The 72,089-nt window shown below is 39.1% G+C and overlaps 5 protein-coding genes across 6 annotated transcripts; 1 reads left to right on the top strand and 4 right to left on the bottom strand.

Annotated features, from left to right (window-relative positions):
• Window positions 1-26,366: 26,366 nt before the first annotated feature.
• On the top strand, window positions 26,367-27,885 carry LOC141605988 (putative aspartyl protease At4g16563). The gene has a single exon (XM_074424946.1). The coding sequence runs from the start codon at window positions 26,413-26,415 to the stop codon at window positions 27,772-27,774; it is 1,362 nt and encodes a 453-aa protein (XP_074281047.1). The 5' UTR covers window positions 26,367-26,412; the 3' UTR covers window positions 27,775-27,885.
• A 1,497-nt stretch (window positions 27,886-29,382) lies between these two features.
• LOC141608273 (MAPK kinase substrate protein At1g80180) lies at window positions 29,383-29,685 on the bottom strand. The gene has a single exon (XM_074427636.1). It carries the CDS (start codon window positions 29,683-29,685, stop codon window positions 29,383-29,385), a length of 303 nt encoding a protein of 100 aa, XP_074283737.1.
• A 1,302-nt stretch (window positions 29,686-30,987) lies between these two features.
• LOC141605989 (NADH-cytochrome b5 reductase-like protein) lies at window positions 30,988-38,234 on the bottom strand. The gene is made up of 13 exons (XM_074424947.1): window positions 37,922-38,234; window positions 36,989-37,031; window positions 36,492-36,567; window positions 36,001-36,060; window positions 35,801-35,851; window positions 35,235-35,289; window positions 35,077-35,147; window positions 34,941-34,992; window positions 32,379-32,456; window positions 32,195-32,284; window positions 32,005-32,118; window positions 31,572-31,640; window positions 30,988-31,330 (listed from the first exon to the last, which is right to left on the bottom strand). Exons 1-13 carry the CDS (start codon window positions 38,087-38,089, stop codon window positions 31,274-31,276), a joined length of 984 nt encoding a protein of 327 aa, XP_074281048.1. The 5' UTR covers window positions 38,090-38,234; the 3' UTR covers window positions 30,988-31,273.
• A 716-nt stretch (window positions 38,235-38,950) lies between these two features.
• Window positions 38,951-45,795, bottom strand: LOC141605987 (nudix hydrolase 19, chloroplastic). The gene is made up of 6 exons (XM_074424944.1): window positions 45,107-45,795; window positions 41,513-41,653; window positions 41,316-41,420; window positions 40,908-41,007; window positions 40,717-40,809; window positions 38,951-39,502 (listed from the first exon to the last, which is right to left on the bottom strand). Exons 1-6 carry the CDS (start codon window positions 45,707-45,709, stop codon window positions 39,213-39,215), a joined length of 1,332 nt encoding a protein of 443 aa, XP_074281045.1. The 5' UTR covers window positions 45,710-45,795; the 3' UTR covers window positions 38,951-39,212.
• A 12,673-nt stretch (window positions 45,796-58,468) lies between these two features.
• Window positions 58,469-61,430, bottom strand: LOC141605986 (zinc finger CCCH domain-containing protein 39). 2 transcript variants are annotated; one of them, XM_074424943.1, is made up of 2 exons: window positions 60,014-61,430; window positions 58,469-59,056 (listed from the first exon to the last, which is right to left on the bottom strand). In XM_074424943.1, exons 1-2 carry the CDS (start codon window positions 60,849-60,851, stop codon window positions 58,839-58,841), a joined length of 1,056 nt encoding a protein of 351 aa, XP_074281044.1. In that variant the 5' UTR covers window positions 60,852-61,430; the 3' UTR covers window positions 58,469-58,838. The 2 variants fall into 2 exon arrangements, with proteins under 2 accessions (XP_074281044.1, XP_074281043.1); XM_074424942.1 differs by having other exon boundaries at window positions 58,469-59,071; window positions 60,014-61,385.
• Between the last annotated feature and the right edge of the window lie 10,659 nt (window positions 61,431-72,089).

Here is a 72,089-nt window from a genome sequence, read left to right as displayed (position 1 = left end):
TAATACTCATGTTGTAGAATGGTTACTCGATAGCGGTGCTTCTCACCATATGACGGAAAAAAGGGAAGTACTCGATAATATATGGGTAGGCGGTCGATCAACTGTCGGGTTACTAAATGGATCACACATTGTTACTCAAGAACACGGCACTATTAATTTCGGAGCTAATTTTGTTTTAAAAGATGTTTTATACGTTTCGAGTCTCACTTGTGATTTAATATTCGTTCAACAATTGATAGAAGAAAATAATTGTATTGTGACTTTCTTTCCTGACTATTGTGTTATACAGGACCCGTCTACGAGGACTCAGATTGGACGGGGTGAGCATAAAGATGGGGTTTATGTCATGAAGATTGGCCGAGAGGAAGTTGCGTCTAAGGTCACGACTAGCAGCAAAGTCCGTCTCTGGCATAGACGACTTGGCCATCCCTCAAGTAGTGTCTTACCTTCTTTTTCTCATTTAGTCGGTTATGATTTAATTTGGAACACTCGTGATATTTGTGATTCTTGTTGTCGTGCTAAACAAACAAGATCCATTTTTAAGATTAATAATAAAATTAGCAGTGATTTGTTTGGTTTAATTCATTGCGACATCTGGGGACCGTATAAAACGAGTAGTCTATCTGGTGCTCATTATTTCCTCACTATTGTTGACGATCGTAGTAGGGAAGTATGGGTACATATCATGAGAGACAAAGGGAAAGTAGACCAATTAATGAATTTTTTTTTCAATATGACTAAAACACAATTTGGGAAGCAAGTTAAAATTGTGCAAAGTAACAATGGCACCGAGTTTCTTTCGAGATCATTAAAGGAATATTATAATGAGAATGTTATGCTTTTTCAGACTAGCCAAGTCGACACCCCACAACAAAATGGTGGGGTGGAAAGGAAACATCGACACATTCTAGAAAAGGCAAGAGCTCTTCTTTTCCAAGCCAACCTACCCAAATATTTTTGGGGCGAGTGTGTCATGACTGCTGCATTTTTTATTAACCGAACTCCCACTAAATTACTAAATAATCGAACCCCATATGAAGTCTTGTATAGAGAGAAGCCCGTGTTAGATAATGTACGTGTTTTCGGTTGTCTTACTTATGTTCACAATAAAGATAAACCGAAAGATAAGTTCAATGAGCGGGGCAAGCGTTGTATTTTCGTTGGTTATCCACATAGTAAAAAGGGGTGAAAATTGTATGATTTAAAGAAACATGTCGTTTTTGAGTCACGGAACGTGTCTTTCTACGAGCACGTTTTTCCATTTTATGAAAGCAATTCCGCTGTGCAAGACGATAATAATGTGACTCAGGCGCCTGAAAGTAACGACATGGGTATTATTAATACACACTTAGACACCCCCTCAACTATTGATAATTCAACGATAATACATGTTGAAGATGATGATGAAAGTGAGACTCATGGGGAAAGGGGGAGTACGGAGGACGAGACGACTGAACAAGAGCAGCAGCATGACAATATTGAAAATCAAGAGGTTGTCCAAGAGGAACAGAGGCCGAGTGGTAGAGGTGCTCGAGAAAAGTTTGACCCTTATTGGAAAAAAGACTATTTATGCAAATCGACAAGAATTGTTAAACCCATCGAACATTCTCACTCGTCTCAATCGAATTCCTCAAAGACAGGTATGTGTTACCCAATAGCTAATTATGTCACATAAAATTGTTTTTCATCTACACACAGGCATTTCCTAGCAACCATTGATGCTATAAAAGAGCCTCGTACTTATGCGGAAGCAGCAAAGAGCCACGAATGAATGATTGCTATGTCCAAAGAAATCGAAGCACTTGAGTCGAATAGGACTTGGAGAATCGTGACATTACCTCCAGGCAAGCGGCCTATTGGTTGCAAGTGGATTTATAAAGTAAAGTTTAAAGATGATGGAACAATTGAAAGATACAAAGCAAGGCTAGTAGCGCAAGGTTTTACTCAAGTCGAAGGCATTGACTATCACGAAACCTTCGCTCCAAAAGCAAAGATGGCAAGTGTACGGTGTCTATTAGCAGTCGATGTAATTAAAGGATGGACGATAGCACAATTAGATATAAATAATGCTTTTCTTCACGGAGAACTCGATGAAGACGTTTACATGCGATTGCCACCGGGATTTCAAGCAAAAGTCGTGAATCACGTGTGCAAGTTCCAAAAATCGTTGTATGGTTTGAAGCAAGCTTCCCTAAATTGGTTCGCAAAACTAACCAACTACATGAAGAGGTATGGATTTGAGCAATCTTTATCGGACTATTCGTTATTTACTTATCATAAGGACAAAATTTTCCTTGGTGTTTTGGTGTATGTTGATGACATGATTGTCGTCAGCAATAATGATGAAGCTTCCACACGGTTTAAAGCCTTTCTTGGTAAAAGTTTTGGGATTAAAGACTTTGGCCGACTCAAATACTTTCTTGGGAATGAAGTGGCCACAGGGCCGAAGGGTTTGTTTCTGTGTCAACGAAAGTATGCTCTTGAGATCGTCAAAGATGCGAAAATGGAGGGATGTAAACCAGTTTCTAATCCTCTCCAGACGAATCATCGTTTAGCACTTGCAAACGGACCTGCACTTACAGACCCGATGCCGTATAGAAGGCTAGTTGGCCGACTAATTTATTTGACGATTACACGCCCTGACCTCGTCTATGTAGTACATGTATTATCCCAGCATGTTCACGAACCACGAAAGGAGCATATGGAAGCTGCATTACGGGTGGTGCGTTTTATTAAAGACAGTGCAGAGCACGACATTACACTACACTGTCACTCTCAGCCACATTTGCGAGGGTACTCTAATGCCGATTGGGGCAGTGATCCTTGGATGCGGCGGTCAGTGACGGGTTACTTTGTTGCCTTGGGTGATTCGCCAGTATCATGAAAAGCTAAAAGGCAAGCTATTGTTTCTAAGTCATCCGCAGAATCCGAATATCGGGCTATGGTAGCCGCTACAAGTGAGCTCATTTGGCTCAAAGCTTTTCTCGCTTCTTTAAAAATTGAGCATACCGAGCCTATGAAGTTGTATTGTGATAACCAAGCGGCTATGCACATTGCTAACAATCCCGTATTTCATGACTGTACGAAGCACATAGAAATTGATTGCCATTTCATTCATCACCATTTGGTCAATAAGACTATTTCGGCTTCATATGTGAGAAGTAAAGACCAAATTGCAGATATGTTTACTAAGGCATTGGGTGGTGAGTTGTTTGCTCGTCTACGTTTCAAGTTGGGCATCGGCATTCCCGCAACTCCAACTTGAGGGGGAGTATAGGAAAATATGATTATATCATTAGATATTGTATTTAATAGATTATGGTAATGTATATTCTAGTTACCTAAATTGTAGGATTTTGTTATACGAAATCTAGGGTTATGAGTGTATATAACCTATCATTGTATCGACTCATCATTCATTCAATATACTGACAAATATTCTTCTCCAAAATCCCTTTGGTGTCTCGTTCTATAAAAATCTACAAACTATAATCAAAGAAACACTACGACTACATCCTCCAATCGTATTCTAATCGCAAATTCTCATTTAAAATGCGCATATTCGTCTTAACTTTAAGGTCAAGTATCATTTATAAGACAAAAACCGAAAGCATTGACATTAACAAAAAATTCGTCCCATTTATACAAATAGGGTGTTATTTAACCTGTTTGATAACGAGAGGATAATATGTCGGAGAGTGATATAGACATTTGTTACGAACACGATTTAATGAGCTGGTCTCCCTCTTGATGGACATTTTGGTCTGAAATAATAAGACTGGATTTTGAGCATATTTTACAGTCCAATGTGACCACTTTTGGAAAATAAGTTACCATAAGCTACATTTGATCATAAAATAGTTACAAAAGTCAAAACCTAGTCTTATTTATTTCAGACGGAATTAGGAGTCTCAAACATGAATTTGTGCAAAGATTTTTATATTGGACAAATAATTTTCCGTAAAACAAGTTTATAATGATCTTTCCTAAAAAAAAAGGTTTATAAACTTTCTTAAAACAAGGTCTTAGATTCAGATTAGTAGTAGTATGGGTATTAGTATATAAACAAGGTTTCATTGTGTAATTATAAGAAAAATTCTAAGGTCCACCGGATGTACAAGAATATAATACATCATATATTTCATATTTTACAGAAGCCAAATATTAATTGGAAGAGAGTGAACACAAGATAAGATGATTAAGGTAATACTTGATCGTAAACCCGAAGCGAGAGACAATGAGATCGAGCTTTGTACCCTCATTAAAAATATGTCTATGTTATGTGCTAAACCAAACGATGACGACAAGGCATCATCTCCAGTCGTCGAACAAATCGTTTCTGATCGTGACGCAAACTTAAAAGCTTAATTTCTCGAAAGAAGCTCCACCTAGTCCTAGACCTTGATCACACCCTTTTACACGCGGTTGAAACTCGAGACCTCACATCCATCGATCAAGAATACCTCATATCTAATGGTGACGCCTTCTTGAAAGAAGGAAAACTGTTCAAGTTTAATTATTATTGCACAAATTATGCAATCCTTGATTTGGGGTTTTCTATTATTCACAATTATAGGCCAAATACAAGTCTAGACACAATAAATAAAATTCTAGGAAAATGCTAGGCTACACAATGTACACAGTACAAAGATGACGACACTACATAGTACAATGTAATGGGAATTAAGCAACAATGATAATGAAGAATTCACATTCTATTAGCATCTACGAGTATTAATTATAACTACTCGTACTTAATTAAACCAAGACCTAATGTCGGCGCCTTCTTGAAAGAAGTGAGCAGTATGTTTGATTTATCAATCTTTACGTTGGGGAAGAAATATTATGCAAATGAAATAGTCAGAATTCTCGACCCCAAAGGTTTATATATATCGCCCTCAAACGTGTTTGCTGTCGAGGATTATACGAGGCCTATGATAAAAGGGCTTGATGTCGTGAATCAACACGAGCGGGTCACTTTGGTAATTGATGACACAAAGCGGGTTTGGGTTGATCATCTGAAGAATGTGATCCAAATAAAACCGTACGCGTTCTTTGAGTTGAAGAGAATTAATAAATTGGAAAAGTGGTTGCAATTGGGAGGAGACGAAAGTGAGAAATATGGCGAGCTTGCAAGAGTATTAAGCGAGTTGAAGAAGATTTATATTGCTTTCTTTGATATGAAAGTGAGCCAAGTTGATTACGAGAGTCGTGATGTTAGGGACGTAGTCAAAGATGTAAGGAAGAACTCGATGTTGTTGAAGTAATTAGTTTTCATTGGAAACTAAAAATAGACAAAGCATAATAATGATGGTTGTAATTTAATTTAAAAGCATAATAATGATGATTGTAATTAGTCGTGATTTATATTGCTTTCTTTGATGGACGTAGTCAAAGATGTAAGGAAGAACTCGAGGTTGTTGAACTCGAGGTTGTTGAACTGCGGTTACTAGTGGCGGATCAGAAACTATATTTTCCAATGTCCCATTTGTATGTGTTATGCATTGCAATAATTTTTTTCTTTAAGCTAGGTGATTTTGTTTACAAATATGATACTTGTCATTTGGAAAGATTATATAAAATGGAAAATGAAAATAAATTTGAACAAAAGGGAAAAATTTCATGTAGAATTAAGGGATAGAAAGTCGCACGGGAAGGATTTTCTTAATCAAATTGTAAAATATCGTTGTTAAAATCAAATATAAATCAATTTTATCGGTTGTCTTGTCTTAGACCGCTTTAATTTAAGATCTCTCACAACCTCTTTTTTATTTTCACCTTTATATTTTAATTGGATGTGAGAGTTGTCTTAAGTTAATACGGTTTTAAACAAAAAATTGTACTCGTAATAGAGTAACGAACTATATTAAAAAATATACAAAATGAGGTAACAAATATAAAATATAATATAAATATATAATAAAATAAAATAGGTTTTAATATTATCTAAAAAACTATCGATTAACAAATATTACCAGTTTTCACTTGAGACCGTTATGTCCATCTTAAATTTAAAACGAGTTAAATATACATATATGGGAGGAATAAGATAAAAGTATAATGCATTGGGAGAAAAAGAGATTTGTCATATATGTCAATGTAAAAATTGGGAACTCTACTGTTGCATAATATAGTTATAAATTGGGGAGGGACCGAGGGTAGATGAAAAAATAGTAAAAACTAAAGTGGACGAATAAAAAAAGAAAGATAAAATATGAGGAACCTCATTTATGATGGATGCTCTAAATAACTGAAAGATCCAAAACAAGAAAATGTAAATAAATGACAATAGTATAGCCTATATAGGAACTACAAAGTACTTAACAAAATATTGACAAGAGACACTCTCATTATAGCTCTATAAAAGTGCAAGCTGCTACTCTGGTGTAATACATAGATACAATATTTATTTATTCAATTTTATTACTCTTTACTTTAGGATGACTGTCATTAAATTTTTGTGGTGTCCAACAATTAAATTCAGAGTGTCCTTTCAGATAAAAGTAAAATACTATAGCAGAAATCTTTGGGGTTTGGGGGTGTCCTAGGACCCCACTCTCCGTAAGGTGCATCCGGTGTGTTACGTACTTGGAAGTTTGTTAAAAGGTTGTTAATTTCTTCTTTGTAACCAATCAATAAGGAAGAACTCGAGGTTGTACAAGTCATGGAGAATGACTTAGAGCCGTCTCTTCTAGAAGACTGATATGAGTTATTGTTCCTAATTTGAACGAACTTGGAGAATGAAGTTTCCACTTTGTTCGACTCTGGAGGCCTCAGATTGCTTGCTATGCATTTGCCTACGTTACCCGATGGCTCTCACGTGTTGAAGCTTTCCCCGAGACTCGTCCCGCTTGTCATTAGTAAAATCCCCATGGATATCATCGTTAACAGTCATTTGACTGATTTCTACTATGGTGCCATTTATAGCTAGGTGTGACGATCCGCACACTTCGAACCCTTAGATTTATTCATGCTTATGTAATTTCATTTCCCTTGTATATTTTTAGTAAATACTTTCCTCGTTTAGCATAATTAGTATAGCTTTTCTTTCCATAAATAAGTATATCGCTATTCTACACTTTCAATATTTCCTGCTACCAGGATGTAAATATCAAATTTCCCTCTTTAGGGAGTACTAGTGAATGAAAATCGGCTTCCTACCTTGTGCCTTCGTATTGCTTGTTGTTGCTTTGTTGTGAACGACTCTTTGCCTTCACTTTTCTAACAAGCCGTGTTTGTGGAATCGACACTAAGATCCCGACTCATACACCCGAGACCGATTACGAACGCCTAGTGCTTGACAAACACTAATGCTTGATGCTCGCGTTGCAATCTTGTCGAGTGTTGCCGAGACCCGAGTATCGTGCGAGTGAGTGATCTTTCACTAGTACGAAGAGCCTTGTCGCTTGCATCTTGCCTTGAGCCGGGCAAGGGTGCGCGCCACGATCCGGCAAAAGTACCGGACCGTGACATTGGGTATCAGAGCCCGGTTTTCGAACGGGTTTCTGCACGCCGCATTTGTTTATCGAGATCGAGAAAATGGGCGAAACAATTGAGGATCGAGTGGATGCCTTAGAGGAATCAATCGACGTCAAGCTTCCCAAACTCGAGGGCGTCGTTATGCGGACTGCCGCGAGCCTCGAGGAGTTGCAGAAGACGGTTTGTGAACTCGAGACGAAGGTGGACGGGATGAACACCCGCATCCAAGCGATCAGTGATGCGATCCCCGATGATCGGGAGGAAGAGATCAATCATCTCCACCGAAAGGTCGAGTTGTTAGAGAACACTTGCGCCACGCTCGTGAAAGCGGTGGCCAATGACAGGAAATCTGTGGGGAAATATAAGGTGAAGGCACCTCCACCTCGTACCTACAATGGGGCGAGGGATTCGAAAGCGGTCGATAACTTTATCTTCGATATGGAGCAATACTTCCGAGTAAGTGGGCTCGACGAAGACGCGGAAGTTGTCACGAAAAGCATGTATCTATTCAACGATGCCAAGATGTGGTGGAGGGCTAGGTACAAGAAAATCGATGCAGGTACGGTTATGGTGACATCGTGGGCCGACTTCAAGAGGATCTTGAAGGATCACTTCTACCCCAAGAACACGGAGTTTGTTGCTCGGAAGAAGTTGAAGGAAATCAAGCACACCAAATCAATCCGAGAATATGTGAGGGAATCCTCAGCGTGCATGCTCGAGATTACCGAAAAGTCCGAGACGGACATGACATTCGAATTCATTGACGGGTTGAAGAGGTGGGCACAACAGGAGGTCATGAGGCAGAATCCCAAAACTCTGTCTTCAGCCATATCGGTCGCGGAGCGCCTACTCGACTTTCACGGAGAGCGAGAGGCACCAAGAGTTGTGGCACCAACGGGGAATACTGGTGCGTCACAGAGTGGGTACAATGGCAAAGGCCACAAAATAGCGCCATTTCAGTTGGGAACAGTCGGTTCCGCTTGCAAGGAAGTCAAGCCCAATCGGCGAGCACTACGAACTCGCCCTCAAGCTCGTCTTCAAAGAGAGGGAAACTCAACTACTTCCACAACGAAGAAACCATTCGCATGTTTTATGTGCAAGGGTCCTCACAAGATGGCCGATTATCCGAAAAAAGCGGAGTTCAATGCCATGTTCAAGAAGATGCTGAAAGGGGCTCAAGAACGTCTTGATGGGGCATTGGCCGACTATCACCAAGAGTATGACGAAGACTCGAGTGATAGTGAAGACCAACCACGGATGGGCGCACTTCAAAGGATTAGCGTGATGGGGAAGTATGAAGATTCCTGCGCCACGAAATCCAACGGGCTCATGTTTGTGGACTTGATGGTGAATGGGAAGCGAGCACGAGCCTTGATCGACTCGGGCGCCTCCCACAACTTTGTTACGAAAGAGGGAGCTGATCGGTTGGGGCTAGTTCTGCGGGATGCTAACAGCTGCCTGAAGCCGGTCAATGGGAAACTGAGACGCGTCCAAGGAGTGGCTAAGAAGGTCGCGGTACAAGTGGGTGAGTGGGCAGGGGAGCTCGACTTCACCACCGTTCCGCTGGATGACTTCAAGTTAGTACACGGTATGCAGTTCTTTCAGAAAGCATTGGTAGTATTGAAACCGAGTGACGGATCGATGCTACTAATGAGGTCTATCGTAGTGAAGACGGTAGACGGCAACGTAGACAAGGGGCAGCATCGAATATGGCTATGAGGGTGATACCGACGCCGAAACGTGGGATGCAACCTTGGAGAATGCCTAAAGGTTCGGTGGAACCGAGGGCGAACAAGACTCAGGCTAACTACGTTGCTAAGTGGCCTGGGTGACAAAAGGAGAGTCTACCACCTCACCGAGGAGTAGGCAACGAGGGTCGAAATACCCAAAGAAGAAGGCCTCGTGACATTAGGGGGCCGCGTCGATGTGCTGAATCGACGTCCTGGTTTGAGGGTCAGCCGACCCGGGGGAGAAGGCCTCGTACCATCAGGGGGCCGCGCCGAAATGTTGATTCGGCGTCCTGGAAACCTCCCGCGTTCTGTAATGCAGGTACTGAAGTGCCGAGAGACAAGATGAAGGTCTGTTGGAGCCAGTACTTGGAGAAGTCCCGAGAGAGGTCTTTTCAAGCAGCGGCAAAGTGGACTTTCCCGAGAGACAAGAATCACGTGGTGGACTTGGAGAACTTGATGTTCGGCAGCTTCTATGTCAAGGAACTCCAGCCTGTCCTTGAAGGGACGAAGATGCCAGTCATTGTTCAGGACGAAGCGCACATCCAAGCCGAGTTGTACAAGACAAGCCCAACACTGTATGGACAGTTAGAGCTCACCGAGGATGTGTCACTGAAGCACCATTCAAGATTTTTGTGTTGCCGAGGGCGGCAACAGATTAGGTGGGGGAGAGTGTGATGATCCGCACACTTCGAACCCTTAGATTTATTCATGCTTATGTGATTTCATTTCCCTTGTATATTTTTAGTAAATACTTTCCTAGTTTAGCATAGTTAGTATAGCTTTTCTTTCCATAAATAGGTATATCGCTATTCTACACTTTCAATGTTTCCTGCTACCAGGATGTAAATATCAAATTTCCCTCTTTAGGGAGTACTAGTGAATGAAAATCTTCTTCCTACCTTGTGCCTTCGTATTGCTTGTTGTTGCTTTGTTGTGAACGACTCTTTGCCTTCACTTTTCTAACAAGCCGTGTTTGTGGGATCGACATTAGGATCCCGACTCACACACCCGAGACCGATTACGAATGCCTAGTGCTTGACAAACACTAGTGCTTGACGCTCTCGTTGCAATCCTGTCGAGTGTTGCCGAGACCCGAGTATCGTGCTAGTGAGCGATCCTTCACTAGTACGAAGAGTCTTGTCGCTTGCATCTTGCCTTGAGCCGGGCAAGGGTGCGCGCCACGATCCGGCAAAAGTACCGGACCATGACACTAGGCAATTTGCGTTGTTGCAGAATGCTTTGAAATATGACCTGCTCCGGCTATTGTGTGTGATCTTTTCCTCTTGATCATTCGGTTCTTTGCGTAAGGCACTGCGGTTAAAGTCAAGTTATACATGGCTTGTTTATGCGTTACTCCAGGCCATAATCATCAGGGTCTTATAGTGGCAGAGTCCATGCTATCCATCCTAGTTGGCTGATTAATCAAAAGGACGTCCCTGATTTACATAAGGCCTTGCCATCTAACAGGTGTTTATTGCTTGTTTTAGAGTCAGCAAGGGCTGAGTCAATGAGCTGGCCTACATAAAATATGAAGCTTCTATAAGAGAAGAGTTTATATGAATGGTACTCCGTATTGTATTTTTAGATTGAACTAGTTTTAAACCTGTGAAATTCACGGGTCTATTTTAGAACTTCGACATTAAAATGCATTGATCATAATTGAAATCTGTGTTGTTATTTACTCATTTAACTAATAACCCATAAATGGTTCCATTTATTGTGTCAGTCTTATAAATAAGATTCATGTTAAATATACCGTATATACACCCGTAATATTATAGCCGTGACAGAAATAATTGATCAAATAAGAGGTAAATGTGTGTTCGGTTTTAATAGCAACCACTATGATATCGTAAATACTATTAGCATGAATATGACTTCAACGATAAATATCATATCCACTAAAATTTGATGGATGTCAACGCTATACATACAACTCTCTTATGCGTACTTCAATTAAAATTTTAGTATACAAACATGATTTAGCTTGAAGCTCGATGATAAAATACAAAAAAAACCGCAAGTTAATTTAAAAACGCGATATTGATTTCATTTACTAAAAGATGTACATACTACAAGTTAGGTATAATTACATCGACTATGACGGTCATCGAAGGCAAGTATTAGCACAACCACGTCCTAGCGCTGTTTGATTGATCGATTGTAGCACTAAGCGTGATCGATCCTAGGACTAAGAGATAGTACCTTCATTTTCGACTTGCTCTTGGGTGAAGTTAGGGAATATAATGACAATGATGATCATCGGAAAATAATGCTCTGGTGATAAATTTTAGAAATTTTTGGGATATAGTATATATATGTTGTACTGGTTGAAGAAATTTTAATTGAAAAATTCATAAAATATCTTCTAATACCATAAACTAGTTTTAAACCCGTGCAAAATTGCACGGGTATGTATTTGGTCCGGTATTAATGTTTTTGGATGTATTTTTTTTTTTTTTTTGCATTTCTATTATACTTATCTAGTTGGTCTAAATCAGCGATCTACATAATTAATGTTTAAACTTGTTACAAATACGTGTTCACATGCAATGGTTAAGAGGAAATAACAAATGATGTTTTTTTTAAAAAATATATCGTACTATCTAGTTTTTAAAAATTATGCATGTAATTTATTCGCATTATATGTAATTCAATCCCGTAATTAAATGTAATCCTTCTCGTAATTATGTAATTTTATTATTATTTAATTTATTTTTTAAAATTATGTAATTCATTTATTTGTAATTAGTTTCATTTATTCTGATTTGTAATTTATTCCGCTTATATGCCATTAATTTTATTTATTCAGAATGTATAAAATTATTTCATAGTATTATTTCATAGTATTTGTTCTAAGACGGAATTTGTCGCATGTTTGTATAGCCGGAATTCTGAAGAAAAAATACATTGCACACTAACGGGTCCCGCCATAACATGTATTCCAAAAAAAAGGCTGAATTAATGACGTGGCACACCCTGAATTAAGTATTGTTTTCTGAATTAATAACTAGTTTAGTTGCCCGTGAAAATTCACGGGATCGTCAACGATATCTCTCGTATGTTAGTCTTTTGATATAACTTGTACGGAGTATCATCAAATAATGTAGTTGTTGTTGTAAACACAAAGTCAAGGTGAAAATCTCAACTCCGGGATTTACTCCACCGTCCTCCCAGAAGTCTACATTTACTACAGTAAATATGGCAAATGTCTTTGGTGCATTTAATGTATACACACCGTATTACGTTGTATAAATACCGTACTCGATGAATGAGAAAACACACGACTTTCACTCTCAATCATAATCTTTAACACGTTATCAGCACGAGCTTGCTCCGAATTCGCAAGGTATCATTTTCAAAATACTCATAATAATTTAGCTCTTAGAAATTATTTTTTTCAAACAATTATATTACTAAATAATATTTTTAACATGGATCAACAATGTCATGGATCACCACTATTTTAAGTTATATTTCAAATTCTAACATATATTTGATCACCGAACCTACTAATGACTTACCTATAAATATCCCTGTTGCTTGCCCGCAACCGCAACCGCAACCACAACCACAACCGAGTGAACCATCGGTTGTTGCCCCACTTAATCAACACTTATCAAAACCGATCCGAACCAACCTCAATAGTCAAGTAGAGAGAGAAACCAAAAAGTGTCACAAAACCCGGCAATTTTTTTCCCGAGAATATAGCGGGACCGTCTCGCTTGAAGAGACAAAGAGACGAACAAGTGTCCTTAGAGTCAACCGAATCAACCGACTCCATCTGCGACAAACGCCCCAATACTAATATTATTACTGAACCATCTACCCCAGCCGACAGCCTCTTAGGGCCACCTAGGCCCGCAACATCGGCCGAGAAACGTCAGATAACGACCACCATGTCAATCGTCTGAAAGTTTTTAAAATCGTTAGCCATGGTAGTAAAATATTTTATTTTATTTTGATGATATTATGAAGGTTGTTATTTAATTGAGCATTTGGAATGAAGCATTTTTTTTGTTTTTGTCTCTCAAAGAACAACGAGAGACTTGGAAAAATGTAGATGCAATAATGTTTGAAATGAGGAAGAGAAAAAATTGTCAGTAGTAGTATAGTAGCAAAAGTCATAGTTAGGTGTAGCAAAAGTCATAGTTAGGTTGGATAATAAATAGGTTTGTTGGGTATAATAAGTATAATATAAGTATAATAATTTGAAAATAGAAGTTGTAATTGCATGTCTAAGATAGTATTAATATCATATGTAGTATGCATTAAGAGCCTAATATCCTTCCATATGTATTACATCTTGTTTCTAATTTTATTATGAAAGATTTATTTATTATCATATATATATTTGAATATCTCATTGATAATCGTAAACTTTTTCTTTAAGTTTAAATTTTTTTTTTCCTTTAATATTATCACTATTACCACCGACGCTACAGTATTTTTAACCCCTATAAAACCCTTATAAACTCTATAATTTTACTCACTTCTTCTCTTATCCAAAAACTTCTTCCCTTATCCAAAATCACGAGAAAAAAAAGGATAATAATAAGGATACAATGCCCGAAGACGAGCTCATGCGCTCTATTAAGAAAAATCTTCGTGAGTTAGAAACCCGACTTAGTTGGTTAATGATAATAATAATTGTATTAGTTGCCCTTTTCGCTATGTTTTTAGCTCATATTATGAATAATAAGTAAGTTTTATGCATATTTAGCTCTTGTTACATATTGTTATTTATGCTTTTATATTAATTTTATTGTAATCTTTTGATTAAGCTGAATTATCTTCCTTTAAATAATCTTAATCTACGACCAATTTGAATTATAATAAATGAATAACAAGACCACTAACCGCAATAAGGTAATAATGTTGAATTAATTAAGGTAGAAAACTTGAACATAACTATTCTTGTTTTCTAACAGTTTTTATTTTTTACGTTACATAGAAAAATGTCTCACATTGCCAAAAGAGACTTCGATATTCTTGATTTATCTGGGCAGAAATTCCTGCTATGGAAAGACGATGTCATAGCCCATTTGGGAGCCAAGGGCCTCAAACATACTGTTGAGGTAGGTAATTTTGGTACCTACCAAGAAAAGCAACAGGCTCATATATTTATACGACATCATATGGATGAAGGGCTAAAAAATGAGTATTTGCGAATAAGAGACCCTTCTGAATTATGGGCTCGCCTTGAGGAAAGGTTTGGACATCAACAGTATGTCCTACTCCCTAAACTTCGCCATGAATGGGAAAACTTACGTTTCCAAGATTTTACTTCGGTAAACGAATATAATTCGGCCCTATTTCGCATTGCCTCACAATTGGAGTATTGTGGTCATGAAGTTAGCGACTTTACTAAAATCGAGAAAACATTCTCAACTATGGGCAAACGCAATATTGATTTTCAAAGACAAATAAGGCAAAGCAAAATTGAAAAATTCACTGACCTTATTGCAATACTTTTAGTCGCTGAACAAAATGACAATGTTTTGATAAAAAACGATAATTTGAGGCCAAGTGGATCTATTGCAATACCTGAGGCAAATTTTGTTGCTAGAAGTGGGCGTGGACGCTGGATCAATAAGCGAGGACGCGGTAGAGGACGTGGTTCTGGCCTAAGTAGAGGTCAAAATACGTTTAAAAAACCACATTACGGAAAGCGGAAGGCTTATCCCGAAAATATTGAAAAACCTAGAACTACTTATAATAAGTGTGGTCTAGGAGGACACTGGGCTCGCGCGTGTCGCATGCCAAAACACTTTGTCGACCTCTACCAGGCATCCATCAGGCAAAAGAATAAAAGGCCTGAGGCACATTATATTACTGATGCCATACCATTAACATCCAATATGCCTAAATCAAACATGGTTGAGACTGACATGCTTGAATCAGATATGATCGAAATGGCAAACTACTTTCTGGATGATAGCGCCGGGAGTAGTGGATTCAATATGACATCTACTATGTAGAAAATATGTTACCTATATTTTAAATCTTACTATGCATCCATGTTTAATATGCTTTTATTTCTTACCTCAAATAATGTAATATACTAGTTTCCATTTTCATTGCATCCTAAACATAATTATTAAACTATATTAATAGTCTTTATTTTAATGTTTTAGATATGACAACCGATGCAGAAGCATGCTTAATAGATAGCGGCACAACTCACACTATCTTGAAACAGCAAAAATATTTCACAGAATTAATGTTAATTAAAGCATATGTGAATACTATATGCGGCAACGCTGAAATAATTGAAGGTTGTGGAAAAGCTATCATCGTACTCCCAATGGGAACAAGCATAACAATACATAAAGCGCTATACTCGAGCAAGTCGCAACGAAACCTGATCAGTTTCAAAGATATGCGACAAAATGGTTATCATATTGAAACCATGACAGAAAATTCTAAAGAATACTTATGCCTAACAATAATAAAATTGGGCAAGAAATGCATATCTGAGAAAATGCCATCATACTCTTCTGGTTTATATTATACACATATAAATCCCATTATAACTAGCATGATGTCATCAACAAAAATAAATGATAAGACCGCATTCACTTTGTGGCATGATAGGTTAGGTTATCCAAGACCTGGCATGATGACAAAAATTATTGAAAGTTCACTGGGACACCCTTTAAAGAATGTAAGGGTAATAAAATCTAGTGATTTTCCTTGCAGTGCATGTTCACTGGGAAAATTTATTACAAGACCATCGACAAGCAATATTAAGAATGAATCGCCCGGATTCCTTGAAAGGATTCAAGGTGATATATGTGGCCCAATTAACCCACAATGTGGACCATTTCGATATTTTATGGTACTAATTGACGCATCTACGAGATGGTCATATGTAACCCTTCTTTCCACAAGGAATTTTGCTCTTCCGAAATTACTTGCTCAGATAATCGACTATTTAACGCAATTTTGGATCGAATATTAAGAAAATTAAATGCCTGGATAATGCGGGGGAGTTTACTTCTCAAGCATTTAATGAGTATTGTATGTCGATTGTCATAGATGTTGAACACCCAGTAGCACACGTCCATACACAAAATGGACTGGCCGAGGCAATGATAAAAAGATTGTAGCAAACAGCTAGGCCGCTACTAATGAAATCAAAATTACCAACATCAGCATGAGGACATGCTATTCTATATGCAGAAACCTTAACCCGGTTAAGGCCTACTGCATATCATAAATTTTCCCCCTTACAACTGGTAACGGGACACCCACCAAATATATCACATTTAAAAACATTTGGTTGCTCTGTTTTTGTACCGATTGCTCCACCCCAAAGGACTAAAATGGGTCTTCATCAGGAAACGAAATAAGAAAAATGAAATTGTAAGATATAAAGCAAGACTTGTTGCACAAGGGTTCTCGCAAATGCCAGGAGTTGATTATGATGAGACATATTCTCCTGTAGTTGATGCAACAACTCTAAGATTTCTAACTGGCCTTGCAGTATCAAAGGGATTATACATGCGCCTTATGGATGTCGTGACTGCATATTTATATGGGTCACTTGACACTGATATATACATGAAAATCCCAGATGGAGTGAAAATGCCCAACGATTACAACTCTAAACTACCTCGGGAGATGTTTTGTATCAAACTGCAAAAGTCTTTATATGGATTAAAGCAGTCAGGGCGAATGTGGTATAATCGTCTGAAAGAATATCTTGTGAAAGAAGGTTACAAAAATGATCCCATTAGTCTATGCGTTTTTATTAGGAAAACATGTAATGGATTCACAATCATTGCGGTGTATGTCGATGATTTAAACATCATTGGAACTCCAGCCGAGCTTGAAGTCACGGCAAAATATCTAATGAAAGAATTCGAGATGAAAGATCTCGGACGAACAAAATTCTGCCTTGGATTACAAATCGAGCATCTTAAGAATGAAGTTCTTATTCACCAAGAAAATTACACCCAAAGAGTCATACAAAGATTTGGAATGGCTAGATCACATCCACTTAGTTCTCCAATGGTTGTTCGCTCTCTTAGTGTTGAAAAGGACGAATTTAGGTCAAGAGAAGCCAACGAAGATATCCTAGGACCAGAAGTATCATATCTTAGTGCAATAGGTGCATTAATGTATTTGGCAAATAATACTCGACCAGATATAGCATTTTCGGTTAACTTACTAGCAAGGTTTAGTGCATCACCAACTAAAAGACATTGGAATGGAGTTAAACACTTGTTAAGGTACCTTCAAGTAACCCAAGATTTAGGATTATTTTATCCTAGAAAGAAAGACGCTACGTTGATTGGATATGCAGATGCTGGATACTTGTCAGACCCACAAAAGGCAAAATCTCAGACAGGATATGTATTTACATATGGCGGTACACCCATATCCTGGAAGTCAACAAAGCAAACCGTGATCGCCACATCATCAAATCATGCGAGAATTAATTGCATTGTACGAAGCTTCAAGAGAATGTGTATGGTTGAGATCCATGATACAAGACATTGAAAGAATGCGATATCAAGACAAGTGATCATCCGACAATAATATACGAGGATAATACGGCGTGTATAGCTCAAGTAAAGGAAGGCTATATCAAAGGAGATAGAACTAAGCATATAGCTCCAAAATTCTTTTTTACACATGATCTTCAAGAACAAGGAACAATTGACATCCAACAAGTCAGGTCAAGCGAGAACCTTGCAGACTTGTTCACAATGTCACTACCATCAAAGCAATTCCAAGAACTAGTTCGCAAGATCGGAATGAGACGGCTCAAGGATATGTGTTGAATCCAGGGGGAGTACTATATGCACTACACTCTATTTCCCTTAGTCAGGTTTTATCCCATTGGGTTTTTACTGACAAGGTTTTTAATGAGGTAGTACCCTTCAAAGCATATAGTACAATCCAAGTAATTATAAGGTGAAATTTCCAAGGGGGAGTGTTGTAAACACAAAGTCAAGGTGAAAATCTCACCTCCGGGATTTACTCCACCGTCCTCCCAGAAGTCTACATTTACTACAGTAAATATGGCAAATGTCTTTGGTGCATTTAATGTATACACACCGTATTACGTTGTATAAATACCGTACTCGATGAATGAGAAAACACACAACTTTCACTCTCAATCATAATCTTTAACAGTTGTGTAATAGATGGAAGACTTTCGCGCATATAATCATCCCTTCTGTCACGAGTAGTAATGTTCACATTTACTTTTACAAGTTGTCTTGATACAAAGTTTACATTTTTTTCTATTTTTTATTTATTTGTTATTTGTGGGCAATATAATTTATAACCTAATATGATAAAAATAATTCTCACACTTCTGTACCACCATCATTTTGCTAATTATCTGTCTATTTTGAAATTAGCAAGTCGTTCACTAATATACTGTAGCATGTAATAGCCCATAAGTGGCCATAAGTAATAAAGAGTAAAAAATAACAATTGAAATGATTTTATATATAAGAATATGATCAAATTAGTTAAATGAGAAAACATATAAATGAGAGAAAAAAGGAAATTTACCTGATCATTAGGTTGTTTATTACGTATTTTTGTTGCCTATAATTCTCACAACTCCTTAAGATCAAGTAAATTCTACAAAACTGCAAATATCAAATGAAATCCTATAAAATTATAATTTTGATTTTATTAAATTAAGAGCAAATATACAGGTATGAACATGCAAATTGGTTTATCAAAGCGTCTTGCTTGTGACGGGCTAATCCCATGGGTTTTTTGTGAGAGGAAATGGTATCCGTCTTCAGCTTGTGACGGATATCGCCGTCTTCAATGAGATTTTGTGTTGGTTTATATGGTGTTGTAATGACAAACATTAAGTGACAATGAAATATTGAGGGATGGAAGTAAAGAGATTAGTAGGCTAACGTTTACCCCCACTATACTATTTGTATAATACGTATCATGAGCTGTTAGAGCATCTACATGGAAGAGGATGGACCATTCTCTTAGGACTCTCTCTCATCTAAGAGGATGTCCTCTTCAATGTGGAACCAATGTTACATGTCCTCTTAGAAGGAGGAAGAGGAACACTTCCTCTATTTTTAGAGGATATGCAACATGGGCCCTTGTGCACACTATTCATCCATCATCTACCATGTGCCATATAATATATTTCTTTTTTATTATTTGGTAACAAAACACATGTGAGAGGATGATAAAAGGATCCTCTTTGAAGTGCAATTTTTTTAAGAAGAGAAAAAATGAGAGGATGAAGATAGTGGAATATGGGTGAAAGTGAGGTGTCCAAATTAAAAAAGGAAAGAGAAAAAATAAGAGGAGAAAATCATCCACTTGGATGTGGATGCTCTTAGTCAAACTGTAATAATTAGGTAATAATTAGAGGCAGTAAAAATTGGATCACTATATTTTTCAAGGGTATATAAAGAGGTAAATAAGAGGGACTGCAACCATTCTTACAGTTTTTTTTTTAAAGATATTTATGTTAGCTAGGTGGAAGGAACTTGGACATGACACATGGCGCTTCAAAAAATGCTCAACATGCCTTTTTATTTTATTATTATATAGAAGATAAGATTAGCAGATGATTATACGTTTAAATTATAAGATTTAAAAAAAGATAAAATTAAAGGATTAAAAAATAGAGAATGTGTTTATATAATTAAGTCAAATAAATTCAATCATTTAAAAGATTATTAATGTACTCCCTCCCATCCACTCTTTTCTTCCCATTTAAAGTGAGCACGGAGATTAAGGGTGGAGAGTATAATATTGATAAAGATATGAGTGGGGTTTGGTAATTGGAGAGAGGTATGAATGATTAAGATTAAATATTAAATATTAATAAAGGTGATGGGTGGGATTTGGTTATTGGAGAGAGGTAGAAATAATTAAAATTAAATATTAATAAAGGATATAGTGGGGTTTGATGAGTGGAGAGATGTATGAGTATAATATTAATAAAAACTTTCTCAAAAAAGAAAGGGGAAGAAAAACTGAATAATCTGTTTTAGTAAATAGGGAAGAAAAGAGTGGATAGGAGGGAGTATAACGTATTTATAGTTATTTTAATTATAATTGTTATGGTTAGCTAATGTCTAGGAATTGTCCATGATTTCCGCAATCAGCAAATTTTAAAATTGCAACTTCCCTAATTCTTAGCCATAATCGAATAGAATATTCCATATTCCATAAGCAACTGTTTTTTTATTTTGTGAATTGGGTTTAGTTACTTATTATTATTTATTATTGTATTATTTATATTTATAATTTAAATTCTCTAGTTTAACGCCACGTCAGACTGTGAAGAAAAATTATGATGCCATGTAAGGCTCTATTTATACTAAGTACAAGACAATAACCCTAGATTAGAGTTGTTTAAATGTGGGCTTGGACCGGATATGGGCCGGGTCATGAAGAAAAAACTTGCTCTTTAAGACAATATTGGGCGGGCCGGGTCTGAATTATGAGCCAATTATCCTTGCCCTTACTCGCCCTTTAGTCAAAAGTCGGGCGGCCCATAGGCTAATGGGTCGTAACACTAAACTTTAATTGTTAATTACGTATTCGGTATAGAATGACTTCAATTTAAACTACTTTTTATATCTCATATCTTGATTTAAAATTTGAAGTTAGGTGTATAATATATATGGATAGTGAAGGAATACATAAAAGGGTAGAGGTAAAGATTGGATGTATATATTATTGTAACTTGTAATACACGGTGATTAGTGGTGTTTTGAATATATTCGCCTATTGGAAAGACTATCAAATTTTAATTAGGATGGAGATATTTGGAAAGACGACGGTTTAATAGGTTCGACTTTATTAAATAAAATATGCTTTTATTTTCTTCCATTAAAAAAATCATTATTTATAATATAAACAATTAATATACACAAATAAATTGAAAAGTTATTATGTTATATTTTTAGTGGGCCGAGCGGGTTGACCCGTTTGGAAAAGCTCGTGTCCATGTCCGGCCCATTTACTTAATCGGACCGGACTTGTCCAGCCCACGGTCCATTTTTTAGAAAATTTTGTGTCCAAACTCGCTAAAAATAAGGGCCGGATGGGTCGTGTTATCGGGCGATATGACCCATGAACAGCTCTACCCTAGATCTAAGATGTAGAAATTAGGAAAACTAAAGACTAGGAAATAATTACAAAACTAGGAAAGTGCATAATTACACAAGATATTTACGATACTATGGTAAGACAATTTTTACAGCTAAGACTTTGGTATATTTTCTCAATATGCCCCGCCAAAACAGACGTTCCGGAGGTAAGACCGATCTTGGAGAGCAAAGTCAAATGACGTAGTCTAGGCAGTGGTTTGCTGAGAGCATCAGCGAGTTGATCGTCGCCAGAGATGTGTTGAACACGAAGATTACCAAGTTGTACCTATTCACGAATGAAATGAAAAGCCAAGGCCAAATGCTTCATACGGGAGTGGAAAACAGGGTTGGCCGAATAATGAGTCACACCAAGATTGTAACACCCCCTCATACCAAGGTACCTTACCAAGGACCACCCTAGCATGAGAGACTGTTACCAACTCGGTTGCCCGAGGATAGTATATCAAAAGAAACCATTCCATAATATTTATTAAAGTATATAAGTTAAAGTTTACGAAGTTCCAAAACCAAAATCAAAACAAGTATTTACTAATGCTCAAACAACTGAAATCTAAAACAGCGGAAGCTAGACTCGAAGTGATGACTCCCATCTCGTCCCCATAGCTAAAGACCATCATCACCTGTCACAATCTGCTCACCATCCCCGAATGGATCACCACAGATTTTAGAAAAAAACAACGGGGTCAGTTCACTGCATAATCAAAATAAGACAAAATGCAACAAAGGTAAATAGATGTTCCACCATCAATCTCCAACTCCCAATCACAACTCATAATTGACTACGCACTAAAGTGTGTAGCCCTGCCAGTGGGGGACCGCAGCCTTGCCCACCTAAGCCCCGCTCATCACACGAGTGATAACCCATGTTCATTAATGTGCACATCCCCTCCTGTGGCGGGTTCCACAGAGGGCGAATCAAGGGCGTGAAGCCACTCCCTCAAGTGACTCCACTCAGTCGAGGACGCACCTCGCAAACATCATCAACCATCTCAACTACAACACCCCATACTCCAATCCACCAACAACAATCAATCAACAATAACAATCAAATCAATTAATCACAACACACATTTTAAATCAATTAAACAATAAACTGAGTAGGGAAACCCTACCTTAGCACAAATCTGAAACGAGACAATCAAGAAAGCTAGAACGGCTCCTCTACGAAATCTCCGCCTAACAATAACCATACAATTCCAATCACAAACATGCCAAAATCCCTTTTTCCCCCAAATCACAAAACTAGGGTAAACCCTAAAAGACAATTAATAAAACTTGTAGAACTAGAGACTTACCGATAGAATCGACGCAAGAGAAGAATGAACAAGACTCACGAGCAATCCACGAACTTGAGAGAAATTAGAGATGATTAGAGTTACGTTGAAGGTTTAGGTTTTGATTAAGAGTAATTATGAAACTGTAAATCCCGTTTTCATAACTCTAATCCTCTCTAAATCAAACCGCGGAAATAAACACCGTCAGACCGGATACTCGGTCGAGTATAGAGTATACTCGGCCGAGTATCCTCTACTCGGTCGAGTATTCCCGTACTCGGCCGAGTATTCCTGGACAGTAGCCTGACCAGAAATACACGGCGCATTACTTGGCCGAGTAAACCATATTCGGCCGAGTAACAGATTTAGAAAAACCGTAGTATTTTCCCTTCTTAAAAAGAACTTCGTCCCCGAAGTTCACATTATACTCAAAACAAAACCAACAACCACAACACAACTCCTCAACAACAACACAGCAAACAACATAACACCTACTCCAAGTAACAAACATACCAAACAACTCTCACTATATAAGACAAAACACCCAACTCAAACTGAACGATGATAAAAACATAGCTCGATGAATAGTGCTCCTTCACAGTTCCCTTGCTTCCACCATCTCCCTCTATTACACTCCCTACTATGGCTCGTCGGCCCTCTTTGTTTACCACTGGTCTGCTATGCAGGCCGCCGAGTACACGACCGTTCTCCAGAATAAAATGTGGTCTCTTGTTCCTCCCTCTTCCGACTACAATGGCATTGGTTATAAGTGGGTGTTCTGTGTCAAGTATAAGTCTGATAATTCCATTGATAAATATAAATCTCGTCTCGTCGCCAAAGGTTTCCATCAAAGACTCGACATCAATTACAGTGACACGTTCAGTCCGGACATCAAACCAACCATTGTTCGTCTTATCTTGTCATTAGCTCTCCCACACAATTGGTGTCTCCATCACCTTGATGTGAATAATGAGGGCACTCTCACCAAGTCAGTATATATGTCTCAGCCCCTGGCTTTGTCGATGCCTCCTTCCCTTCTCACGTTTTTAAGCTTTCTAAACCATTTATCGTCTTAAACAAGCCCCTCGGGGTTGTTACACTGAACTTAAAACATTTCTTCTATCCTTTGGTTTCACAAATTCCCTATCCGATCCTTCTGTTTTTCTTTATATTACTAACACTGCTACAATTTTTCTCCTTGTTTTTGTTGATGACATTATTGTCACTGGCACTCCTTCTTCATGTCTTACTCGGTTTTTGTCTAATCTTAGTGCTCGTTTTTCCTTAAAAGGTTTTCGACTTCAACCTTAGGTTTTGGTTGAGGGCTAATAATTATATTTATTCGTATTACGTCCCCTCACTCGAGTGTCCATTGGGCTCGAAGAGTGGTTAGTGCACATGCCTCCTCATACCATGTGTTGAATTTCCACTTCGTGAGTTATTGGAGGCTGCCAGGATTTGAACATGTGACCTCTAGGTCACACTGGCTCTGATACCATGATAAATGAACTAACTCAACCAAAACCTTAAGGTGATAGTTGAGGCCCAACTATTATATTTATTTCTATTAAAGTGCAACCCGATTCCCATGGCCTTCTCCTTACCCAGACCAAATACATCCATGACCTATTATCCCGCCATAATCTCCTTGACCGTAAGCCTACCTCCACTCTCCTTTGTCACTCATCCATCTCTTACTACTCCCCATGGATCTCCGGTTTCCTCCCCTACGGACTATAAAGAAATTGTTGGTACTTTGCAATGGGTCATGCTCATTAATGGACATGATTTACTCAATCATGTACATAATTAAATGACTATTTTATCCCTCCCATTTTACACTATTTTCAATTTTAATTTACATCAATCTTTCAATTTCCTCCCTCCAACCCCAGCCACCAACAACCACCACCCCCTCCCCTGCCCTACCATCCCCTCTTTTGCTCGTCGGCTGCTAGGCTCGCCGGTCGGACCCCACCACCCACCCACCCACCCAGATCCCACCGTCCCTTTCCCACGAACCCACCATCCCAGGCTCGCCCCCATCCACCCATTCTTCCGCCCCTCTCTCGCGTCCCTGCATAGCCGACAACAACCGTCTCCCTAGCCACCCTTGCACTTCAACCACCATACGAACCTCCGCCCCGCCCCTCCCCTACCACCCAACCACCCTTTCCAATAACTCTATAACCCTAATTTCAATAAACTCTAATTATTTCATCAGCACTTGAATTTACACTTGTTTGATTGAATTGAAAAAATTGATGCGTAATTAACGAAGTAATAATTCTTGATCGATGTGAGAATAATGATTAACGATTTAACAATTTTTACTAATTTGGTACACATTTTATTAATTTTTGGAAGGAAGAAAGAAAGGGAGAATTAATTTTTCGTTTGAAATAGAAGGATAATGAATGAAAAAATTATGACAAAAAGTACATGATTGAGTAAAACTCGTACATAAATGAGCAATGACGCTTTGCAATATTTGTCATTAACTCGCCCGGATATCGCTTTTAGAGTTAGTAAACTAGCTCGGTTTACGCAAGATCCTCAACAGTGTCATATAGTTTAGATTTCCAACTCTTTTAAATAAAAAATGCTGTTTATTTGAAAATAGTAGGAGTACATGTTCGTTGTCCAAAAAAAAGTATGAGTACAAGTTCTACTAAATTTTGAAAAAGAATAGCCGTCAACACAATAATCAATTTCCTCTTATTCAAACTTGTAAGACACGTATCTAATAATTCAATCAGTCTTGCTTAAAATGAAATGTCCGTTTTATTTATAAACGGATCTAAATACTAGCACATGCTGATAATAAAGACAAAACTTTTTCATTTAATATCTATTTGACCCGTTTTTAAGATTTAAGACATACACTTCCGTCTTAAATAAAAATTTGCATAAAGCTAATACTTAAGTGAGAAGCATCATATACGCAACAAGTAGGAAGAATCGACAAACCCCACTAGATACAATCATGCAATATAAACGCAAATGTTTGTTTCACACAGGAAATTTAATTTTGTTTTGTTTGTAACAATTTTATGATCAAATATAACCACAATAATTCACTTAGATTGTGTTTGGATTGAAGGATTTGGAGGAAAAAAAAGGGAGGGAGAGTAGGAAATTTAAAATCCTTGTTTAGATATCAAATGAGGGTAGAGGGAAATGGAAGGCGAGAGATTTGAAGGGATCCAATTTCCCTCATCCAAGCATAATCAAAATCTCTCCACAATAGGCAAGATTTGGAGGGAAATTGTATCCAAACAACCACACTCCATTCCCCTTCCCCTTCCCTTCTCTCCCTTCCCCTTACCTCCTTCCCCTCCCCTCCCTTTCCCTCCCCTTGTTATCCAAATATACCCTTAGTCTTATACAGTTATACTCCATATTTTATACACTCTTTACATTTTAATGTTCTTCCCATTTCTCCATTATATGTGAATAGTATTATAATCAAATGGGAAGAATGTAAAAATGTGAAGAGAGTAGTAACTTATTTTCCAAAAATAGTCACATCTAGCTGTAAAATGGTTTTAAAAGGCCGTATATTATTGCAGCCCAAAATGCATTTCCTTTTCCATTAACTTAGTTTTAAAAGAAGCCATCATGTGCAAAAACAACTTTGCCGCTCCTCCAATCCTTTATTCTAACTTACAATTATCCTAAACATGGTATAATGGCCATTGACCCAAGTCTTCTTTAGTGGGAGCTCATAATTTCACTACTTTTCCTCCATTTATTACACTATAAAATCCCTTTCAATCCCAACTCAACCAACAACTAACAATGGCATCTCTAAACATCCTTAGCTTACTCATACTCTCCCTTTCTCTCTTTATTTCACCTTCATTCTCATTTCCTTACACCCTTCAACTCTCCCAAAACTCTTATACTTCCCAAAACCCACAAGACATAATCTCCGATATTGCGAAATCAACTCTTCATAGAGCACACCACATCAAACACAACAAAAACAATCCATACACCACCAGCTCCAGCTCCATCCCGCTTTTCGCCCGTAGCACTGGAGACTACTCCATCTCCCTCTCCATAGGCACTCCACCACAAATCATCCCCGCATTCTTCGACACCGGAAGCAGTCTAGTGTGGGTCCCCTGCACATCCAAGTACGTCTGCTCTAACTGCACTCAAAACAATTCTACCATCACCACCTTCAAGCCCAGACTTTCGTCGTCAAAGAAACACATTAATTGTCATAATAAAAAATGTCAGTGGCTTGACGAGCCTGGAGTCCCGGTCAGCTGTCCGAAATGCAACCGGAGCTCAACCGACTGTACTAAACCCTGTTTCTACATTCAGGAGTACGGCGCTGGCGACACGTCCGGTGTAGCCATCTTTGAGAATCTCAACTTGCGGAATAAAGTTGTAAATAAATTCTTCGTTGGTTGTTCTCAGATATCGGACCAGATGCCTGAGGGAATTGTCGGGTTTGGGCGAAGCCCTATGTCGCTGCCTAACCAGCTCAACCTGAATAAATTCTCGTACTGTCTCGTGTCTCATAAATTCGACGACACTTCAAAGAGTAGTAATTTAATCCTAGGAAACCCCGGAAATATTTCCGGAGTTTCCTACACTCCTCTGCTTAAAAACCCACCAACGCTCCCTTTTAACACATACTATTACGTACAGTTGGAACAAATAACTGTCAACTATAAAACGGTTAAGCTACCACGTAAACTCCTTTATACGGATTCAAACGACAACGGAGGTACCATAGTGGATTCAGGGTCTACATTAACATCATTAGCTTCGAGTTTGTTTGACCCGGTGGCAAACGAGTACATCGCTCAATTGCCACGGGCCCAACAGAAACGGGTAATAATCGGGCAATCGTCATTAGGAAATCTAGTGTGTGTTAATGTAACAGGTTGGAAAAGAATGGTGTTACCAGAGGTGGGATTTGAGTTCAAGGGTGGGGCGAAGATGGATATACCCGTGGATAATTACTTGAATGGTGGTCCGGGTCTCAAGTGTCTACCGTTTGTTAATGTTACATTTTATGTCGGACCATTTGAGTTGTCCGATTCTGGGCCAGCAGTAATATTGGGTAATTACCAACAGCAGAATTTTCACATTGAGTATGATCTTAAAAATCAAAGGTTGGGTTTCAAGAAGCAAATTTGTTAGGGAATATCACACTTGTAATTTTTATTTATTTATTTTGTGTTTGTAGAGAGTGAGAGTGTAGCAGTGATTCCCATAATTTTTTTTTAAGAATACTAAAGTTTACTTCCTCCATTTTTTTTATTTCCAATTTGCTTTATGGTGCGACGACATAAAAAGTGACCACTATTTATTCTTGTAAGGTATTCGTAACTCGTTTAAAAAAGTGGTCATCATTGGTTATAAATGATCAGTTTTCCTCCATACGACCGTTGCACTCAATAAGTATAACCTTGGTTTATTCTTTTACAGCATGCTTAATGAGACATTGACCCTGTTACAAAATGAGCAATATATATAACTCACAAAGCTGTATTTAAAACATTCCGGCATTAAATCCTTTATGCTTTCAAGGTTTGAATATCTTATTGATGGTCTAAAGAACAACTTTTTGTTCCATGTGAAATCCTCGGCACGACGACTTTACCCAATTGTTAATATAAAATCAAGTGATTTCGCTTAAATAAGCCTTTTGAAAACAATTTTCCAGCTACTGCTATGCTTTGCAAAACAGGCATCATTATGGTCTCTGAGTTTTTATTGTAAAACCGTTTACATGAGACTTGCTCTTGTATTTGAATGCACCCAACGTTTTGGATTTTGGAAAAAGATATCCTATTGATCAAAAAATGTTGAAAGTGATTGAAATAAAAGGGATTGTTTACTGTCGAAATTTGGAAGAAAAAAATGATCAAACCACCCATGATAAGTACTAAGAAATATATGGAATTGATATACTTTTCAGGAATCAAACCACCTTTTTGAATTGCAAAATTCGGGTGCATTTCGAATCAATGCCAAAATGTACATTGTAATGACAAACTCAAATATGCTCCGGTATTGGAGGAAAAGCATGACAAGGTAATCAAAGGAAAGAAAGATTTAGTCAATTACGAATCGTGTTCGAAATCCATGCCAAAAACCAAACCCATGAAAATAGAGACTGAGAATCAGATTACACAAAGGTGACAAAACACATGCATCATATATTCACATCAAATAATACACCCACATATATGATATATCAGCAATGAGGTAGTTGTCGAAAACAGGGGAAATTGATAGCAAGTTTTCCGAGCATATACAGAAAGTTCGTCAACAAAGTAACCGATCGACAACATCATCCTAGTGACTCCCTCCTAGAGCAAAGTAAAAGGGTCGAATATACAATGGGTTTATCCTTTGAACACAATTAGCGGGTGACTTCTCATAAAAATTACATTACAGCGATGCGTGCAATGAGTGCTTGTTTCCCCCAACGGCCAACCTCATTATCAATCTCCCACAAAAAAGACAATATCTTCTGGTAGGACTACCATACCACTAACTAAATCTAAATGATGATGTGATATATTTCTGATCATATGGTACAACACATTTTGAACCCACCCAAATGCTTTCCTACAAACCCACCTTTTATTATTAACCATACATAAGTATATTCACACAAAAACTAAAATAACACAGCCTTAACATTGCGAGACTAAACCATTAACCATTACAGTTACACAAAGAGCACAAGTACATGGGTTGGTCTCAAAGTTGAGACCGTCTCATACAAGACTCATGGTCTTATCTATGCCTAGCCTTACCAGATTTTCTCTTATTAGTTTTCACAGCAGCAGCAGCAGGCCTGCCAAAATAACTGCAAAACCCACAGGTAGACATCCTAGGAGAAGGCGGATCCTCCGCCTGCTCGACCTTAACAGTATGCCGCCGTCCTCCACCATCTGATCTTGAACGTCGTAATTCAGGCTTCTGATCTGATGATGGTTTCTCAGAATTCAGTTCTTCTGATATCAGTTTATCATCCCATACTAAACCAGAAGATCCCTGCCTCCTAAACGATATTTCCGACCTTTGTAAACCAGCCATGATTAATAATTGGACCTCGGGTTTCTCTCTCTAGATTTTCTCTTGAAGAAGGATTTAGATAATATTATAAGAGATGAGATGGGATTTCTAGGGAATTCTAATCAATGAGGATTTATCATATATGGGAGACGAATTGATGTTTACTTGTGATTAAAAAATGTATATATAAGAGAGAAAAAGTCCAAGGAAACATGATAAGGAAAAGGAGTAGTGAGTTGGGTATGTGCAATTATTTTAAAGTTGACAACTACAGATATTCAGATAATTACAAACTACTCCCGCCCACTTTCTATTACGCATTTTAATAATATTACGAGAATAGGATACAAGAGAATGAAAATGAAAATACTATCTTAAAGTAGACGACTCGAGAATTCTAAATAAAATAGATCAGCAATTGTCTAAGCAAAAAGGAAAATACACATGGTTCAGAGAGATTCAATTTTAAAAGTAACTAACGACTTGAGACGTGAAAAAATTACCCAAATAAGAAACACTTCAAGCAAATTGAGAACCCAGAAACGACTAAAAATTCTATTTTTATGTTTCAAAACTAAAATGAGCCAAACTGCTTGACATTTTCAAAGCCAATAGCAAGAAAAGGAAAAAAAAGTAAATGGTCAAACATGAAAAATATATTAATGCGCCTCCAATGAAAAGTCAGTCTTTATACATGTCATCTCAAATTTAATTTTCTATTTCCTACCATTATTGAATTATTGATTGCTAAACTAAATTTGATGTGTCATCTCAAATTTAGATAGAACTAACCCAAAAGGGTGGGTATTCTCCAGTTAATGTTTGGAACAGGTGGTCAAACACAGGTGTTTTGTTGAGCTAACCCAGATTTTTTGTTAGCTTTTGGGTAAAAAAAAAAAAACAACAAAAGAAAAACGCAGCAAAACTGTTGTGGTAACAGTATTACTGTAGGTGTTAGATTGGTTGACTAGTAAACTTATTGAGACGTGGTACACTGGTACTCATGACTTCGGTTAAAAACCAGCAGCATAAAAACCGCCTCTATGGCTTCGTTTATACTAGAAAAACAAATAAAAGCTAGCAACAGTAGCATTCTTAAAACCCTATTCGCCTAGTCCAACTCCGCTAGCCTTTCACAAATCACAAGTCAAGCTCATAGTATAAAACGTTAAAAGATCATTGTAACTTACCTAAATTCATTGACTGATTATACTCGTGCCATGACTTGGGTACGAGGCCCATCAGCATTATAAATGCTGTTATGCCTCCTTTTACGCCAAAGAAAACAATGCAGATGCCATAGTTGGAAGCAAATGAGTTCAATGAAAAACAGAAGTTCTCGAGTAAAAAACTTACTTGAATGCAAATTGCTAACCCACATAGTGAGCCAAGTTAATATCTCACCAGCATAGGGCTCTAAAAATTAATGCCCTACAATGCTACAGAAGTCAGTACAACAAATGCTCGATGAAAAACCTTTTCAGGCTAGTGGCCACAGCTCATATTATTATTGGCTTTGGTGTGTCTCTGAAATCATGGTATGAATAGACCGTCTTATAATCAGAAAGCAAGTATGAAGGAATCAACAGGCAAAAACTACACGGCTCCCTCAAAATTTGTAAACCATTTCTTCGGTATATCCAAGTTCCTTGAGGACTCCACTCAGCTGTAGAACAATGAGGTAAGAGTAAGTGACCATAGCAAAAGATCAACAAGTGTTTCCAGAATAAAAGTTATGAAAGCAATGATAGCAATTGGGCATCGAACTAGCGTGTGTCTAAGAGCAAGGCTATATTCCATTCAACCAGCAATCAATATGAAGGTCAAAGTTATTGATTAGAGAAATGGGTGGTTTAAAGATAGCGCCAACATGTGCAAGAATTCAAGCAAGTAAGCTGGGTTCATACCTCTCCCTGCGAGTAGTCTTTAGCTTTGTTACCAGATATGTGTTCCATCATACCAGGAGGGCCGCACACCTGTGTTAAAAAGGACACGTAATAGAAAATTTTAGGGTGCAAAAAAAGGGCGATTTATACATAAAAAAAAAATATATCATCCTCCCATAATAACACAGAGTCACTATTATCGGCTTTGGAATATGATGAAATAAAGGACAATATCTGAATAAATTGTCATCACGGTCATCCAATAACAGGGCGAGGTTGTGTACATTAGACCCTCTAAGGTACTCTTTGAGCCACTAAGGTAATCTCCATAATGTTTTAGGAGAGAAAATAAAGATACAGAATTTTATAATACAATTCACCGATAAACCAATGAATTAGACTTATGTAGTGGAAAATAACAATTCATGGTTGAAGCAATTGCATGTTATCATACCAAAACAAGAGTGTCGTTGCTTGGTACTGGTAAGCCTTTTGAGACCATATCATTTGACACATACCCCACTCCTCCTTTCCAGTTCTCTGAAGGATTATCCACAGTGTAGAACACCTATATATTCCAAGAGTACTTCAGCATCTTCACAATTCAGTTGGACAATAGTTGGAGTATAAATGATAAACCTGACCTTAAAATTAGGATGGCTGGTGGCAAGTATATCGAGTTTTTGCTTCAGTAATATGTCATCAGGTGAGACATTTGCATAGATGAGTGACACCTATAGTGTAACGATATTAGAAACAAATGAAAAATGTCAAAGTCACGGCCAATCAGTTCCAAGACTGAATGTCACAAGTGAAGGTGTAGCTCACTTGTGTTTTATCATCTGGATTCTTCAGTATAGCCTCAGCTACTTGAAGCATAGGAGTAACACCGGATCCACCAGCTATCTGAAAATGGAATTAAGTCTTTCTTATATTACATCAAACAAAAGAAACTAATGTTTAGAGAATACTTTGGCTATCAACTAATCTTTGGTGAACAACAAAGATACTATTTCACAAGGATATTGTATCTAGGACCAAAGCTTTTAACCTCATGTACCAGCAAAAGAAATACTTCGTATACAACATCAATTAGTCTGAACTGAAATCAATCGGTATCTCACAACATAAGGAGAGTCCCAATAGATTACATAGTTTACTGATATAGGAACAGAGAAGGGCAAATTATTGGAAATAGGAATTTACAACAAAGGTTAAGAAGCAAGAACTCTCCTCGACTTTATACTTCTATACAATGCACATCTTAGCTACTCCGACCAAATGGTATATGAGCTCCTAATACAATACTTGAACATAACAACAATGCAGTGGTAAAAAAAAGGGCATTAAAATTAAAATTCTAGATCTCCTTCCATATATAAGCAAAAAGAAAGGGCATTGACTTTTGCTTAAGAGAAAACTAAAGGAGCATGGTTCAAAATATCAGCCGAGATGTATCAGTTTTTTACTTTACCGATACAATATATCTCCGGCGAAATCACCGAGATTCACCGTGATTCATCCACGACGACCAATTATACATTTATACCGACACCGTGACTACGACTGATACCAAGATTTTGAACCATGTAAAGGAGCGTTGGCAATAAAACTGGTACATAAGTACTCGAGTTAACCCCAAGATAAGGACCCGAACTTTCAAATTTTTTTCCGTTAAGGACCTATACTATAAACTTTTACAATTAAGGCACTCATAGTAAACTGCCGTTAAGTCCATTTTGCTATCATCGTTAGTCTTGTCATTATGAAGTCCATTTCCAGGTTATGCGTGCTCACCATTGAATAATTTGAATTGGTGCAAAAATGCTTGCCAATAAAATGCACTGGAGTTTGGTTTTGGTGATTCTTGGACTCTTGGTTGTTCATAGAGTTAGTCAAGGATTGTCATTATCTTAAGGTTATGGTTGAGGCCAACTATATTATAATTATTTTTGTTATATTCTTTTTTAAAATCGGGACTAGGTATTACATAAAGGACGTGCCGAAATTAATTATTATTATTATTATTATTATATTATTATTATTGTTGTTGTAACAAAATTTTAGCATGTTGCGTTTTTATTACCCAATTCAAGTTCAGTTAAAATTGAAACAAAACGTATTCTCACTTTTAATTTTTTTTTTAAATAATGTAAGTAATTGTATTAATCCAAAACAAACCGTCCATATCTACAAAGTTTGTCAAGACCAATTCATCAGAAAAATATGTAAAAGAAAGGTAATTATCTATGTACCGAATAGATTGAGATAATATATAACGAAATGAGTAGATAACTGCCCAAGACGGATGACATATATGATATATTAACAAATGTGATATGAGAAAAGCGTTTATAGACACCGATTTTATCTGGTAACGTTTCAGTTTGAATCATAATCATAATGCTTACGAGACCATATTTTAAGCATATCTCACTAACATATCTCACTAACACTAATTTTTTAACCTAGCGGACTCACAGTACTTAAAATTTAAAATCAACTCCATCTTATGCCTATGTGGTACAATTATTGGAAAAAGAGAAAAATACTATCATTGGATTGGATAATAATTCTTTTAATTTAGAGTCACTTTAAATCTCATTAACAAATAAGGTGTAAGTGATAAGGAAATCATATACGGAGTAAAAGATTAACAATAATACTTCATAATGACTAGACGGGGGTGATAACCAAATCTTAGGCAAACAAGGCATTCACTTAACGATGTTAACCATGAGTGCCTTAACTGTAAAAGTTGATAGTATAGGTCCTTAATGGAAAAAAAATCATAAGTTCGGGTCCTTGTCTTATGGTTAACTCTACTCCCTCCGTACCAGACCAAAGGTAACACTTACTATAAACGGACATACCACACCAAAGGTAACATTCCTTATTTGGCCCACAACATTACCAAGTTATCCTTATACTCATTTGATATTTACACAAAATGCCATTACATACCCCACCTACCAACCCACAATTAAACCCACAATTACATACCCCACCTATTTTTTCCCTCTTTACCCTTACTTTTTCCACTTTTTCTTAAATACTCCAATTTTCCCTACGTTACCTTTGGTGTGGTACGGAGGGAGTATCATTTTAGGGTGGCCTGTCAATCTGTTATTAGGTCATTTCGGATGCAGGTCAACTGGGTTACGGTGGTCTCAGGTCTTGTGGTTTATAGGTCAGGTTATTCTCGGGTTTGCATCAGTATTGCCAAGTCTAATGAATGGGATGGCAGTCCTTTTTTTCTTACATAAATATAGGCGCATAGATCAAACTTCTAATTAGCCAAACAAGGATGGGTTTTCATGTACATTCTTGTAGGGCAAGTCCATCAATCATAACAAACGAGAAAAAAAAGTCAGAACAAGCATATATTACCATGCCTATGTGCTTCTTCATATTGGGAGTATACCTAAGCTTTTCAATGGGCCTGCAGAACAAGTCAAACAGTAACTTAAGGAACACACAAAATTTTACACTCCATGTAAGCATAGACAACGGTCAAAGAGGATACCCTTTAACTTCCAGAACATCTCCAGGTCTAAGCTTTGCAAAATGTTGACTCATTTTACCTTCAGGATATATCTGTTGTTCCATAAAAATAGCAATCAGTAAACAGTAGCAGTCATAAAGATAGGAAAAGATAAACAATAGCAGAAGGAGAGGACACACCTTTATCATTAAATCAAAGTACCCTTTGGAGTCGGGGTCAGAAATGGGAGTGTATCTGAAATCATTCAAAAAAATTAAAGAGTTATAGATGGGAACATTCCCATAAGCTAAAGCATCCACACAGTATATTCACTGTTCAGCCAAGATACAGTAGCAAAGAAAATGCCAGAGGATTCCACCAAACGACAGAGAGTTCCAGTTAAGAAATTGCTAACAACCCACCTCCGCTTCAAACATAAGAACTTCAAAATTGACTTCAAAAGATTTGATCTTTGATTTAAAGCAACAATAAGATGCGAGTCCAGAGAGCGACAACTAGAAGGTAACATATACCCACAGAGTGTGTAACCACATTTCCAGTAACATTTTCCACTCACAATAATTATAGCTTACGGATAAGCAGACCCAAAAAAAAAAAGTTATTAATGTGGTCGTGTTGAAAATTCTCAAATCATGGTTATATAGAAATTGCAGATGAAAATGACGTGGAAGATATTACCTAAGAGAAGAAGAGAAAAACAAGAGGGGAAATCAATGAAAAGTAGGAGTTCTTGAAGGAAACTTACGGACGGATGACATATTTAGTTTTGCCTTCATCATTTTGCCCAGTGGGAGCTCTACACAAAGAAATATAACCATTTAGGTAAGTAAAATATTACCCAGAATTACATGCCTAAGGAACCATGTAATGTGTGACACAAGTGATAAGGAATTGAGGAGCCAAGGGGTACTCAGCCACTTTGGCACACTCGGAACTCGGAAGTACCTTGTAAGGATGCAGGAAGCAATGTCGAGACCCAACTTGACATCAGGATCAAATGTGAATCTGCCATTTTAAAACATTTCACTTAGGAAACCGTAACGCCTTAATCATCAAAAATTTAAAAAACAAAACTAGTTCATATTTACTTCTTAAGCCAGACATCAAAGATTATTGAGCATGTTTAGTAGTAAATCTAAATGTTAACTCCGAATATGAAGACCGTGAGAATACAGTGTGCCGCCCATGAATTTTTTTAAAAAGAAAGTAAAGTGCAACTCTAAAGGTAAAGTAAATATTAGGAGCCTCATGCTAGAACTGAAGTACTCTTCCACTGCAAACTACTACCTCAACACAACATGATAACAAAGATTAATTAGTAACTTGGGTCCTTGCAGTCAGAAAACTGAGCTTGAGGCACAGGACTGCTCAGTTTGCTAGACTACAGTAATAGAATATAAAACAGATCTGTTACAAACACAGGACATGGGAATAACCTGTAAAGCTTAGTATTATGGCTGACATTTGCAGTTTCATGGAGTTTAAATTCCAGCCACTTATCCGGACTTAGTGCTGAAGAGTCAAACAAGAGAAAAAGATCATTACAAGATCAATGAAAGGACAAAAAGCCTAACTACAATTCTACACACACATTTATTCAGGATCAGGATACATATAAAATAGGGGGACAAAATGGAGTGATGAGACAACATGTAGTTTAGACTACAACCAGAGTGAAAAGTAAAAACACATAAAGTTGTAACTTTGTAGTCCGCTGTCCGCACATCCTTGTAGAAAGGGATGGGGTTTAGGAGGCAGATAAAGAAGCCAAATTTGAACGAGAAATAAGTAAAAGATACTAAGCTCTACATTATCACAAGTTCACAACCACCGAAACAAAAAAATGTGGTGAACTATCAAAGAACATATCAGAAGTATCAAGCAATTCAAAGGAAAGTAGTGGGTAATGCCTCTCAAGGGAAGGAAATTGTACCCATTTTCTCCGCTGCATTTTCATCGCTAGAATCTAGATAAGCCTGCAAACCAAACAACAAAACCATTAAAACGCCTTCATTATAAGCAATCACACCATTTTATTACCCCTCCATCTCGATTCAATTGATTGAATTCCCCAAAAATTTATTCCAAACTTATTGCCCCCTTTCTAAAATAAGTATGGTTAAATAGTTGGAACATCCAATATTGCCCCTACATAAATAACTGCCATCATCTCAACCACATTAATATTGACTAAACTCCCTTTAATTCAAGGGGTGAACTAGGTAGTTCACTACTTTTCCTTAAATCCTCTCAAGATGGAAAAGGGGGACGATAAAAATGGGATGGAGGATATATTATTATATATCCTATGCTAAAACTCTGCTGACAAATAACCAACCCACAATGGATATGAAAGGCATGGTAATACTATGAATGACCCAGTATTGAATACAAGAAACATTGCCGCGAAACAAGCACTATCCAAACAACCAACAGTTTGTTTGGATGGATGCCACAGTAATCCAATGAAAATATAGCATTATAATTCTCACCGATATATATCTAGACAAAACCAATCATACACACACCATTTATCATGATTTTGTACATCCCAAACGAATTAAAATCCGCAGTGACCATCAAAGTGCATCAATTTTTTCCACAGCAATACACAAATTAACCAAAACCCACTATGATTTAACCTATATGCCCATGTGGGATGATATTTGACCCGTTTTATTATCAAGACAGATACATTCGTCTGAAGGAAGACTAGCCGATATAACAATTCCATGTATAGTGATCAAAAAGTCAAACCAACCATTGTAATCATCACTAAACATCAATAACAAAATGAAAAACAATAAATGGCATTAAAAAATGAAATTTTGAAATAAACCCAGATCAAATAAAGGGGAAAAATTACCAAATTAGATGAAGAATTGAAATAATAAAGTGAGATTCCACCAGAAAGTGCGGCAAATGCACCATAAGATGCTTTAGAACCATAAGAGGTGTAATTATTTGAACTCTTAAATGTGTTAGTGAATGCTAATGGAGCTGATTTTGCTAATTTTCTGAAGAAGATGCTCATTTTTTAGGGGTTTTCTTTGATCAAAAGAGGACAGGAATAATAAGGGTTTAGAGGAGAGGTAAGAAGAATAAATATGAAGAAGTATCTAAAGGGAAAAATGGAGATAGTGTACGGTGGAGATGAGTAGTGTGAGTGTTTGTGGTGTGGATTTGAAGTGAGGGCCAAGGTTCTTGGAGGATCAAAATATGTAAATTGGATGCGGGCTTGGATCGGATACGAGTCGTGTTTATGTTAAGCTAACATAGAGCAGAAGATGCTACGGAGTAAATCCTAGCACAAACGAGTACACATCAACCCATACTCGGGTCCAATAAACTAAAGGGACGTAATAAGCCCTATAATGAGCTGCCTCGTTACCATTTCGCTTTACAACTACAAACGAAATACTCGTAATATGCCATATAATGAGCTGCCTTCGAATTTTTAGGACAAGTGAGTGTTTCGGGGCTATATTTTAAAATCCATTGGCCGTATGTACTTATTTTGATGCTCGGACAAACCGAGTTTAACAAAAGGGACTATTCGTGAACAATTCTAGAACTACTTATTTTTTATAACGATATATTTCCATTAAACACCAATGTAGGTCATTATTTGTTTTTATGATATTCCCATTACGCACCAATGCTACTCATATTGTTTTATTATCAGCTGTAGACATTTTGATTGATAATTCAATTTATATCATATCTGCACACTTCCAAAATGTTGATTATTCAACGCTTAAACATTGTCATATCGCCAATTAGGATTTGATCAGCTCATTGTGAACGATATAGTTCCAAGCAACCTGTGTAGTCTAAATGAAGAACAAAAATATACGAGTAGAATGTTAGCATAAAAAAGTAGTGCAAGTCGTCCTTCACTAAAGTATGCCTTCTTCTAGCGGTCACATGAGGACCGTCTCACAATATACAGAGTAACTCTATTAATCGTGAGTTTGTATATTACAAGTCTGTGTATACATAAAAAAAAAAAAGCCGATAAGAGCTAGATGCCATGCACTGATGCACAGCATAAATAATGTTTTAGACAACTGTGCGGCATGAATAATGTTTATCCCAAGAGAAAAACATCATCAAAACAATACAGTACATTGAAACTAAACTATACACATACAAGTCTACAAGTTGGAAAAGGAGGTACTCAGATGTTTCAGTTGATTTTCAGAACTGCTGGCTGGACCTTGCGAGACCCACGTAGAAATAAGGTGGTGGGCGATGGCGAAAGGCCCCGGAATAAACATCGGGGCAAGCTCTCCGCTTTCAGTATTGTAATCCAAGGACAGGTTTTGACTCTGCTTGACCCCCTTGCATATTTGATCCACCTTGGTAGCACTTGTTCTTTGTGCCTTCTCATATTCAGCTACCGAAAGGGCTTTCTTCACTTCCTCTCGACTATGCCACCGAGCATCTAAAACACATGATTGGGATAGCCGTCAGATGACGTTTATAAGGATATTGAGATAGATACTAAAACACAGATAGGGATGGCAGATATCACCACAAATGAAGAGAGGGAAGCAAAAGAAGACGGGGAGAATTAAGTAACTCCGATATACCTTGTATAAAACATGTTCTGAAAAATGTAACGTTCCATAGAGAAGGGAGTAATACATGGAAATCTGCATTTTTGTGTGGGGGGAGAAAAAAAAATGCACCAAGTTGTGGATGGGTATCTCAATGGCTCTCACAGATGCAAAACACAAAAATATGCATATGCGGATGTTAAACAAACCGTACTCAGTGTCAGATGAGGTGCCTAGTGCAGCCTATATTGTGAAATTTTTTTACTCTTTAATCCTGTATGTTTTCCTTAGGACTTTTGATTTGGAGGGAAATGGAGGAAAGTGATTTCATTTGGTTGATTGGTTGGTAAAGTGGAGGTGGAGCGATTTGGGGGAAGGGAAAATTGATCCCTCCAGACAAATCAAAATATCTCAACGAATAAAGAATTGGTGGGAGAGCTCTCCCCCTCCATTCCCCATGCCCTCCCTTCCCCTTCCCTCCTCTTTTCCTATCCAAACAAGGCCTAATATGAAGGTGGGTAGTGATGGGTTGACATACGATCTACAACTAATTTGAAATTGCTCTACCAACATATTATAACAAAGAAGTCAACGAAAGAATGGCGTTTGAAAGTTTCCATTAGAAGTATGTTGACCACTTGGTCCAAGAATCGACTGGACAAAAAGTTATTATGGTAAAGTCATTCCGTCTTTGGGCTTGTCACGGACTAGGGTGCGCTGTTAGTCTGTTACCAGTTCATTAGGGTATGAGTCATTCAAGTCGAGATTTTCACTCAATGTGTGTGGGACAGATTAATCAAATGTAAATTGAGTCATGGTTATTAAGGTTTTCTGTTACTGTTATTTATCTGGTAGATATGCTTATTTTTAATTCTAAATTAGTCATTCCGATGTGGTCAGCTTTGGGTCAGGTCTAGCGTTTTGGATCACATCAGTCGGGGGTGAGTTAATTTAATTTGATTTGGATCAGATACTTCTGCAAGGCCTAATTAAGATATCAAGCGAACACTTTGAGCGTACAGATATTGCCATATTGGAAACAGAACATATTGAAGTGCGGTTGATAATGCAATCAAGGTTATCGTGGGTTCACATATACCTTCCAGCTCGTCTTTGTCCACATTTATTTCTAATGACTTTGCAAAAGCGAAGAAGCCTACCATCAACTGACACGGCATACTGCTTGGCCCAACTGCAAAAGGCAAGAAAAACACCAGGTGTTAACTGTTAAGAATGTGAAAATCCATGCAGCAAACCTGAGTTTTTCCCAACCAATGTGGCAGAACGTACCAGGCCATGGCTGAGAACTATGGTAGACAACTTCTCCAACCTCAATCCCTGTTTCTTCCCTTGTCTCTCTTCTAACGGCTTCTTCCAAACTCTCTCCAGGCTATAACAAACAAACAAACAAAATGAGAAAATTGCATCGTAAAATGCACAGACGCTATGAGATTGATTGTTTCTGGAGGACCCTTATGATAACTGCATCAAAAGACAACAAAAGAGCCTTAGGTTTTGAGAACCATTTTAAAACAAAGAAGAATAACTAGAGGCACATACCTACCTTGGGCGCCAGACCCCCACCCAACAAAAGCCAGAACAAAAGCAACCAGTTGTTCAGCTTTTTCACTCCTAATAGTCGTAAATGACTAATTATGTGAAGTATATAAGCCGGAGCAACAATGGCTAAGGATTTACCTCTATAAAACCCGCTAAGCAACTCCACATTCGAGGCACAAATCTGGACTGCCTGCTTAACAGTGCACGATCATTCTCTCTATCAATCACAAGCATAATGACTACCTGGTAATAAGATAATCAACACGATGCTTTGAATTTATGTACTTCCCATACATTTACATTCCAGAATTAGGATGAGATAGTAATCACCATACTGGATCGACACGAGGATAGATCCTCTTTTTGCACAATTCATTTGAGCACTGCACCCGTCTACCAGCTTCCATAGGAACCGTTTTAAATCCACAATGCCCACAAAAATGTGATAGCCCATGCCATTCAAGCAACGCCCTAGCCTGACAGAAAATTGTCAAAGAAAAAACAAAAAGGATGTGCGAAATGACCACCTCAACAAATATTACAAACATAAAAGCTGAATAAATCAGCCACAATATCATGAAGCCTTCTGAAGGCAGATTCAGATGATTGTGAACATTGTACGATACTAAGACGTAACCCCCCAATAAGAAGAAAAGAAGTAGCTACTTGATAGCTTATACATTTTCTTACTCCCTATATTATAGGACATCCAGTAAATTTACGAATATTAATGAAAAAAAAAGTAGATTAATGGAGGTCATACATGAACATTCTGCTACATAAAGTTTGGCGACTCATCATTACTAAGATAACCAACTCCAAATCAAAACCATAATTCTTTAACTTAAGGATGGAACTCAAGAGACAATATAGTCTGCAAATGCTCCTTACACAATCCCTTACTCACCCATCTTACTAACTAGGGAAACATTGTTCCAAACTTCCAGTGGTGGAGCTAGGGGGGGGGCGGCTAGGGGCGGTCGCCCCCCCCCGACGGATGAAATTTTCGAAGTTTTTAGTTAAATTTTGCGAAATTTTTTCAGGGTGCCTTATGAAATTAGTCGTTCGCCCCCCTAAAATTTTTCGCCCCCCCTAAGTTCAAATCCTGGCTCCGCCACTGCAAACTTCCAATCACCTTAGCAACATTGTTACCAACTCACTAAAGAAGCGAGCCTCTCTCTGCATGCGTACCAAATACAGCTCTAATAACTTAGATTTATAAAGTCGTTAATAAGAGATTGCAAGGGTCAGGATATATACATCTCTTGTCTGCTGATAGGGCTCGACCATAGACTATAGGAGTTCTCATGATAAACCCAAACAAGCTTCCATGGATTTTAGGTGAAATTTCAGCTTGAGACACAAATCACAAAAACTCTTAACAATCTCACTATCATAATATCTCATCTCCGCCAATACCTAGAGCGTTGATCCATTCAATTGAAGCCCATCCTAATCAACTTAGGCTCCAAGGTCACAATTGAGACATGAAAATTCAAGGACAGCATAATACAATAAAACAAAGTAATCAAGTACTCACATTAATCAACAACAACAACATCAGAGCCTTAATCCCAAAATGATTTGGGGTCGGCTGACATGAATCATGAATCATCTTTTAGAAACATCCTGGGTGATCGCACACCTCAAAATGCGAGGATATAGACAAAAAAAAAGAGTGAAAAGCAAAATGGGGGTTGAAACATAATACACAAGTCAAGTTAAACTTTATAGGTTTGAAAATCAAAGCTCAGATTTCATCTACAAAAGCTTAGAATTTAAATCTACGATGAAAAATTAAAACGATGTTTTGGAGAATCAAAATAAAAATTAATGTTACGGAGTACCTTCAAAGTATACCAAGTATTATTATACTCATAAGAAAGTACTCATATTAATCAAACTCAAAAATTTCAAATTATAGTCCCTCAATCCCAATTTTTATAGTCCACATTCACCAAATGTTAGATTTAAGAAATAGTGGCCAAATATCACTAACACCCTTTGACTAATAATAAAAAATTCCAATTGATTGGAATAGATATGTTACTTAGCCTACGGGTAAGATGGGTAATTCACCATGTTTATTTAAGAGTATTCAGAAAGGGCACAATTATTTGGAATGGACATATAAGGAACACGTGACTTTAAAATTGGAATGGAGGGAGTATTATATACACATACACTAGACCATAGTAACACAACGATTGAGTCACTCGAAAATAATTAGACATCAAGCTAAGTTAATTTAATAACTTCAAAGACAAACTATCCCGTATCCAGCCTAACCTAAGCTACTTTTTAATCTTATATCCAACTCAAGGCCTCATCCTACAAACATCTCACCTAAGCCGAGTTACCCAACTTCACCTGAACTAATATGACCTCCAATCCAAACAACCCAAAAACATCTTAAATCCAACGCAACCAACAAACATGTCATCTAGCTTGAGTTACATTTATGCAACTTATTTACTGTAACCTCAAACCCAGACATCCCCAAAAGCTCATTGATCATTCATTCTATTTTTCTTGTCTCCTTTTCACTCTTAATTTATCCCAAATTAATTCTTATTGTCTAAATTTAGTAAGGATATTTAGTGAACCTTCAACATTACCCCTGATAATCTGATATTTAACTATCACTTCTTTAATCACAATAACTTTGTTCCCATTTTCTGTATTTCAAAGGGTAAATATGTTATTTTATCATTTTTTACTCAAATCCAGGGGCGGCCCTTAAGTGGTTCAATTCGGTTCACCAAACCGGGGCCCAATAGGGTTGGGGGCCTCATTTGGAAGGAGTTATTGTTAAAGTACGTATTGACATTCTATAAAGTTAACAGTTCTTCCTATGGCATAGTGGTAATGGGCCTAATAACAAACAACAAAAAAAGCCTAATGAAGTCCCAGGCTCGATTCCTGAAGCTGTCATTTTACATCAATTATTTTTGGATTTTTTTTGTTGTATTTCTATTATTTTCTTTTTTCATTTGTAAGTTCATTCGTATGAAATTTCCCCTTCAATATTTAAAAGCAAATCCATCATTTTAGTGCAAGTGACTTGATAATTTTGTCGTTTTAAAAAAAAACGTTGATCTTGCTTATGACCGTACTATCTTGAAACCTCTAACACCCTTGTTTTACTTCTACTTCTAATTTAATCGGGTGTGAAAATCATCTATAAGTTAAGACGGTCTTAAATAAGAATGGTGTTAAAAAAGTGATCTTATTTAACGAAACGAATATGTTATTGTCAATAATGCACTTTCTGACTATTTTTTTTTTATTGTAGCCTTATTTTTCTAATTACTTTACTTCTAGAAATAAAAGTATAAAAACGCTAATTGGAAGAAATAGAGCGAACATTTGTTCACAAAAAACAAAATAATATAATTAAAGTAATATGACTAAAATCGAAAAATTGACGCGATTAATTTTATATTTATAGTATTTCAAATTTTAAATATTACGCCTCCTCATACATTAAAGGTCTCATATTTTCTTATGACTATAAAAAAATATGAGGCGATCATCGTAAGTGCCTCCACCTAATATTTGGAACAGGGCCTCCAAATCCAACGGGCCGCCCCTGCTCAAATCATTTCCAAAATGGAAAAGGGACAATAAAAGTGGAGCGGAAGGAGTATTTATCCATATCAAAAAGATTGATCATTTCACTTAGGTTTGTTTACAGAAAATCAAGGAAATGCCCAAGTTCATACTAGGCAACTACCACCTTACTAAACATAGAAACTGATAAACTAGCATTATGCAATAACCCAAAACAGGAAAGATGATCATTCTTACTGAAGCAATCCAAGTATGCAACACAAGATCATATTCTTTTTTTATTCTTAGCTAGCGGTATTTTAATCAAAGATAAACAAATGATTAGGACGGACACAGTAATAAAGAACAGAACTTACATGGCCAGCAATAGCTAAACTAGCCATAGCACTAGGATCAGACCAGTCAGTAGCAACCATAAGAGTCCTAAGTTCAACAAATGACAAACATTTCTTCCCCAATTCCTCAACCAATTTCCCATCTTCAGTAACATCAATTGCCCAATAAACCTCATCATTTTCGCCTTCTTCAAACCCTAATTTCCCACCCAAATAAATCAACTTATCATGCCTCAATCCCACCTCAGACCCATCTAACAACTTCTTACAATCACCCAAACTAAGCCAACCCAGATGCCATTTCGGACTCAATTTTAATGGGTCGGGCTCAGAACCCGCCAAAGGCCTCCCTTTTCTAAACGGCAAAACCCTAAAATTTGGGGAATTTGATGAAATTGGGTCGTGTGTGTTGGATAATAGGTGGGTTTTTAGGGTTTGGAAGGCGGAATTCGGGGAAATTGGGTCGGTGGATTTGGGGGTTTTGGATTTAATTGGATTGCCGGCGAATGCGTGGGGTTGGAAGTTGACGCCGGCGGACATGGTGGAGATACGGCGGTGACTTCGACGGAGACAGATTAGGCGAGAGAATGCGGTGGTTGAAGTGATGGAGTTGAATAAGAGCATTGATTTGGGGATTTTTATACTTGACGATGATGATGTATGTATGTGAGGAGTGTTTTGGTGACTAAGGTGGTGTCAAATGTTGACAAATTTGGAAGAAATGATTGGACTATTTTTGTGGTGAATTGATTGGCCATGTCACTTATGACAAATAGGTCTCACTAAATTTGGCACACCTTTTCTCTCAGAAGGACATATCCGTCCAATATAATAAAACGGATCAAATAAATAATCAAGACGAACAAGAGAGTATACACAAATTCTCATTGAAGACGAACAACATTATCCATAACAAGTTAAAGACAGATAGTGCCTGATAAGTCCAAATTATATACATTTTTACCCCTTATTTTAGCTCTAATTTGTATGACATTATGCACTAACCTTAGTGATTTTGAGCTAATATTGTATTTCTAGTTGCATTTGCATGTTCTATCATATTTTATATGTACTTAATCTTTAAGGAGCTTAATTCCACATATTTACAAACACTAGGATACAAAGCTAAGTTGAAGAGAAGAATTGACCAACAATGAAGTAGAGCATGGACTTGCATGAGCAAATGTGGTGAATTAATTTGAGAAATGCACAACACAAATCAAGAAATGTCAAGTCCAATTACAAGTCCACAAAATGCTCAACTTAGGATTCTACATGGATGCTCATGAAGATGCTCTTAGGATGTTAAGTATGCAATTAACCGGAGAGTTAAGAAGAATTAAGGAGCAACTTTGGATTCTACATAACATTTAATCAAACATTAAAGAGGAAATACCCGGGCAATGGTAACCCCAATCGGGGTTGGGTGTCCCCGATCGGGGACGTGGGATTCTCAATTGTTTACGTTACACACTCAAGTCCTATATAAAGGAACCTCGACACAAGCATTGGACACCATCTTTCTACACACTTTTACATAGAAATTCTCTCTAAATTTAGTAGTTAGTTTAGGTTAGCTTTTAGTTTAGTTTAGTTTAGATTAACTATATGTTATTTCATATTTACATTTCAAGTTATAAAACAATCTACATTTACAAGTTATTTATATTACAATTTACAAGTATTGTTCTTCCATTTTCCATTTCCATTTCAAGGTAATTCTATTCTTATTTTCATTATGTTTATCAGTTTAGTTTACATTTACATTATGCTAGAGTAGTCTACCTTGTCTAGAGAATAAAAGGAACCATGCATAAAAAGTATTTGTAATATGATAAACTAGGATGTTATAATATCGTTTCATTATTTCTATCACATGTTTGTATCGTCACGTTTAATCCTTGTTTAAAGGCCTTATTCATCGATTAAGTTTGTTCATTCGTTCTAAAAGTCGAGAGGCATGGAATTTAATTAGACTAAGCATGTGTAGTAGGACGACCTAGTCATAAACGAGAGTTTCTCTAGGACCCGGTCTATGATTGACACTAATATCGTGAGGTGGGTGTCTCTAAGCCTAAACAATTAACGTTTCATCAAGTACTATGTTTAATTTAAGCATTTACATAATTTGCATGTGTGACTCGACTTCCCTAGACTCCTTTTATCATATAGTTTATTATTTTCTAATCATCAAACCAACCAACAAACCAATACAACCGATAAACCGACCTTGATAAAATTCACCCCACAACAACTAATTTACAACTCCCGTCTCTTTGTGGATTCGACCCCTACGTACTACATTAATTTGTGTCTAGGGTATTTATTTTTGCATAGGTATGCGATAGCCTATCAGTGTCTCTCTCACAATATGCAAGTGACACTATTTATGGGGTGCTCCATTTCCCTCCCACTAAGCCTTCCATTTGCCTTATTGTGAGAGAGACACTATCCGTCACAAGCAAGACGCTTTGTATAAGGAACGACTAACTTTATGACTATATGTCATACAATTTATATTTGACCCATTTTACACTTAAAACGGTATGGTTATTTTAAGGTGTTCCGGGTGTAATTCCAGAGCAGATATTCGTTACCACCCGTTGCTCGTAGAATGATGTCCTTGGTTGAATCCTTCTTGTCTTTATCGTTCCTCTCGGCCTCTCCTGCAACAATGAACGAACTGAGGGCTTGGCTTTGTGCCAAGCGTACTCACTCCGACGCTCAAGTCAGTAACTTAGGGGATAAGTTGTTCCTTGGCTAAATGTATATTGTAGAGAGATAAGGAAGATTATACCAGATGAATAGTGTTTCTTAGGTTAAGTTGTGGATCCTTTCCTCAATGAAGGTTGAGGAGTATTTATAGACTTTCACCTTTTGTCACGTAGTGGCCAAGTGGCCAAGTGGCTAGCAGGTGGAAAGACTGATCTACCCCTCGGCCGAGGGACCTATGGCAGGCCGGCGGGCCCCGTTGACTCACCGCCGAGGGGTCTTGGATGTGAGTACGCGGGTATGTGCCCTACCGGCAAGTTGTGTCATGCCGAGACCCAGCCGACAGCCGATGGGTCGATCGGCCAGGGCCGCCTAAGCCGTTGACTTCTTTGTGGATATCTTTGACCTTGCTCAATATGTTGACTTGGTCGGTGGTGCGAGAATATGCCCCATCAATTTGCCCCAGCGTAGTCTATGCCGTGGTATGGGCTCCGATGTACGTTTGAGCGTATATTCTGCGCAAGTAATTTGTAAAAATTTTCTCGATCGGCTTCTTCTGCGGCGGCTTCTTTTACCTCGGCCCTGGTCTTTTCTTAGGCCGTACCATATCCCCCTCCGCATGGATGCGTAAAGGGCATCCGATGTGGAAAAGAAAGTGACGCTGGCCGAGACCAGGGTTGAGAGAGCCGGTTGTTTTTGATTGCCCCCGACCGGCGCTACTTAGCTTGGTTGATCATGTGGTCAAGCGGAGAACGGATGCTTGGGAATTTGTTGAGGAAGGTGGATAGGCGGAGAGATACGAATGGGCGTGTTGAAGACGCTTGGTCACTGTTGCATTGATTGACGTTCGATCGTTGCAACGATTGACATCCCGTGGTTGCATGTCCGACACGTGTCCGCACGCTGATTGGTTGACGCTTCATGGGTGTTTCTCCGATTGGTCCTTCTTCATGGGCTTTTCCCTATAAATAGGGCAGTTATTCCGTGAAATTGGTCACCAATTTCATTCTCCAAAATTTTCCTCTCTAAACTTTCAAGGGTTTCATTGTCTTCTAATTTTCAGAGTTGTTACTCCGGCGAGTGTTTTTCTTCAAGGTAAACAAACAAACTTTCCAACTTCTTGACTTTGTAAGTTTTTATTGTAAACATGTCTTCTGCTGATGCCGGGCCTAGTAAACCGGCGCCGGGGGGTTCCCCGTCGCGTCTTGATGAGGAGGAGAAGTTGGACGCCCTCCTGATAAGGCCTGGGGGCCCTAGGTCTCCTTCTCCTGAAGTCGATCCTCGGATTTTGGAGGAATGGGAGGATGACTCTGATGTCGATGATGACGCAGACGATTTTGGTGATGATTGATACTGTCGTTTCGTACCAAAAATAAAATACCTAAGTTACTGCTAACAGAAGTCAGCGGCAAGTAGGGTCGATCTCCACAGGGAGGCGGTGTACTATCTATTTGTCTATTTATCTGTCTAATGTCACTAATGGGGGTTTTGAATGATTGTGTTAACTAAACTAAAGACTAAAGCAAGGGAAATAAAAAAGGAGAAATTAACAGAAGAAAAGGGAGTATGCTAGGAGTCGGTCCACCGTGGCAGCTATCAGATCTTATACTATCGGGAATATTAAGGCGATTAGACTATTGATAAGAAGAGCTATGGTCGTCACCTTTCGGTCCTTAAACCGCCCTAGAGCGTAAATGACTTAACTTTCGCCCTCACCGCAATACCCTATTGTAATTAAGCAAGCCTTCCCTTCCAATCTTTCGATCTAGGTCGGGGTTAACTAGAATTATGGTCTCCTGCATGCATTCATTCGACCGGATAACAATTAAATTGCCTAATACAATTCCTATCGCAAGACTAATCTATTTAATACAATTAAAGCATGCTACCACGGCTTCCCTAATCCTAACATACTAGGGGAAATTAGCTACACATGGCTCGGGGTACTACACTAGCAATTGCTAATCTAATAACATAAGACATGGCAACTAAAAGGAGAAACAATAAAAGCAATAAAAGAAAATGGAAGAATAAAAGGGAAGAAATAAGTTACTGATTTAATGATCCGGAATTAAGAGAACAAGGTAACAGTGTATTGGAACAAATAGGAGAGGAGAAAAGAGAGTAGTGAAGTGTGTGAGAGCGTTTACATCGACATACTGACTCCTTATTTATAAGAAAATAAGGTTTATTAAACCTAATGGCGGAATTAAACCTAAAAAGCCCAGCCCGTAGCAAAATCCACTCGATCGAGCACTTAAGGCTCTCGATCGAGTGATATTCCTTAGCATTCCTCTCGATCGAGAACAATTCCTCTCGATCGAGGACTTCTTTCCCTTAAATCACTCGATCAAGAATAGGTAGCTCTCGATCGAGCAAATTGGCTCTCGATCGAATAGAAGTAGTTCTCGATCGAGCACTTCTCAGCGCGTAATTCCTGCTTCGCGCACTGAACTTCAAACGGCTGCCATTTCTTCGTTACTTGGACAAATAAGGCGTGGTTGGTGGCGTTGGAAAGCTAAGAGGACAAGCTTTCACCTCCAACTGGAATAACCTTAATAACTGTTGTAGAACTCGAGATATGGCTCTTACAAGCAGGAACTAGCAAATTGAAGCACTCTCTTGGCTCGCCTAACTTCCTTACTCCAATGCGCATCTCAAAATAGCACTTTCCAAGCTCCGACTCAACTCATCTCCTAAATGCATGCGTAGGGACATGTTTTAGGCTTGAATCTACTACTTTATGGTCCATTCCTGCAATTAAGACAAAATACACCAAAGTAGCATATTCGGGGCATTTCGTAGCATAAAACCACGATAAAAGCATAGAAATACGTGCATAAAATAGGCTAAAAAGACTATATAAAACGCACGTATCAATGATGCTGAAAAGGCTCGTCCCAAAGAGGGGAGGCAGTACGTTATGGATCACGGTGACGTCTGCAAGGTACGCGTTGACCGAGCTTGGACCCATAAGTTGGCCAGTTGTTCCGGTGAGAAATTTTTCGAGGGCCATTTCTTCTTTGGCAGGGGATACAAGATTGTTATCCCTGAGGAGGGTCAGGCCGTCTGTTGCCCTCCGCCGGGCCATACCGGCGTATACATGCGACACTTGGAGTACGGGCTCCGGTTTCCGCTGAATGAGTACGTCATGGCCATCATTAAAGCTATGAACGTCGCTGTGGCCCAACTGCATCCGTTGGCCATGAGGACGATAGTCGGCTTTGTGTGGCTTTGTCTCTTCAAGGGGAAGGCCCCGACGGTGAATTTATTCCGCCGGCTTCATTATCTCCGGTAGTCAATCTCGGCGCGTCGGTTGGTACGGTGTGCACATGGAGAAAGGTTATGTCTCTGTTGACAAACTTACTTCTTGCAAAGACTGGAGAGATCGGTGGGTGTATGTTAAGGTGCCGGATGACTATCCGCTGCCCCTCTCCTTTCAAAGACCAAGTGAATTTGCGGTGCGAGACTAAGGCGGAGCATGACGGATGGGTCGGCGGAAGAAGCTCAAGATGGATGCCGCAAGGTCCTTCTTAAAGAGGATGAGAAAGGCGATGAGGCTTTTGAGGCGGACAAGGGTGGGGTGCCGAAAAAATGGATTCCCCAACGCGAGATCATTCTTCGAGGATGAGCCGCTCTCGCCATGTCGGCCTCATACCGCCCTAGCACGGGGTGAGTGGGGTCGGTATGAGGCCCATCACCGCTCTTAATGTTCTTGTTTTTCGAACTTCGATTTATTTCTTCTACTTAATTCTTGATTTTATTTCTTTTGAGACTACTTTGGACCGGATTTGTCCGAGGATATCCTCCGGAGAATGGGGCTGCACAAAGACAAAACCGTTGCTAACTTGCATCCCAAGGCTCTGACCCATGACCGTAGGACGTCGCCGAATGATCTTATGGACCAAAGGTGAAAAGTTTGAATGTGGTGGAGGCCTGTGCGAAGGTTTTAAGCAACATGCCGCGCCACACGCGAAAAACAAAGCCTTCGGCGGTGATGGCGTCGACATCGGCTCCGCCTTCCATCCCCCCTGTTCGGAAGGAGACGGTGGAGATCGTTTACATCTCCAATGGGGATGACTCCGATGAGGAGGAGGGGTCGCCCCTTGTCCGTAAAAAGAAAGCAGACAGCCTTTACGCGCCGTTGCTCCTGGCGACGAGGAAATGCGTCCTTCGGCCAAGAAGGCCAAGCACGGTATTGATCTATCCGGTGGCTCAGATTTAGCCGGTTCATCAGGCGCTGCTGATGACAGGCTTTTCGGCATGCCTATGTATGTTGATACTGATGCTCTTTTTTTATTTTGTAGATCAGCCGCTGTCGGCCGCCGCTCTTGTTGAGCAAAGCGAAGTGGAGGAGAACCCGCGCAGTCGTGGTGATCGAACGTCGCCATTGACTCTTCATCCCAGAAGGTTTCCCTTTCCCGACCGCAGACTGGTGATCGAAACGTCGCCACCGGCTCTTCATCCAGAAGAAGGCTTCCCCCTCTCGGCTTGTAGCGGAAAGCGCGAGGTTGATCAAGAAAGCGGCGAGGTGGAACGAGGCGGCCGGTGCTCGTATCATGGAGCAGGAGAAGGCCGTGGCTCAATCCGCTTTTGAGCTTAATGCCACTAAGAAGGTGGCCGCGAAGGCGAAGCTGGATCTTCTCAATGAGCAGAGGCTTAGGGGGGAGGCCGAGGAGGCGCTCTTGGCTGAGAGAAAGCTCAGGGAGGACGCTGAAAAGGAGGTCCTTGCTGAGAGAGCCAAGGCCGAGACTGCTGCGGCCGAAGTTGAAAAGCTGCTGGCGAAGTGTGACCTCGTTCAGAGGCACGCCGACCTCTATTTCCAGCAGAGGAATGAATTCAGGGAACGGTTTCAGATCCACGGGAAGGTGATTCGGAGCAAGGAGGCCATCATCAGGCAAAAGGAGGACGACATTGAGATGCTCCAAACCAAAATGCTCCCTGACATGTGCTCCGATTCGGGATCCGGCGAAGCGGTTGCCAGGGAAGCAATTGAGGAGCTTTTCCCTCTTGAAGGTTCCTTTCCGTGGAGCAAATTCGACGAGCTGTTTGACGACAAGCTCGAAGCTAAGGAGAAGGCCGTGGAGGAGAAGGCCAAGGAGGCGGTGAGGGTGAAGATAGAGCAAGAGGCGGCCGAGGAGGCGGCGCTCTTCTTGCCGAGAAGGCTAAGGCGGCCAAGGAGGAAGCCGAGAGGGCAGGGGCATTTGAGGCCGCCGAGGCTAAGGCCGAGGCCGCCAAGCCGAGGCCGCTAAAGGAACTATTTGGGTTGCCCATCGAAGAAGGTCTTTGCTACCGCTGCTGATGGCGAGCAACAACAGACATAGGGAGATGATATCTGTAACCTTTAGTCTTTGGCTTATCCTTGTAATTTCTTGTAATTCGTTGAACATTTTTAATAAGAGTTCGTTTCTTCTGACTCCGGCCTGGCCGAGGTTTTTACCTCACTTCTTTTTTTTTGCGCTAGTATTTGAGCGTCTCAACTGTACTTTAGCGTCTTTGTCTTCGTCTGGGTTGTCTCCTTACGTTATTAATTGAGTGTCTCTTTTGTTTCCGCCTCGGCTTGGCCGAGGCGGTCTAGAGTGCGTATCTCAATTGTGTTAACGCTTCTGAGGCATTTTGAACGCTTTGCGAGTATCACCTGCGCTGGTCGTTACCATCGAGGTGTCTGCTTCCTGGTGGTGATTGCCGCTCTTGTCGGTGTTTGACAGTGTGAGCCAACATCTGCTTCTTGTTATTGACTGCCGTGGCGTCTACCACTTGGAGTGACTGCGACGGCGTCAAACCTCTTGGGGTGACTACCGTGGCGTTTACTACTTGGGGTGACTGCGACGGCGCCCACTTCTTGATGGAGACTGCCGTGGCGTCTACCACTTGGAGTGACTGCGACGGCGTCAAACCTCTTGGGGTGACTGCCGTGACGTCTACTACTTGGGGTGACTGCAACGGCGCCTATTTCTTCATGGAGACTGCCGTGGCGTCTACCACTTGGAGTGACTGCGACGGCGTCAAACCTCTTGGGGTGACTGCTGTGGCGTCTACTACTGGGGTGGCTGCGACGGCGCCTATTTCTTCATGGAGCTGCTAGTGGCGTCTACCACTTGGAGTGGCTGCGACGGCGCCTATTTCTTCATGGAGCTCGCCGTGGCGTCTACCACTTGGAGTGGCTGCAACGGCGTCAAACCTCTTGGGGTGACTCGCCGTGGCGTCTACTACTTGGGGTGCTGCGACGGCGCCTATTTCTTCATGGAGATCGCCGTGGCGTCTACCACTTGGAGTGCTGCGACGGCGTCAAACCTCTTGGGGTGATCGCCGTGGCGTCTACTACTTGGGGGGTGACGCGACGGCGCCTATTTCTTCATGGAGAATGCCGCTCTTGTCGGTATGACAGTGTGAGCCGACATCGCACATCGATAAAGACTACCGCTCTTGTCGGTATGACGGTAAAGTGTGAGCGTCTGCGTCTGCTGCTTCCTAGTGACTAGGGGAAAATGAACATTTTGATGGAAGACTTGGACGATTTTTCATTAGGTAAAAACATGCGTCGGGGTGCCCACATTGTTTTGGACACCTCCTCCGCTACATAGGGTATTCCCGAGATTACCGGCGTCTAATGGCCTATCAAAGGCACACCGTCCTAGTCACCGCTAGTTACATCCATGAGGTCGCCCTCTGTTGTAAGGATAGACTTTTCCCTTTCTCTCGATTTCTTTGCCACTTTGAGGGATTGCATGTTGCATCCCTCGGCGGCCTATACGGGACGTTGACCACCTCGTCATTCTCGTCTTTGGAGACGAGCTTATGCGCTTCCCCCGGTCCGAGACATACATCGGTGTTAGGGCCGGATGGACATCACTGCGTCGGCCTCACTCGGGGTGACTCGGCCTATGAGAACGTTGTAGGCGGACGAGCCGTCGATGACCACGAACTCGGCTAGGACATTCTTAGCCGCATTCTTTTCGCCGAACGTCACCGGAGTCGATTGATCCCGGTGGTACGGCCGGCCCCAGAGAAGAAGCTGTATAGTGGGTTGGTGCGGGGCTCAAGTCCTTGACTTTCGGCCGAGGCCGAGGAAGCACTCCCGAACATGATGTTCGTGTACGCGCGCTGTGTCAATCGGCACCTCTTGACCAGGTGGTTGGATACGTCCAAATTGACTACAAGTGGGTCATTTGTGAGGAGGAGCGATGACTCCTTCGTAGTCCTTCCTTCCAATGGTTATATCGGGGATCTTTGGAGGCGAGGGGATCGTTGTGTTGGGCACAAAGTTGATGGCCGATATAGCTCGTTCAGTGCCGTTTGTGCCCATGGGCGGACCCTCCGTTCTCGTTGCCCCGATGACAACATGGATCACTCCTATCCGTTCGAAGACGGATTTCTTACCTGAACTGTCGGCGTCAGTCTTTTGGCCTTTGGCAACGTACTTGCCGAGGCTCCCCTTCCGGATCAGCTCTTCAATGGCATTCTTGGATGCGGCGATCGTTGGTTAAATGGCCGGTGTGGCCGTGGTACTCACGATCGGCTCGTGTCACCGTCACTTTTTGGCTTGGGGGTCTCTCCCACTTCGGCCCTCGTTTTGCTCGGGCGAAGACCTCGGCGGCCGATACGACGAGAGGGGTTTTATCACTATACCGCCTCTGGTGGTACGTTCCCGAACTCCACCCGGCGCCTGTCGAGTCCTGTTTCCTGGCAGACTTGTCCGACCGTGATCTATTGTTCTCACGGCGTCTTTCATCGGACCGTGACCCGTTGTTGTCACGGCGTCTTTCATCGGACCGTGACCCGTTGTTGTCACGGCGTCTTTCATCCGGGTTGTCCTCCCGGTGGCTCTTCTTTTCGGAGTGCTCGACCTCGCTGGGGCCTACCCAGGTCTTGTGATAGTCTTCTACCTTGATGGCCTGGTCGGCCATCCTCCTGGCGGCATCCAAGCTCAGGCCTCCGCACTTGATGAGCTCATTTTTTAAGTCTCCCCTTGGGAGGCCCTTCATCAGCGCGAAGGCCGCCAGTTCGGGATTAATTTCTCGAATCTGCTGGACCTTTCCATCGAACCTCTTCACATAGCTTCGTAGAGACTCGCCCCCCTCCTGTTTGATAGTTAGGAGGTCCGATGTCTCCACGGCCCTTCTCTTGTTGCAAGAGTACTGGGCTAGAAAGGCGTCTCTTAGGTCGGCGTAATAGTATACCGAGCCGTCGGGAAGCCCTTTGTACCAACTTTGAGCCATCCCATGCAAAGTTGTTGGGAAAACTCGGCACAGACCTCATCGGGCTGCTCCCATACCGACATGTAAGACTCGAAAGCCTCAGCGTGGTCGGCTGGGTCACTATCTCCTTTGTATGATAGGGGTGGCAACTTGAGCTTAGTTGGCACCTGGACTTCTAGGACGTAGGCGTTGAGGGGCTGTCTGACCACGTGTCGAACGACACGCGGCGATCGGCTCCTCGCATTCCTAATCCGGCTCCTCTCCTCGTAGCGGGAAGGACTCCTTCTTCGACTCGGACTTCTTCTCCAACTCTGCTGAGTCGGACTCCTCTGGCTCCTTTGGGGTAAGCCTCGTTCGTCTTTGCGGGGCCTTTGTCCTCCCATGAGCGCGGGAAGGACTTAGGTCTACCACGCCCACTTTGGGCTCCCCCGGCGACTTGACTGGGTCAGCTTCTCCTAGTGCTCCGTTCAAATTTCTCGGAGTCACATTTTGGGCCCTGGTCTCCTGGACGGTTTCCGCCGCTCTTGTCGGCGTGACAGTGTGAGCAGGCGTATTACTAATTAGGTCCAGGACCATTTTCAGTTTTGCTATGTCAACCACATGTCCCATGATGGTGACCTGGTTGGCTGGCAGCGGCGGCGTGTCCGTATTATTGGCATCTCGAACTCCGGTTGGATTACTCCGCCGGTGGGAGGGCCGCACGACTCGAATTGTTGAAGGTATCATCTTGGTAGAATGCGGTTTCGTCGGTCACGGCTGCGTCTTGTTGTTTCGACATCTTCTTAGCTTTTTGGGTGGGTTTTTGTTTTTTTTTGTTTGGGAATGAATGTGACTAGCTTCTAGTAGCGTATTTCCCATGAGCACGGCGCCAATTGTTCCGGGTGTAATTTCGGAGCGAGATATTCGTTACCACCCGTTGCTCGTAGAATGATGTCCTTGGTTGAATCCTTCTTGTCTTTATCGTTCCTCTCGGCCTCTCTCCTGCAACAATGAAGGCGAGGGCTTGGCTTTGTGCCAAGCGTACTCACTCCGACGCTCAAGTCAGTAACTTAGGGGATAAGTTGTTCCTTGGCTAAATGTATATTGTAGAGAGATAAGGAAGATTATACCAGATGAATAGTGTTTCTTAGGTTAAGTTGTGGATCCTTTCCTCAATGAAGGTTGAGGAGTATTTATAGACTTTCACCTTTTGTCACGTAGTGGCCAAGTGGCCAAGTGGCTAGCAGGTGGAAAGACTGATCTACCCCTCGGCCGAGGGACCTATGGCAGGCCGGCGGGCCCTGTTGACTCACCGCCGAGGGGTCTTGGATGTGAGTACGCGGGTATGTGCCCCGGTGACAAGTTGCCATCCGAGACCAGCCGACAGCCGATGGGTCGCATCGGTTGGCCGCCCTAAGCCGTTGACTTGCTGTGGATATCTTTGACCTTGCTCAATATGTTGACTTGGTCAGCGGTGCAGAATATGCCCCATCATAAGGAAAACTTACTAAATTGGTATTTATATGTTTCTTTTAAGGGCACCCCAATTTTGTTTCATTTTCATATAATTTTAATCACCTTGACACATCATCAAGAGAAGTTTAAGTGTGAATCAGATAAGTAGTAAAACATGAAAATAAGACAGATGATCCTAAGTAGTACTCTGATTGATAAGTAGAATGATTTTATGAAGTGTAGTTTATAGGAGTAATTACGATTCATTAATTTGTTCTAAATGAATATTTGCAATTAGCATATAGTTTAGTTGATAATGGCAAGGTACAACAATTTTTCATGTATGTCTTATGGAGATAAGTCCTTCAAGGGTGTAACACCATGGGCGAGAGGAGCGGCAAAACCCAACCTTCGCTTTCAGAAGTCCAAATATATATATATATATATATATATTTTTTTTTTTTTTTTTGGGTACATTTCAGAAGTCCAAATTTGATAAGGTAATTCCAATGGGTATTTTCAAGAAAGAGAAAAAAAATCGGTTTTAGTAGCATATGCAATTTTAGAAAAATAAAATAAAATCAGAAGACCTCTTTTACTAAATGTCGAGAGGAAAAATATAATACTCCATAAAAATCTTTGCATCTTGTTTCATTTTCCCGGTGCATCCAAACTCAAAACTCTTAGTCAACTTGTACTAACATCTTTTAACGAATATTGTGTTGGGTTTACGGATGATAAAAATAAAAAAAATGTATCGACGAAACTATCAGCGATTAACTAGTAACCAAATCACTTATAACCGGGTTAAACTGTTAACAAAACGTTTATATCCTTTCTCCCGTTTGAAACAGTTTGATCGGGTTCGTGGTTTGGCCAAATCAAATCAAAAAAGCAGTATCCACTGTAAAGGTTTTACACAAAAACGGAGGGTCGATCATTATAAATACACACCCTTCTTTCCAAATTCCATCCATCCATCCATTCAACTAAATAATCATAATAAATGATGAATGATGAAAATGATTTACAGAAAGAATGAGAATGAATTGCATCCTGTAATATCAGCTGAATAACGAGTATTTATCACAATACATAAAAATATTCAACCATATAAAAGGAACCCAAAAAAACCCAACACCAAAATTGGTACACAATCATTGTGATTGTGCTTTCATTTATACACATCTTTTCTAATCCAAATATAAAGGAGAAAATAAGCAAACTATTAATGCTTCAGAAGATGCAGTTGTAAATTTATTAGTAACAATTTCAAGAATGATGCGAGATTATAGACACGCTTAATTTCCGAATCAAGAACTTAAGGGCCAAGATCACAACCAAAAAAAATAAAATTATAGAAATCACTACGTCTCCCGCTAAATTTTTGAAATTGTCTTTGCTATTGTTTAATTAGGCAAGATGAGAGGCAAATCATCAAGCCAGTCCCCATAAATCCGATTTATCTTCTTTGTTGGGTTCCATTTTAAAAGGCTCTTCTCTGACTGACCTTCATTTGCGGCAAAACCAGCTTCGGTTTTGACTGGAGTTGGATCGCTGGCAGGTGGAACTGCCTTAAGGGGACCATTGTTCCCGAACGTCGGTTCAGAATCCGCAGGACGACCACCTGGTAATAGCAACTCTGATGAAGAAATAAACCCTCTTAAGGATCTCAAGAAATGACAACTTATAATAGCAAGAAATAAAAGTTTGGATTTCATAGTTTCATCTTGTGGATTTTGAAACCATTATGACTGTAGCGAAAGCTACCAGATAACCAAATATCCAATGGGAAGTCCCCCAAATAAAAAGCAACAGCAATAATCAATCACAAACAAACAACTTTTCGATGACCCATAGTAGAAAAATTGCGCGGAGAAGTGCATCACCGGTTGGTTATTACTTCACATTATAAGAAGCGCATGCAGTTTAACAAGTCATGTTGCTGTATTTCATCTTATTCCCAAGACAATTTTAGCAAACCATTGGGTCACTTGGAAATATTTTCAAGTGACCTCCAATTAGATCAAATTGGTGAAATCAAGACGGGGACATAAACTACAAGATAGCATGACATAGCTAAGTTTAAGAAACAATGAAGGCATGATCAAGAGACTGTTTCACAAGTAAGTTGCTCAAAACTTCACCACAGCTCTGAATTCACCACCCGACCCTTATCCATCTAAGTTCATTCCGGCAACAAAACAGCTTAAATATTTGACATCTAACTATACAGGATCAATCGGAAACAATTACTGACATCATCTATTCCCCATTTCTTCTACCAACATATAAACTCAACAAAAGTACCTCATTTGTACATGAATAGCATGATACAACTAGTTCAGAACTACAGAAAAACTCATAAATCAGTAGAAGTTTCAATTGGCTGAGATAGTAATCACATATTGGACATGTTCTATTGATCAATCACCTAGCGATAATCAACAGCTTCTACCATCATTTCCGAAGCATAGAAACAAATTCTCAAATGAGAAGCTCTTACAAGTGAAACAAATCAATTGATCATATAGCCATATAAATTAGTAACAAGCAACCAAGCTGACGGATTAGTGATAAATACCTGCTTGCCCATGAGCATAATGGCAAGTGTCCCCATAAGAACAATAACCAGTTGTGTCAAACCTTGAACATCGCTTCGTTCTCCAATAAACAGCCCTGGGAGCCCCCCTGGATGCATCAACACCAGTATTATGATTTACAACCGTCCTATTAACCTCGTACTGATCAGGCATCCTAGGTGGCACCATAGGAGGCCCTGTGGTACCTATACTAATTGCAGAACTCTCCCTTGGACTATCCCTAAACCTTGGTGGTGGTGCCACATCCCTAAACTTTGGAGGGTCTTTATGCAAAAAATTGCATCTTTCACCATAAGGGCATTCTTCCCCATTGTAATACTTTTTACAAAGCTTCATCTTATGAATAATCCTATCATCATCCTCCCAATTCTCATTCCCATTTCCGTTCCCGTTCCCGTTCGCATTCCCATACCCATTCCCATTACTATTACTATTATTCCCTCTATCATCGGATCGAACAGAAACAAGCTCTTGCCAATTAGGAGGAGGCTTTCTCAAATCATCATCACCATGAGCAAAATTACAATTTTCACCATTTTTACATTGACCCATCCTAAATTTCACACAATGGCGCGTCTTGAAGAAGATTCTCCCGGTTGGTTGATTCATATTACTTGGTGGCGACCTACGATTATTGTGATTTATTATAGGTTGATTATCGGCCGAGTTTTTTGCCCTTTTCAATGGAGGATCATGATCAAACGGAGAATTTGAATCAGATTGGTCATTCGAAACCGGAAATTGAGACCAAAATCCCATTGAATCCAACCCACCATCAGGGAAGGGTACAAATTGTGGGAAATGTTCAGATGAACTCATAATTTTTTTTCTTAAATTTCACAGATTAAATTTCACCAAACCCTAATCAAATAACATCAACCAAATCAAAAATTTGATCTTTTCAAATACCCAAATCAAATCAAAACACAAAAAAACATAAAGATGCAATCTTTATAAATACCCAGTAATTAGAAATTGATGATTTCTTCAAAACTAACCCTAATTAGCCAAACCCAAATCAAATCAAACAATATAATGATGAAAGATTGTACCTTTCTTAATAACCAGTAATCAAATTCAAGTATTCTTGAATTAACACAACAATTACCAAAAAAATATCAAGGAATTGGGGATTACAACAACAAGTTTGATGGGAAAGAAACAATTATATATTGAATTATTGAAAGTGGGAAGACTTAATTATTAAATTAAAAGGTGAAATTTATAGAACATGGGAAGTGGTGGAAGGTGGGTTAATAGATGAATTAAGGAAAACCCAAAAGAAATTGGAAACCCTAGCCGCCTTTTTAGCCCAAATTAGAGAGGCGAAATTGCAGGGATCAAAAAAGGTTTGATAAACAGGAGGAAAATAGTTAGGATTAAGAAACAATTGAAAAACCCTCAACTCTAAAACCCTAACGGCTCTTATAAAGTGATTTCCGCATTAAACCGGTTTCTTAATTAAGGTAACATACCAGTTTGAGACAAATGTGAGGTATGTGACATCAATCTTGTTTTTTTTTTCCTTCGCAACAAGTCAAAATTTGGAAACTATGTTAAAGGGACCTTGTAATTTTATTTTTTATTTTATTTTTATTTTTATTTTTTTAATGAAAAATTCTTATGTCCTCCGGAAGGACCGTACTCCTTACACCTAACCTTTTATAATTTATTTAGTGAATTAGCTTTAGGTGTGAGGAGGACGGTACTCAAGAGGACACACGAATTTGTTGTAATTATACGATAAAAATCGTCGTTTTTATTAGGCAACAATTTTGTATGAATCATGTTGTAGTGTCAGGGTCTTGCCTCCAAATTAGGGGAAAACCGAGTACTAAAACAATATGATATTTGGGAATTTTAGAGAGAGAAGTAGAAGATTTTTATTAATGATTGAATGAATGAATTAAAATGTGTGATTCCTCTATTTATAGTTATTAGAATCTTAACAACTTAATAACAGTTGTAACAAACTAATACAACTAACTAACATCTGTACTATAACTAACTCCTAACAACTTCAGTCCACGTCAGCAGTCAGCATTGATCCATTCCCCTGTATCATTCCATCTTCCTTAAGAAAAGACTCGGCCTCAAGTCTGCACATTAAAGGTAGGATACTTGGCCTCAAAGCTATCAGCAAATTCCCAAGAAGCATCAGCCATGTCCATACCAGACCAATGCACAAAATATTGGACCTTAGCCAAATTTTGAGACTTAACAATTCGTCTGTCCAAAATTGCTTGAGGAGTCAAAGTTTGATCAACATGCCTACCCTTCAACCTTGACCCGGGGAATATGAGGTTTATCGGGTAGTACTCCTCTAAAGGCCTTTAATCGACTCACATGAAAGGTAGGGTGAATTTGAGCATCCACAGGTAGTTTAAGCTTGTAAGCCACTTTTCCTACCACCAGTTCCACCTGAAAAGGCCCAAAGAATTTTGCAGCCAGTTTATGGTTATCTCGAGCAGAACACCCTACAGATCTTTGCTTGTAAGGTTGTAACTTCAGCCACACCCAATCTCCTACAAGGAAGGATCTTTCAGATATGTGATTATCAGCTAGACACTTCATCCTTTCCTGTGCTCTAGTTAAGTGTATCTTGAGAATGTGTAACATTTCTTCCCTCCTCTGCATTGTCCTATCCAACTCATCAACATTTGACTCACCAGGCAGGTAAGGAAGATGTAAAGGAGGTGGTTGGTTGTAAACTACTTCATAGGGAGTTTGTTGTATAGCTGAGTGAAAGTTGGTGTTATACCACCATTCAGCCAGAGATAACCAATTGCTCCATTCAGCCAGAGATAACCACCATTCAGCCAGAGATAACCAATTGTAACAAACTAATACAACTAACTAACAGTTGTACTATAACTAACTCCTAACAACTTCAGTCCACGTCAGCAGTCAGCACTGATCCATTCCCCTATATCATTCAATCCTCCTTAAGAAAAGACTTGGCCTCAAGTCTGCACATTAAAGGTAGGATACTTGGCCTCAAAGCTATCAGCAAATTCCCAAGAAGCATCAGCCATGTCCATACCAGACCAATGCACAAGATATTGGACCTTAGCCAGATTTTGAGACTTAACAATTCGTCTGTCCAAAATTGCTTGAGGAGTCAAAGTTTGATCAGCATGCCTACCCTTCAACCAGCCAGGAATATGAGGTTTATCAGGTAGTACTCCTCTAAAGGCCTTTAACTGACTCACATGAAAGGTAGGGTGAATTTGAGCATCCACAGGTAGTTTAAGCTTGTAAGCCACTTTTCCTACCACCAGTTCCACCTGAAAAGGCCCAAAGAATTTTGCAGCCAATTTATGGTTATCTCGAGCAGAACACCCCACAGATCTTTGCTTGTAAGGTTGTAACTTTAGCCACACCCAATCCCCTACAAGGAAGGATCTTTCAGATCTGTGATTATCAGCTAGACACTTCATCCTTTCCTGTGCTCTAGTTAAGTGTATCTTGAGAATGTGTAACATTTCTTCCCTCCTCTGCATTGTCCTATCCAAATCATCAACATTTGACTCACCAGGCAGGTAAGGAAGATGTAAAGGAGGTGGTTGGTTGTAAACTAGTGTTGGAGTTAGTGTCCTCCACAATAGTGCGTTAACATATTAAATCTCATTAATGGAATATCATCAGATATTTATTTATTTGATCCTCGTCAGTTGATTAACATAAATCGATAACGGTTGGCTGACTAGAGTTTGACGTTATTGTCGTGAAACGGCGGTGATCAACTGACCCCTTTCGGTCACACCTAAAGGAACGAACCCCAATTGATAACTAATTAATTGTATGAGATACAATTTGTTTAGTCCCTTGATTTATAGACTAAGAGGTTAGTCGATTATTTTTAGAGAGATTTTGAGTTGCGAACTCGAGAGAGCGCGATTATTATTTAATTATGCGATAATTGAATAATAAGTTTTGGGAGACGGGTTTTAGTTAATTAACTGTTAATTTACTAAAATTGTACTAATTGATTAATGTGATTAATATTAGTACGTAAATAATATGTGTAGTGGTACACGTATATTTACGGAGTGAATTGGACGAATTAATTATGGAAGTATTTAAACATGATACGATGTTTAAAATAAAATTACACGGATTTGTGCGACAAATATAAGAACCAACATGGACCCGTAAATGGTCAAGTGGATCGTGTAATATAAGTGTAGTGGATGATTACTCACATAATCATTTCACCTTATTTTGTATACTACCATAATTTATCTTATACTAGATTTTGCATGTGATGTAAGATAAAATATAAGACAAAATTGTCCACTACCACACTCCATTCCACCCGCCACTTCCCTTCCTATACACTCCATATATTGTTCACATTTCACTCTACCTCACTTCTACACTCTACATTCTTGCATGTGAACATTTTTCTTCCATCTCTCTAAAAATAATAATCAATCTCTACTAAGTTGTTAGTATACATAAATAATATTACTAAGATTAGTTAGTAATATTTCTAATAATAATCAAGGGTACAATATTAATAAGTTCTAATTCAATACTTGTTAATATTTTTGGGTTAGTTCTTGGGTGCAACAAGAAGGAGATCTTCTTATTGAAGATTTGCACGGAGGATCTTCCATTTGGTTTAAGTTCAAGAACAAGCTAGTAAGGTGAACTAGCTTGTGCCCTTTTTACCACAAATTCAATGTAAGGAAATTGTTTTTCCTTATACTTTCTTTTTATGCTTTCATATTAGCATGCATGTTACATAGATCACCTAAATAACAATTTATGAGATAAATTAATTTTATTAGAGAGTCTAATATGGATCTATGATCTTTCAAGTGGTATCAGAGCTTAGGCTTGTAATTTGCATGTTTATTTTAAGCATTTTAATGAATTACTCCCTCCGTCCCGGTGAATTGTTATCTATTTCCATTTTGAGGTGTATCATTCATTTGTTATCTATTTCTATTTTGGGCAAGTATCGAACAAGTGGCTAGTGTATGCAAGTGGGCAATTTTTCCTTTATTTTATTAGTTTGTTTCACATGCATTGGTCTTTGTGTAGAAAGGAATAGATAACAATTGACTGAGACGGAGGGAGTATGTGATAATTTATAAAAACTCAAAAATTGTGTTAGAAGAGATTTTAGCACGAAATTTTTGGGACATGCATACCTACTGATCTCAAAAGGATTGTGGAATTTTTTGGTGATTTTTGAAGTTATTTTGCTATTTTTAATGATTTTTGGTAGAAAACCGAGTCAAAATGTCGCATTTTAGTGAATAAATTGACTAAAATTAGTTAAAAGTTGATTCGGTGCATGGATTTTTTATGTTAGTTCATGCATGTTTTCTACTGATTTTATGCAAAAAGTTGAAGGCTGGTTCAAATTTTTTGCATGTTTATTGATTTTATGAGATAAAAGTTGATAAAAGTCAAATTAATTAGGGTTATTTAATGATATTACTCTGAACTATGTGAGTCCTTCTCAAAATACTCTGACCTATAAATTAACTATGAATATTACCAACTAATGTACAATTCACCTCATAATAGAACAAGTGGAAGGGCAACATGCTAATCCGGTTTCCTCTGTTTAAAACAGATAAATTAACCTATTTCTTTTTTTTTCCTTTCTATCTACCTTACCTTATTACCTTCTGATCTTTTTGTTTTACCCTTTTCTTCCTTTCATCTACTCTTCCTTCCTTCCATTGTACACCAGACTGACGCCATTATAAATGTGATTACTGAAAATCAAACTCCATCAGACTGGATGTCAGCGTGAGTGGTAACCTTTATAAACTTGGCCGTTCTAGAAATCCTTACAAAGCATAACAAACCGGATTTCCAAGGTGTAATCAAATAATTAGAATTCATAGAAGTGATATAAGCACAAATTATAGTTTCAAGTGTGACTTATAATCATTAAATTTACAAATAAATAAAGTAAAACATTGCGTCTTTACAACAAAATTGATCAAATCCAACTCCAAATTTGTAAAGAATCCTCCAAAAACACAAAAGGCCCCTTTTGTGTTATATGTTAATCAACTGTAAAACGAGAAAGAGAGTCAATCTCAGCATCAATGCCTCCCTTCGTCTCTAATCCCCGTCATCCCTCACTTTTCTTCATCCACCCCCTCCTCATCTCCCCCACTGCCACCTTCGCCTCTTCTCTCATACATCGCCTTCGTCCGTCGCGTCAACTTTCTCGTTCACGCTTTCTCATTGACGATCCTCCACGCGCCGTCGAACGTGTATGGTTATTGTTGACGGTGATTCCGCCCCTTATTCGGCTTCAGAGCGTTGATGCGCACAGGTAGATCATGTGGGTTCAAAGTGGTGGTGGAGTTTAATGGATTCACGCAGTCCACTTAGAATAGCCATGTTTTATGATGGTTCACTCCAATACCCACTTGCTATTGTTTATTGGGATTTTGTATATAAGATAAAAAAAAAGAGAGAAGAGAAATTGGATGTATCTAGTTAGAATGTAAAGAGAAGAGGAGTTGTAATTAAGTAAAAAAGATGGGCCTCACTGCTAAGATTACCTGCTACATCAGGTAAAAAAGAGGGGAATTCTGTTATAAGGGAGGGGGTGCATTAGTTGGTAATATTCTTAGTTAATTCATAGTTCAGAGTAATTTGAGAAGGACCATCATACTTCAGAGTATTCCCATTAAATAACCCAATTAATTAATCATAATTTCGAAACTTTTGATTCTGCCCATGATAAATTTATGTACATTTAAGAATATTATTTAAATGTCAAAAGTGATTTTGCATGTGTGTTTTCACTTTGTTTTGATGTTTATTGGTTTTAGTGGTTAAAAACCGATAAATATCGATCTTTTTCTTCACAAAATTTATCCGGAATTTTTGGGTAATTTTTCTGACATTTTGGTATTCTTTGGAGTGTTCCAGAATACTAAAAATTTTTGTTTCAATTTTTTGGGTAATTTTTCAATTATTTTGGATTTTTACTTAAATATTATGATTTTATCGATTAAATTAGCAAATTATCACCAAATCAAACTAATAATTTATCATAAAATTAGTGAGGCCTAATTTTGAGGTTCAAAACAGTTTGGACAATTAGTTTGGACTTAAATGAGATTTAAGAGTTAATTATTGATTTTTACATGTTAAAAATCGATTAAATCCACAAAAACCGAGATGGATACCAATGAATGATAGATAGGGCGATTTTGGCATCATATTTAAAGCATTTTAAGCATATTTATTTAAGTTGAATGAATGATTGTCATTTATTTAAAGTATTTATCTTGTTGTACCTAGTATGGCCTAGTTAATTTTAATCGTTATTACCCGAAATGAATGGGAATATCGATTTGTTTGTAATTAATACGATCTCGTATCGTCGGTTTGTAATTAATTAATAGTTTTATTTATTTTATTAATTAATGTATAATAGGAATAGCTATGTAATTTATTTGTAATAGTTATTTTACCGGCGTTTCCAAAAGACGGATTACAACGAGACGGAGTCTATTTTTGGAAGGTGTTCCAAATCCCACAAGGAAGAGCCACTTATAGAATGAAGAGGCAAGGGACCAAGGAGTTGGTTTCCGAAATGTAATAGACTAGTTTTTATTAACTAGGTGGCCATACTAGGATTTATTCATATGCTTACATGTTTGCTTGTTTTATTTTCGCGCATGCCAAAATCGCCATTCACATGCATTTTATTTTCGCGGTTGTCAATTCACGTCATTTACATTCACTGAATTAATTCACTTATAAATAATTTATGACTAAATTGACAAGATCTCTCACATAACTAAAATTGAGATTAGCCTTACCAATTAGTAACACCTATGAATCTCTTGTTCATTAGAGCCACGCTCTCCCAAGCGGGGTGTTCTCTTTTTACCTTGGGTAAGTAGGGTGGTAAACGGTTATCACACACTAAAATTAGTTGGACTCAACGGGATATAAGACGGTCTTGTGTTCCGGGGCTAGTAGATGAATTTGAGGAAATTCGTCGACCGGGAGTTCTAGAGGTAGAATTAGTCAACGTGACTTACCGAATTTACGCAATTATGGGATGTTTCGCCCAAGCGATGCTCATTTTTGTTTAATATTTGGGTCTTGGAATCATTTATATAATTTAGTGGGAGGTCATTATATAAATGCTAAAACTTGCTAAACATGTTTTTACAAGTAATTTTTAAAACAATGAATGTTAATTTTTCCTTTTTGTTGTAGCATTTTAATTCGCAATGGCAACTTCATCAACTCCATCGACTACTTCACTAGTCAAAGATTCATGGCTAAGGTCCGTAATGGACAAATGTATTTTAAAAGATGACGGTAGTAACTTTCTTGAATGGGAATCCAACATCAAAAGTGCCGCGTTGTCCGACAATGTGCTCACTTACTTGACCGATGCTCCTCCAATTGAGCCCGGTGCAAGAGCTTCATCGGCGGTGCGGACCACCTATAATGACTATGTGAGGATGTTGAATGATATCAAGAATGTGTTGATATGGTCAATATCCCCAAAGCTCAAGCTATCATGCATTTTTTAAATGCGTACGAGATTTTCACTCGTATGATCACTATGTTTTCACAAACACCAAAAGTCCGTCAATACAATGCGGCGGCACGCTTCTTTGAAGCTAAGCTTGAGAGGGGCCAAAAGGTTGGTCCCCATGTACTCAAAATGGAAGAATATGTTGACATCCTAGAGCGTCTAGGGTGTAAGATTCCTAAGACTCTTGTGGTGGATCATATCCTCCACTCACTCCCCACCAAGTTTGCCCACTTTAGGGTAAACTACAACATGAATGACATGGATAAGAGTTACCATGAAATTCATGCACTCCTCACCCAAGCGGAGAGGGATATGGAGGCTAGTGGGAGTGAAAAAGGAGATGTTTTAACCATGAAGTTAAAGAACATGTCTCTTGGAGTCAAGAAAGGAAAAGGGAAAGAAAAGTCCCAATTTAAGAAATTGTCAAAGAAAAATGACAAGGGAAAGGGGAAAGCCGTTGAGAATGGCAATCCCAAGGCAAAAAGTGTCAAGCTCTCCGAGGCCGAATGTTTCCATTGTAATGGGAAGGGGCATTATAGGAGGAGTTGTCCCAAATACTTGGAGGATCTCAATGAAGGGCGTGTGACGCCTATTGGTATGATTTCCTCTCTCTATGTGATAGACGTTAATTATGCTTGTACTTCCACTTGGGTACTTGATACCGGATGTGGCTCTCACCTTTGTAACCATTTGCAGGGTATAAGGGACGTGCAAGCACTAAAAAATGGTGATGTGGATCTCCGCATGGGCAATGGAGCTAGAGTAGCCGCCGTTTCCGTGGGGACCTATGTGCTCACTTTAGCTAGTGGTTTAGAGTTGTATTTAAATAAGTGTTATTTTGTACCAACTTTAACTAAGAACATCATCTTCATTTCCGCGTTAGACACGGAAGGCTTTTCTTTTATGATTAAGGACAAGTGTTGTACTTTTTCTTTTAATGATGTGGTTTATGGCAAGGCCATTTCAATTGGAGGCATTTATGTTTTAAATGATGTTAATGACGTTTATCATATGGAAACTAAAAAGCTCAAAAAGGGTGATACAAACGAATCCTACCTTTGGCATTGTCGTTTAGGCCACATAAACAAAAGACGCATTAAGAGACTTGCTTCATCAAAAGTGCTCAAACCATTTGGTTTCGAATCTTATGGTACATGCGAGTCTTGCCTTTTAGGCAAGATGACTCGTGCACCTTTTGCGGGAAAAGGGACACGAGCTAGTGACGTTTTGGCTCTCATACACACGGATGTGTGTGGACCATTAACCATCACCGCTAGAGGAGGTTTTCACTACTTCATTACGTTTACTGATGACTTAAGTAGATATGGGTATGTCTACTTAATGAAGAACAAGAGTGAAGCTTTTGACAAGTTCAAAGAGTTCCAAAAAGAAGTAGAGAACCAATTGGATAAAAAGATAAAGACCCTACGGTCCGACCGTGGTGGTGAGTATCTAAATATTGAATTTGATTCAAACCTAAAAGATTGTGGTATAGTATCACAATGGACTCCTCCTGGCACACCACAATTAAATGGTGTGGCCGAAAGGAGAAATCGAACTTTACTTGATATGGTTCGGTCAATGATGAGTCTAACTGAGCTTCCTAGTTTATTTTGGGGTTTTGCCCTCTTGTCTACAATATTTTCACTAAATCGAACCCCGACTAAAGCGGCCGATAAGACTCCATATGAGATATGGACAGGGAAAGTCCCTCATTTGTCATTCATGCGTATTTGAGGTTGCGAAGCATACGTTAAGATCAAGTCTGACAATAAGCTTGCACCCAGGTCTGACAAATGTCTTTTTGTAGGATATCCAAGGGAAACACGTGGCTATTACTTCTATAATAAACACGAGAACAAAGTGTTTGTGGCTCGTGATGCTGTCTTCTTAGAAAAGGAGTTTATTTCTAGGAGACAGAGTGGGAGAAAATTTGAACTTGAAGAAGTTCGAGAGCCACAAACCGAGAATGAGGTAGAGGAGAACGTGAAGGATAGCATTCCCTCTTCCTCTGAAACGGTAATTATTCCTAGAAAGTCAAGTAGGATTTCTAATCCACCTGATCGCTACCTTGGTAACATCGAAGAGGATGGTGTTTTGTTACTTCTTGAATGTAATGAACCCACTACCTACAAATCGGCCATGTCTAGTCCCGACTCCTCGCTTTGGCTAGAAGCCATGCGGTCCGAAATGGATTCCATGTACGAGAACCAAGTATGGGACTTGGTGGATTTACCTGAGGGAGTGCGACCCCTTCAGTGTAAATGGATATATAAAATTAAACTCGGCGTGGATAAACATGTGGATGTTTACAAAGCTAGATTGGTGGCAAAAGGTTTCACCCATGTTCATGGTTTACACTATGACGAAACCTTCACTCGAGTCGCTACGCTTAGGTCCATTAGGATAATCTTATCGGTTGCCGCATTTCATGATTATGAGATTTGGCAAATAGATGTCAAAACCGCCTTCTTGAATGGGATTCTAGAAGAAGAGGTGTACATGATACAACCTGAAGGTTTTGTGGATACATCTAACCCTAAGAAGGTGTGTAAGCTTAAAAAGTCCATTTATGGTCTTAAGCAAGCATCTAGGAGTTGGAATCATCGCTTTGATCATGTTATTAAACAATACGGTTTCACTAGAAGTGTGGAAGAACCGTGTTTATACATGAAGTTTAGTGGGAGTAAGGTTGCATTCCTTGTCCTATATGTGGATGACATATTGCTCATTGGGAATGATGTTCCATCACTCACTTCCGTTAAGGAGTGGCTAGGGAAACACTTCCAAATGAAGGACTTGGGAGAGGCACAACGAATCTTAGGTATCCGGATCTATAGGGATAGGTCCAAGAGGATACTAGCATTGAGTCAAGAAGCTTATATTGACAAAGTTCTTGACCGGTTCAATATGAAAGACTCCAAGAGAGGATTTCTACCTATGGGCCAAGGGATTACTTTGAGCAAGTCACAGTCTCCCTCCACCCCTAAGGAAATTGAACACATGAAGACCGTCCCTTATGCTTCCGCTGTTGGGTCTATCATGTATGCTATGATTTGCACTCGTCCCGACGTTGCGTATGCCTTGAGCATGACAAGTCGATATCAAGCCAAGCCTGGTGAGAGTCACTGGATAGCCGTAAAGAACATCCTTAAGTACTTGAGAAGGACTAAGGATTCGTTCTTAGTGTTTGGAGGAGAAACTGAGTTGCGTGTAAGAGGTTACACGGACACAAGTTTCCAAACCGATCGGGATGACATGAAATCCCAATCCGGCTATGTGTTTATGCTAAATGGAGGAGCTGTTTGCTGGAAGAGCTTCAAGCAAAGCGTTACTGCGGATTCTACAACAGAAGCTGAGTACCTTGCAGCGTCTGAGGCTGCGAAGGAAGCTTTTTAGATTAGGCATTTCATGGAGGGGCTAGGAGTAGTCCATTCCGCCAAATATCCTATCACTCTATATTGTGATAACAGTGGAGCTATTTTTCAAGCCAAAGAGCCTAAGTCTAG

Source organism: Silene latifolia, chromosome 10 (genome assembly GCF_048544455.1).
Source record: "Silene latifolia isolate original U9 population chromosome 10, ASM4854445v1, whole genome shotgun sequence".
Lineage (NCBI taxonomy): Eukaryota > Viridiplantae > Streptophyta > Magnoliopsida > Caryophyllales > Caryophyllaceae > Silene > Silene latifolia.
This window is presented reverse-complemented; position numbering and strand designations above follow the sequence as displayed.

What these genes read in the sequence shown, in the direction of transcription:
- LOC141605987 (XM_074424944.1), bottom strand. Translation starts at nt 45,709, where the DNA reads ATGCTCTTATTCAACTCCATCACTTCAACCACCGCATTCTCTCGCCTA. An exon ending in GTTTAGCTATTGCTGGCCAT is followed by an intron (nt 41,654 to 45,106) that starts GTAAGTTCTGTT and finishes ATTTTCTGTCAG; the next exon opens with GCTAGGGCGTTGCTTGAATG. An exon ending in TAGTTCTCAGCCATGGCCTG is followed by an intron (nt 40,810 to 40,907) that starts GTACGTTCTGCC and finishes TGCCTTTTGCAG; the next exon opens with TTGGGCCAAGCAGTATGCCG.
- LOC141605989 (XM_074424947.1), bottom strand. Translation starts at nt 38,089, where the DNA reads ATGAGCATCTTCTTCAGAAAATTAGCAAAATCAGCTCCATTAGCATTC. An exon ending in ATCCAGATGATAAAACACAA is followed by an intron (nt 32,285 to 32,378) that starts GTGAGCTACACC and finishes GTTACACTATAG; the next exon opens with GTGTCACTCATCTATGCAAA. An exon ending in CCAGCCATCCTAATTTTAAG is followed by an intron (nt 32,119 to 32,194) that starts GTCAGGTTTATC and finishes TGGAATATATAG; the next exon opens with GTGTTCTACACTGTGGATAA.
- LOC141608273 (XM_074427636.1), bottom strand. Translation starts at nt 29,685, where the DNA reads ATGGCTGGTTTACAAAGGTCGGAAATATCGTTTAGGAGGCAGGGATCT.
- LOC141605988 (XM_074424946.1), top strand. Translation starts at nt 26,413, where the DNA reads ATGGCATCTCTAAACATCCTTAGCTTACTCATACTCTCCCTTTCTCTC.
- LOC141605986 (XM_074424942.1), bottom strand. Translation starts at nt 60,851, where the DNA reads ATGAGTTCATCTGAACATTTCCCACAATTTGTACCCTTCCCTGATGGT. An exon ending in TTATGCTCATGGGCAAGCAG is followed by an intron (nt 59,072 to 60,013) that starts GTATTTATCACT and finishes TTTCTTCATCAG; the next exon opens with AGTTGCTATTACCAGGTGGT.